At 43.1% G+C, this 72,089-nt stretch overlaps 1 protein-coding gene across 1 annotated transcript; it reads right to left on the bottom strand.

Moving 5' to 3' along the window:
• Nucleotides 1–16,237: 16,237 nt before the first annotated feature.
• On the bottom strand, nt 16,238–67,161 carry B3GALT5 (beta-1,3-galactosyltransferase 5). Its single transcript, XM_075197263.1, has 3 exons — nt 67,030–67,161; nt 24,415–24,530; nt 16,238–18,562 (listed from the first exon to the last, which is right to left on the bottom strand). The coding sequence occupies exon 3, from the start codon at nt 18,560–18,562 to the stop codon at nt 17,615–17,617; it is 948 nt and encodes a 315-aa protein (XP_075053364.1). The 5' UTR covers nt 24,415–24,530; nt 67,030–67,161; the 3' UTR covers nt 16,238–17,614.
• Between the last annotated feature and the right edge of the window lie 4,928 nt (nt 67,162–72,089).

Genomic DNA, 72,089 nt, shown 5'->3' with positions numbered 1-72,089 from the left:
GAACTACAGCGATCGCATTGGAAAATCTTTATTGGTAACGATAGTACAGACGCAAAAGCGTGGGGACTCGGAGCGGACTTCACGCTACTCTACGACTCGTAGACCTATGGAGTTTGGTTTATCAAGAAAGGGTGGAGACGCGTCATCTAAGGTAAGAACACATATCGTTCTGTACTTGTCATCAGTGATGTTGGACTGAACATGGCGGGACGAAGGTAATATTGTTTTACATAGTCCTATTCTGCGATTGCTATACATAGTGTTTGTTTGTTTAAATAGAGCACATTACATTTATATACTGTATCCATAGATATATATATATATATATATATATATATATATATATATATATAAGAAATTTTATTTTGTTAAAATATAGTAGAGTAATTTGTGAAACGTATCTAGGAAACAAAGTTGCCAACAATAGGAAAAGTTTTATTGGCGTTTGGCCTAGCGATTTTGTATTAGTACGGATGGTGGCCGGTTTACAGTATCATTTGACCTAGCGATTTTGTGTGTAAACCATTAAAAAGCCCACACTGGAAATAAAGCGCTAAAGCCAGTGACAAGAGTGTGGCGACGTCGTTTTAGGAACGTTCAGTTCTGCGGACTCACAATCGTGGAATTGCCTGTATTGGTTATACCTAAAGATATAACATCTGAGCTCCTATAAGCAGGAATCATTATTATCTTGACCTACCCTAAGAGTTCTGAAGGTTTACAGGCACACACAACAAGGATCCACATTAATTGCAGAAACCCCAGAACCTGCTACAAAAATAGCAGAATCCCAGGAGTCTGCAATGTATATTATGAGTAAGAAGTATGGTAAGAATGCCACGGTATACTGTGTGAAGTGGATGAAATCACTGCTGAATGTGTACAACCTTTTCCTAGCATTGGTAGCTTTGTTCCTGATACATTAAATACAGTTAAAGATCAAATCTGTATGTTAAGTTCAAAAAAGTTGCGATTTAAACATATTAACTGTTTAAATTTGTGGCAGTGTGAAGCCAAAGTTTGCTGTGAAACATTAGCACAGACGCAGAGATAAAGCGAACTGTTCCAATTTTAAGGGTGCAACAGCGCCACCTCATGTGGATGGCGACAAGAGTGCAGCTGGGGGAGATAGTAAACCCTGTAGAACGTACCCTGTTTTGTAGAAAGAGAAGTATGATACATTTTGTGAAATGGATGATGACGAACCAGCATTAATTTCTAATAGCTTAATCATTAGTTACAAGAGAATTCACAGAGACTGGGCAGGGGAGATACTACCACACAATCATGTACTACTGCAGACACCCATAAAACTCTCCCACATACCAGTAAGAACAGAAATATACATTGCACAGAAACAATAGATCCAGCTATTGACCCTGGGAGTAGTGATGTCGCAGAACTGAACCCAGTCAGGACAATAGCAGTACCTAATGGTAAGGCTGATAAGAATAGAGTAATTCCAGTTAGAAATGTAGCTATGCATTGTCTGTGAAGTAGGTCTGAGTTGCACTCTATTATCACTGAATACCCTGATCCTAGGAAAGATTTAACTAAATGTCAAACATTTATTAAGGATCTGGGGAATGCACACGAACCAACCAATAAGGATTGGCGAGTAGTGTTGAGGGCTCGCCTTCCCCAAATACTGATATTCAAAGCTTTATCAATGATAGCCAACTAAGGGAAGATAGAACTTTAATGGATGATAACCAAGCAAATAAAAAAATTATTAAAGCCCAACTAAGTGCATATTTTCCTGTGGTAATTAATTGTCACAAAATATTTACCATCAAACAAAAAGATAGCGAGACTGCTGCACACTACTTTGCAAGGGCAATGTTAGACATAATGTTCACCATAGGGCGGTGGTAGTGTCGTCAGTCCTAATGGAAGGGCTTAAGGAAAATGTAAAGACAAGAGTGCAGATAGTCATTGCAAATTGGAGAAGAGTAACAGTAGACGCCCTCTGGGAGTGTGCTGTTAGTTTGAGAAAAATATCGCCAAGAAGAAAATGATAACTTGATGACAGTAATTCATCACGGCAAATACATATGAATACAATGAAATGTTATAACTGGAAGAGAAGGGCATGTTGCTAGCAAATGCAAACAGGATAAGAAATATTTCCATTTTCATGGAGTTAACAAGAGACAGGACAATTGGCAGAGGAGAGATAATAGGTTCGAGAGGAGTCAGCAGCAAGGGTGTACTCACACAGTAGCAACAAATGTCATGAGTGCTTATACAAATCTTTGAAATATAGGCCACACCAGTAATCTACAGTCAGTTTGATTAACCAATAATCAAAACAGAGAACCGAAAGTAAAAATGATATATGGTACTAATCAAACTTTTCTTGTAGACACAGGTGGCAGTCATATTGCTTATTCCTTACTAGGGAAACTATTCCAAGGGGTAAATTTATTAAGCTGCGAGTTTGAAAAAGTGGAGATGTTGCCTATAGCAACCACTCAGATTCTAGTTATCATTTATTTAGAACATTCTACAAAATGAAAGCTAGAATCTAATTGGTTGCTACATGCAACATCTCCACTTTTTCAAACACATAGTTTGATAAATTTACCCCCAGCTGTAAGAGTGACAGGAAATGTGCATCACTATCCTTTGACTGCACCAGCAGAGGTTACTATTGGACCATTGTGTACTAAACATTCTTTTCTTCTCGCTGCGGCGGCCCCTACTAATCTGCTTGCCCAAGATTTATTATGTATAATGGGGGGGTGTAATATGCTGTACTCCTGATGGTGTATTTTTGGACATTCCAGAAAAGCATTCACAGGAGGTTCAAGATATGCTGGACACCCCACATAGGCTAATGATGCACTCCTTGGTCATAGAGACAAGTCCATCGCAGGTAGAAGAAATATTATCACAGACACTGGGTTCCTTATTGACCAAAGATGGACAAGACACTAATGGACAAGTGGGCTGATGTAACCTCCATAATGGTTCATATAAAAAGTTGCAGGCAAGCTCCTAAAATACCACAGTACCCATTAAAATCTGAGATAGAATTAGGGGTTTATACTGTGATTGAAAAGCTGCTGCAACAAGGAATTTTAATTAGAATCTCCAGCACAGCTAACAGTCCAATTTCCCCTGTCAAGAAGAGTGGTGGGAAAGGGCTACAGATTAGTACAAGATTTAATAATGTAGTTGAGAGCCAATTCCCTCTAGTGTCCAATCCATCTGTCATCTTAATGCAAATTCCTCCTTCTGCAAGTCATTTTACGGCAATTGTTCAGTTTTCTTCTCTGGCCTTCTACACTCTGACTGTTAGTATCTCTTTGCTTTCACCTATAAAGCGGTACAATATACATGGACAAGATATCCCCAGGGGTTCATTGACAGTCCCAGCATTTCCTCTCAGGCTTTGCATGACTATTTGCAATTCTTCCAACCAAATGCAAAAAATGACAAATCCCTTACAGCGCTTCACAAGCCACTGGTGCAGATATATTAAACCAAAGACTAAACATTTAAGTCACAAAATAACAGAGAAAATTGCAAATAGGTCAATAATTCTGCGCTGTAGTTCAACTTTAACTTATATCTTGTAAAATGAACCATTATAAAGCATATTTCAAAAATTATACTTATATTCAAAGGTATTGGTCCACACAACTTCTTCTCTTTTAATCTCCAAAGAGTATCATAGAAAAAAAAGAAAGAAAATAATAGTGTAATCCTGTAAGGTTAAAATACTGAGTATTCAAAAAGGAAAAGTAGAACCATCCACTGGGGTGGAAAGACTATATATTCCAGATGAAGCCTTCACCAGCCAGCTGTGCATCCAGATAGGCATGAAAGGTGAAAAACACTCCCTAGTAGGTCCTACTTACAGACAATTTTCTTTAGTCTTGACACAGCAGAATAAACTCTGTTCTTCCTTGATGTCACAGCAAACAAGCATATAGCAAAGGTAAAGGAGAAGAATCTCTAAGGTAGTAAGTTAAAACTCTTTAATCAATAAAACACATAACAGTTTATTCTGATGTGTCAAGACTAAAGAAAATCGTCTGTAAGTAGGACCTCCTAGGGGGCGTTTTTCACCTTATGAAGATATGGTTGTTGCACTTGGTGAAGTGATCAATTAACACACATGTCGCATGCCTATTTGGATGCACAGCTGGCTGGTGAAGGCTTCATCTGGAATATATAGTCTTTCCACCCCAGTGGATGGTTCTACTTTTCCTTTTTGAACACTCAGTATTTTAACCATACAGGATTACACTATTATTTTCTTTTTTCTATGATACTCTTTGTAGATTAAAAGAGAAGAAGTTTCTGGACCAATACCTTTGAATATAAGTATAATTTTTGATTATGCTTTATATTGGTTTATTTTACATAATATAAGTTAAAGTATAACTATAGTGCAGAATTATTGACCTATTTGCAATTTTCTCAATTCTTCCAACCAAGCAATAGGGCTGTCTAAATTCAAGATGTTGACGATTTATTTCTGTATTCTGATTAGTTTATATCATCAGTATCAGTGCCTGATACTAAACTGTGGTAACTTCATCTCTCACAGACAGTGCACAAGGTTGCAAAGGATTAATTATAGCCATGTTAGACCAAAGTCAAATACTTGGGACATTGTCTCACCCAGGGTTCTAAGACACCTGACAACAGACAGGATTCAGGCCATACAAGAAATGACACTGTCGCAGAACCAGCAACGGATCTGTACCTTTTTAGGGATGTGTGGGTACTGCAGATCATGGATCCCAGGTTTTTCTATTCTGGCCTTGCCATTGCAGGATTTAGTCTCATCCTCAAAGCCTGAGCTTGTTACACATACTAAAGAGTCAGGGCAGGCACTCTTTAACCTTAAAGAGAGTCTGAATAAACCACCTGCTCTAGGAATGCCTGATTATGAAAAACCGTTTGATTTATATTGTATGGAAGCTGATGGTAATGCAACAGGTGTCTTTCCACAGAAACATGGCGATGCTGCCAGACTGGTAGCATGCTACAATGCACAATTGGACAATGTAGCAAGATCTCTCCCTACATGTCTAAGAAGTGCTTTTCTGGTAAGCAAGAGCGAGGACCTAGTACTAGGTCATGATTCAGCTATCTATACACCTCATGCAGTATCTGCCTTCTAAATTCTGCTCAAACTAGGCATGTCTCCTCAGCAAGATTCACAAGATGGGAGTTAGCATTAATGGCACCTGCCAATATCACAATTAAGAGGTGTAATACTCTAAATCCAGACACATACCTACCCTATGTGCCTCAAGATGCATAAAGGGTGGAAGAATGAGAGGAGACTCTAGCTGAAGGCGAATTTAGCAAGTATACAGATACACATGACTGTATGGAGTATTTGGATCAGACTTTTACTACGAGACCTGACATACGTGACACCCACCTTAGAAAATTCAGATATAATGTTTTACACAGATGGAACTTGTCATAGACAAACTGACACGGGAGAGTTGTGTACTGGTTATTCTGTTGTAGATGACGAAGGTGTTAAAGAAGCTGAACCCCTGGCTCACCTGACTCTGCCCAAGTGGCTGAACTCGTGGCATTGAGAAGAGCGTGTGAGTTGGCAGAGGGTAAATCAGTTAATACATATACTGATTCTAGTTACGTTTTTGCGGGAGTGCACGACTTTGGGGCTCTATGGCGACTCAGGAATTTTATGACAGTTGCAGGCACACTAGTAGCACACTCACATCACATAAAAGGACTCCTGACAGCGATACAACTACCCAAGGAAGTAGCCGTTATCTAGTGTAGAGCACACACATATGACAAGGACCTCATATCCCTTGGCAATGACAGAGCGGATGAGGCTGCTACGAGAGCATCAGGTTCATCCCTAAAAACAAATTTGACCAAATTAATGAATCTTGAAGCTCTCAGCATACATAAATTAATAGAAATGCAAGATCCCTTGTCTGGAACATACCTTGTCTCGAAGGGATGTGGTCAACAGCCCTTGGGACTCTGGCGAGAAAGGCAAGGTAGGCCTGTAGCTCCCAAGGCATATCTTCCTAGCTTAGCAAAGGCAGCACAAGGTCTGACTCACCTCGGTAAGGAAGGTATGTGCCAATTGGTAAGAGCATATTGGTGTGCACTGGGCTTCTTTGAACAGGCTAGTAGGAAAATTGTCTTGTATTACTTGTCTGAGAAATACCCACAGAGTCATCCCACATTCTTCCTACAGATGGACCTTTTCAGGTCATACAATTCGACTTCATCCAATAACCGCCCTGCAGGAATCTCAAGTACGTATTAGTATGTATCTGTCAAGCCGAGCCTGTCCCAGATACAGCAATCTGAACAGCTGGCCATGATTGGCATCACCTTAGTCACTTAGCACTGAATACACTTTTTCTGCCACCACAAAGGATTTATTATGGTGTCCTTACGTTCACCAGAACCACTTATTAATGTTTCACACTTAAATCATATACACATGTAGCATGAGCCTTCCTGAGCTTCGTAAATTCATAAAGAATCACAGAGAATGCACTAGATTAAATTTATTTAATCTGAAAAATGGTTCCAAGGCTTAGTTACAAAAATTAATAACAAGACATACACTATGTTTGCACAAAAAAAATTCAGAAAATAAAATAGGAAATAAAATCAGAATTACTTACTAGTTAAGACCTATTGTGGGAGGGAACACGATTGAGGAAATGTGACATTTCAGTCTTGATAGACCCCCTCATGTAAATGCACATGTTAATGTCTAAGTCAGAAGATTTTAAACCTTTTTCCACATAGCTTTCACCCCCCCCCCCCCCCCCACCTTTGGAGTTTAGCTGTCACTAAGGACAGATTGATCTCCCAAAGTCACAGGGCTTTCAAAGGGAGCTAGGGATGTCCTGAGATTGTGAATGTTCACATGACCTTGAATTCTCATCTCTGCTCATTCTGTTTGAGTAGTTAGATTGTTTACAACTTTGGGGCTTCAAACTTCTCCAAGATCCTATCTCTCCCTGCTCTGGCTATTTTCAACAGATTAATGACACTTGCATAAGTTCAAACTCATATCATCTAGCAAAGCACACATTGAGATTACATTACAAGGTTACATACAATATACATTGTCATACATTAATTCAACAGAAAATAACAATCAGTCATTACATATACTACATAGTCGTCACAGAATTGATGTATTTTCTAATTGGGTAGAGGTTTATCCAGCTGCTATTAATACTGCTGGTGTGGTTTGGCACAATACACCCCAAGTTCCAATCGAAAAAATATATACATATAAAGAAGTATTAAAAATTAATTGAATACATATAAATATAACCACCACTTACAAATGTAGGAGAGGATCAATGCTACTCCTTCATAGAAATTGTGTGTCAACTTCAAATGGAATTTCATTAACCAAAAAAAAGAAAAAAGGATGAAGCGAAAAAGACCTTCTCCAAAGTAAAAATACCACCATAGAAATGTATTTTTATATAAATGTAATTTATTTAAAACAAAATGTCCAAGGAAATATTACAAAAAACCCATATTACACCATATTAATAAAATACTCATATATTCGAAATTTCAAGCTCACTTCCTAAATTAGTTATCAGACCCAGTTCAATTTAGTTGTTATGATCACAGTTCAACTATAGTGCACGTATATGGAAAGTGTTCCAATAATTGATGTCACATATTGTATATTCACTCTGAATTCTAAAAACCGGTACCAAATAAACAAAATCAGAGAACTTTTCAAAGCATCAGGTTTCTTTTTTAAGGGTCGTGCCCATTAAGGGAGTGTTTGGGTGTATAGACTGCTTGAGAGATGTAAAATCAGAATCAGGAGCATGACTCATGCCGTCTGTGCCGGCGGCTTCTGACACCGTAAGCTATAGCTGCACTACAAGTCTGTATTTCAACGGCATGTGTCAGTCACCACGGTAGTCTTACCCTCCTTAAAAACTTGATCCAGTTTTTCTTGCAGAGCCGATACTTAGGGCCAATAATAAGTAAGAGATTTCATATACTCAATCCAGCGAGACAAATTGTTCTTGGATCCCTTATTAGTAATTTTCAGGAGCCAGTCTGATGCGTTTCTCTAGAGATACTTTTTTGGTTTCCTCAGCGATGACATGTTGGCGTGACTGTTTCTCACATTAGTCTTACCTACTCCAACATCACCCTCTGACCTTCCAAAAAATACATATGATGCTATAACAAAAATTGTTATCAAGATGACTCCAAACAACAAAGTGCACAGTTGCTCATACCACTACCACCACCACTCATTCCTCCTCCGGGATGCCTTTCTCTGCTCCTTCTTCAAACAAAGTCTCTAAACTGAGATCTTCTTCCATTCTCTCAGGAGTCACAGGTTCAAGTTTCTACTAGTCAATGATGTGCAATGCGTACACAGGTCTTTTTCTGCAACTTTCACAGAAGTGTGATTGGTGAGCAACACTTTCCATGGACCTTCACAGCTATCGGAAAGGGATCCAGAACGTAAAAAGTTTCATATAATCACAGACACCTGGCTGGAGCTTATGACCTGCTCCTATCATGGGCTCTGGTTAGACTTTAGCATGTTTTGAGGGAATCCCTACAGTTGCTTAGCCATTTGGATTACATATTGTGTGGTGATGTCTTGCTGAAGACTCAAGTCTCTTGCAGGACATAAAATCATTTTTGGTAGCTTTCCAAAAAGTATCTCATAGGGTAAAAAGTTTTAGGGTGGTCTTGAAATAGTCCTAATGATGCAAAGCACCAAATGAAGGGCTTCTGGTCACAACATTCCTGTCTCTGAATCTTTCCTAACCTGTTCTTAATGACGTTAATGTGTATTAAAGGGCTCACTGTGTATGTCCCCATAAACCTCACATCACACCTTTACAAAATTCTAAACATTTGCATGCAAATAAACACACGGAGACTTGGATAAGTTATTAAAAAATTGCGAGAACTTTTATTATGAGTTTTAATTTAACTAAACCTATGGTGGCGGAGAAAGGGCACTGCGAAACAGCTCTCAAGCTGGTAACACTATAACACAAGTGGACTGGCGCAAACCGCCGTACGTCCACAACCACAGGGGAACAAATCCCGTCATCACTAGCGCTGAGTTGGCGTCAGAGTGACTGCCCCTTTAAAACTCACGCTGCCCTCCCTCACCGAGCCGGACAGGGACCCTCCTCACCGAAGGACCAAAAAGGAGTTACTGGTGCCACCTAGGGGACAGTGACCTACGACCAACTACCTGTGCACCCACAAATCAGCCGCTGAACGCAGTGCCTTCCTACCCCGCTGCGCCCCACAGACGCCGCAGCCCGCCACCAACTAAACGAAACACACCGAAAATCCCCCGCAAATCCTATCTACAAAGAAACCCATACCCTCCTCCGTTATATGAACGCCGTCCCGTCTAAAAAATTGAGGTGACTCCACCCCCAAGCCCGGGTGATCTATAATTATTCCTCCCAGGGACCGTACTACCTTCCGAATGGCGCTATTACCCTTCCTGACCATAACAGTCATCTTTTTAAGGTGATCTTTGTTCTCCATGCCAGCCGGGGGATTAATGCTGACCAACCAATGAGGATATCTGGCCAAGCCTCGTGAATTCGCCTTAGGTCTTCCCGAATCTCAATAATAAGATCTAGTGACTTTCCTTTTCCCAAATCGTTGCCACCCGCACTATTAGGACATTTGGTGGGCCCTGATGTTGAATAAGCCTCACCAACCATGGAACTAGATCGGACCAACCTAAGCCTCTTCTGCCCAACCATCTTATTATGACGTCCTCGTGATTCGGGATAACATTAGACCTGGGATGGCCAGCGGCCCAGAAAACAAAGGAATGACCGATAATCCACACCATCTTGGTGGAGCACTCTCACCTGGAAGCATAAAACCAGTGTTACAAACATACCACCTTATTTGGAAGACAGACCAGACTTAGCATAAAGCACAAGAAGGATAGCATGGTAGAAAAACTGGACCACGGGGGAGGATTAGGGAAGAGAGACACATACGGGGAGCAGGCCACCCAGGCGAAGGTAAACAACACCCGGAAAAACCCCGACTGCACACCACAAATCAGGACTTACGCCCAGGGAAACCCGGGTGAAAATCCCTTCGCGTCCCTGCTCCAAAGCGACGAGCGGAAAAGCCCAGGGTAGCCCACCAAATGGAGGGATAAGATGGGGTGGGGGAGGGAAGTGGGAGTGGGTTGGAGAAAAAAGAAAAGCATGAGAAAAGAAGAAAAAGAAAAACTGTGAAGGCAAAAATGATGATTAGCGTAACATCATTAAACGTCAACACTGTCAATCCTGACATAAGATTTATAAGCCGCGGATTTCCAACGGCCTATGGCTTTTATGGTCTCGGTAGAGGAACCAGCCAAGGCAGCGGATGTGGCCGCCCCAATCCTAAACGAATGCGTCCCGTAAATAGAGCTGTTCAGATTTAGGGACTGCAGGGTCCGTTTCAAAATAGCCGCAAATTGATATTTCGTCAGAGGCAAACCGTTACGGTGACATAAAAACAAGCATACCTGAGGCCTCATACTCATCAACTGTGACACTAATTTAACCGGGCAGATATTACTATTTGATTGCTTAGTTAACTGCACCCATGATCCCCTGCCACTCTGATCAGTCTTAGATCTAATTATTTTACAGGCCACAACCCCTTCGCACAGGCTAACGTGTTCTGCCCTCAAACCAGACTCTTGATGTCCCCTGGACCTAGCTACCAGTTCCGAAACCCGAAAAGCTCCGAAAAATGCAATAGAGAACGCTGTACTAAACAAAAGCCTCTCGTATTCGTCAACTGCAACTAGATACAGCTTCCCTATCAACTCGTCCAGAATGTTGGAGGTGATTGGTAAACGCGCATCAACGTGCGAGGGTCGTGTCCTAGCCCACCCCTTTAGGGCCTTGCTGATCATAAAACCCTTGGTAACATCAGGGTAACCCTGCAGCCTCGCCATGAACGATATCCCCGCCAGGGTAGATGCCATAGAGGCTCTAGATTCCCTATTGGAGTACCTTCCCCACATGAAGGCTAACATAGCATCACGCTGACCTGCCTCAGACTGATCTTTTTGCTTGCTGTACAGTGACCACCGTCTCCATGCTGACTGGTATGTCCTCAGGGTGGAGGGAGCTACCGCTTGTTCCACTAGCCCTCTTATGCCAGCTTGATGATTTGCCAAACACAAGAGGGACACGGGATACCAACACTGTCCGCCTGGGGAGCCAGACTGCGGAACTTGCTCCACTGGAAGCGTGACAACGCATCGGCTAACCCATTCTGAACCCCCGGAACATGTCTGGCCCTAAACGAAATATCATGCTGCAGACAGCGTAAAACTAGGTGACGCAGCAGGGATATGGCATGATCCGCCGAGGCACTCTGCTTATTGATCGACTGAACCACCCCCAAATTGTCGCACCAAAAAACTATATGTTTCCCCCGCAACGCAGGCGCCCACAGTTCGATTGCTACCACAATTGGGAACAACTCCAAGACCAACAAGTTCTTGGTAATCCCCAGCCTATGCCACTCCTCTGGCCAGCTGTCCGCGCACCAGTGTCCGTCCAGGTAGGCCCCAAAGCCGCAGGCTCCGGAAGCATCCGTGAAAAGGTTGATGTTAAAGTTCGTTACGGGCGGAGTCGGCCAAATTCAACTGCCGTTGAACTCCTTGAGAAAGATGAGCTATATCTGCAAATCCTCCCTAATCACGCTAGATAGCTGTACGGCCATATGCAGCCGGTTTCTACCCGCGGTGGCCCTCTGAAGTTTTCTGCAGAAGACCCTACCCATGGGAATCACACGGCAGGCAAAATTGAACCTCCCTAACAGTGACTGAACCTGCTTTAGTGAACTCGAGCTGGAGCCTAACACCTCCACAATGGACTCGTGCATCTTTGATACCTTATCAGCTGGAAGCCTACATAAACCTGCTGCTATGTCGATCTCAATTCCGAGGAATGAGAGACATGTCTTGTCCGCAGCAATGGGAACGCCTAGCACCCTGAACAAAGCCTCGATGGAAAACAGCATATCTCGACAACCCGTGGAATCAGGTGGTCCGATAACCAAAAAGTCATCGAGATAATGTGCGATCCGCCGACACCTCGTTCCAGCCTGAATGCACCAATGCAAGAAGCCACTAAACTTCTGGAAAAGCGCACAGGATATCGAACAACCCATAGGAAGACAGCGATCGATATAGTATCCACCACGATGCCGAAAACCCATGTATTGAAACGATTCCGGATGAAGGGGCAATAACCTGAAAGCCGACTCGATATCAATTTTAGCTAACAGGGAACCCCTACCGCACTCCTGCACCAGTGCCAGCGCCGACTCAAACGACTGATAACTAACCGAGCTCAGAGTGGCGTCTATCGCATCGTTAACGGATTGGCCAGCGGGGTATGACAAATGCTGTATCAGTCTGAATTTCCCCGCTGACTGACAGACGTCAGTGATCATGTGAAAGTCTGTCCGGCGGCGCCTCTGAAGTTGTTCCCGACGTCCCCCTCCCCTCCCCTCTCAGCATGCAGCTAGAGGAAGATAAGGTAAGAAAAAATCTAATTCTTTTTTTATTTAGTGTGTTCGGGGGGGGGGGGGGTGCGGGTACGGGGGGCGCGTCGGCGGCGAAATTTTGCCTAGGGCACCGGCCCTGGTGGTGTAGATGTGCGGAGGTTTGTGGTGTAGATATGCGTAGGTGTGTGTGTGTGGTGTAACTGTGCGGAGTAGTGCTATATTTAATGTTAGTGCTGGAGGTGGCACTGTAGTTAGTAGTGTTGACACTAGAAAGGGTGCTAAATAGCGCTGTATTTAATGTTAGTGCTGGAGATGGCGCTGTAGTTAACAGTGTTAGCACTGAAAATGGTGCAAAGTTGCACTGTATTTGATGCAAGCGCCGAAGATGGCGCTGTGGTAGAAGCTGCAGGTTATATGTATAAGACAGGATTCTTCTAGTCAAAGAATAATGTGCAAAGTATGTAATGAGCATAACAAATAGTCATGAGTTATGCAAGAACTGTATAATGTAAGATAAGCTTTACTGTGAGTACTGGAGCATGAGTATTGGAATAGTGATATATATATATATATATATATATATATATACATATATGAATTAGGAAAGGTAATAACAATAATGCAGCCAACATGGTAATGATAATGAATTCTGAGATATATACACATTCATACATACTTACCCCCACATGATTAATATATACACTATTAGAAAGAAATTAATAAATTAATATGTTACTGTACCTACACGTGGTTTGTCATCTATTATGTGTACCGTGTGTAAGATTGTTATTGAAATGATATTATTACATTATTGTACAAGTAAAGATCCTATTTCATACATATACTGTATATCTGCATTGCAATTATGAATTTATAGGGGCATATTCAATTCCGATCCCGATCCGCGTGATCGCGCCGGAACGGCCGCGAACCTAATCCGCGGTACCGCAATAACGTGGATTTTAGTTCGCAGCCCATACCAGCAGTACTGCGCATTTTCCGCGCTGACGCGCGTTACCGCGGATCGGAATTGAATATGCCCCATAATGTCTTGATACAGGAGATATTGTATATATAACTGTGAGATACAATAAATTAGATTTAAAGGACTGAAGTAGGAGTGTCATACGAGGGAAAGTATAAAAGCGTATGGTGATGTAACGTGCGTATCCAGAAACAGGAAATGAAGATATTTGCACAATTAAGGCGTAAAACACGGGATATTTTACAAAGTACCACTATGCCAGCTCGATGATCTGCCAAACATGAGAAGAACAAGGGGTCAGCATGAGGAGCAAGTTCCCTGAATTTCACTCAGTTAAAATGGGAAAGTGCCTCAGCCAATGCATTCTCGATCCCCGCCATGTGCTTAGCCCTAAAACCAATGTCATGTTCGAGACAGCGCAAAACTAAATGCCTAATAATCCTAATTGCATGGGAAGAAGTGGCGTTTTGCTTATAGATGGAATGGACAACACCTAAACTGTTACACCATAAACGATGCCACAGCCGCGTAATTGAGCTCAGAGCTTCACAGCCACCACGTCAGGAAAAAACTCTAACTAACAGATTAGCAACCATGCCTGATGAAACCCATTTCGAGGGCCACCGTGCCACACACCATGCCCTGTAGAGGTAGCCCCAAAATCCGAAAACCTGTTGCTGGAGCTCACGGCTGGACACAACAGGCCATATGCGCACTCGGCTAAATTCAGCAAGGAAAAGCAGTTCGACATGTCCGTCCTAATTTCTTGTGTTAGTCGAATAAGAGGATGGGCTATATCCACACCAGCAGTCGCCCTCTGCAATTTCTGAGAAAGAACTTTACCCATAGGGTAAAGTTAATGGATCCCAGAACCAATTGGATCTGGTTAAGGGATACTTTTTTCAAATGCCTAACTGACAAAATTAGCTCTCTCAATACCATCACCTTTTACGCAGGAAGGCAGCAGCGAGCCACTATGGTGTCTTTTATGCTGATTTTTACACTAAACAGGTCTGAAAATGGAATCCATTATTTCCAACTATCTCATTCCTAGTAACTCTGTTAGTCACATCCGGGAGCTTTACACCTATGAACCAGCTCCATCCAAAATGCAATGTATCTGGCTACATTGGGTCTCATATAGAGTTACAGCTATGCTAGCAAATCCGCACCTGCACACACCGTGCTGACATGCAAGGAGTGTAAATGCAATGGTTTGTGCATGCTCCGAAAATACAGCCGCTGTTCCGTGTAACACACAAATACTTGGCAGCTTCATTTTACCACTGCAATCTAGAGGTAAACGAGGACACAAGCCTCTCCTACCTCCAAATATGTTCTATTATTACTCCCCCTGTGGCACAACATAAACTTGATAAGGTGCAAAATTGCACCCTCCAGCTCAATTTACTGAGGTCAATTGTAGGTATTGAAAGTTAATAGCACAGGACAACTGAGCTATATAGAAATCATGTAATATATCTGTCGTTATTGATGATGTGAAATAGATAATGTTATCTGCAATACTTTAGCCATATAAAAGGACTTGCTGAGCTTAAGGAAAACAGTCACATAGTCATGGGAGGAAATGGAAAGTTTTGTAAGTATCTTAAGAATTGTTTATTAAATCAGCTATGGGTCTATATAATAGGTTCTGTGATGAAGAGGACATCTCTCCTCATAGTTACAACACAAACATGGCAGCTTCCATTTTATGTTAAAAGGTGGAGGGTGGGGCATAGTTGTTATCAGGCTAAAAGCTGGCCAATACACAACAGGGAAAGTAATGATTCAGAGTTGTTAGTAACACAATGGATTTTGTGCCAGCATTAGTCTATGCCTCAGCCCTGTGCCGCTATGCATGCATACTTCAGTGGTTGCATCATCATCATCACCATCTATTTATATAGCGCCACTGATTCCGCAACGCTGTACAGAGAACTCACTCACATCAGTCCCTGCCCCATTGGAGCTTACAGTCTAAATTCCCTAACATACACACATAGACAGAGAGAGAGAGAGAGAGAGAGAGAGACTAGGGTCAATTTTGATAGCAGCCAATTAACCTACTAGTATGTTTTTGGAGTGTGGGAGGAAACCGGAGCACTCGGAGGAAACCCACACAAACACGGGGAGAACATACAAACTCCACACAGATAAGGCCATGGTCGGGAATTGAACTCATGACCCCAGTGCTGTGTGAAGTGCTAACCACTGAGCCACTCTTTATTTTGATTCGCGGGAGCAGGAGGAGAGGGAGCGTGAACCTCCCCCTGACGGAGCCAAGCATGGGATGGAAACAGCAAATGGAAGGTGGGGAGGACTGAGGAGATGAGATGAGAGGAAAAGAAGAAGCTAAGGAGGAAAATCTAAGTGAGACCAAGAAATACAAAAGGAGAGAGAAGGGAGGATAAAAGGATAAAGGGGTTAGCAAAACAGTGAACGAGACAAAGAACAGCTACTGGGAGCCTATAGAATGCATGTTACACCAAACTCAGAGACCAATACTCATCCTTGGATTTCTTGAATCAAATGAGGGAGAACCTGTTTGCCTCTCCCAGTGCAGCCGATTGGATATAATTCAAAACAAGCCAGGGAAACCTTTAACCCCTGAAATGGAAGCTTACAAGCCTGGGAGTCATACATTCATCCCTATGCAGTTTTTCATTTATCATTAGAGTCACAGTGATTCCAATTCAAAGTGAACACAGAAAACACAATGTATTTGTCATTTTATTTTTGCAACATCAATGATTGGACACACAATTCCTGATATAAACAATATTAGTATCCCTTTAACACATAAAAAAATGATTTGTCTAGATGGACAGTTAGTAATGTTACTTTTAACTTTGCACAGTACTATTTCTGTTATACTGCAGCATATTATTCTGTGGATTGTATCTTAATGTATCATACTAATATCTCCCAAAAGTTTTGATTCTTTTTTTAAAAGAAGAGGTGTGGCCTGTTAAGTGGGCGTGGCTTAAAAGGACCAGGGAATGGTCTAATTTGCCAAACTTTTCCCACTAGTAATGTATTTATATGGAGTAAACAAAGCTGGTTGATACAATAAGCATGTTCCTTTCAAGTTAAAGTGACTTAAAGTATAATTATGTAGTAAATTATGTTAGCGAACAGAACAATTTCAGTGCAGTGTGGAATGTGGAATGGTATGCTCCAATATTTCCCTGTCAACTTAAGTCGGAGGTGCAGGTGTGCTGTACTATTAATAAAATGAATGTTTGCATCTAATAGTCAATATATAAAAAGTCCGACCTTTATACAATGATAGTACCACACGCTGAAAAGTAACATGGTGAAAAGATTTACTAAAGTTACCCACCACTTTGACACACACCTAGGGCTTGATTTACTAAACTGCGGGTTTGAAAAAGTGGAGATGTTGCCAATAGCAACCAATCAGATCCTAGCTGTCATTTCTTTAGTGCATTCTACAAAATGACAGTTAGAATCTGATTGGTTGCTATAGGCAACATCTCCACTTTTTCAAACCAGCAGTTTAGTAAATACACCCCTAAACTTTATTGTATTTTCCTAATTCACCTTTCTGTAAGTTACACAATAAGAGAACACCAATCAATTGGAACACGTGTTTAGGAAATAAGTAGAGGCCAATACAAGTTGTATTATACAACGGAATAAGAGTGTATGGGCTCTATTTATTAAGCTGATAAAAGTCCTGTCTCTCGCAAAAAACAGTGTTTAAACAAAGCACTTGTTCAAAATGAACCACTAGAAAAATATATATATATTTTTTTTTTTACAAATTTTTGGCAACCCCTTCCACTTGTCATACGTGAGCTGGCAGAGACGGGTCACGTATGTGCAGACACACCAAGATTGGCAAGGCGGTGAGACTACAGCCAGTGTCTCCATGCAGCCGATTATCACTTAACTGCTCTGGGGATATTTTAATAATAAATTTGCGGCAATGTTAAATTTTCTATCACTAAGATAGGAAGCGTTATTGCCATATTTGAATAAGAGTCTGTGTCCTGTTTGTCCAGAAAAAAAACTGAACACTCCACAGGGGACCGTCCGCTCTTATAAATAATTTGTGAATGTTTCTCAACACTGTTCGTCTCGTGAGTTCCTTAAAGCCTCCCAATAAAGCCGAATTTCTTGGGGCTGCACCTCGTGCGACGTTACAATCTTGCGGTATTTACAGATGGAAAATGAAGGTTTTAAAGGAAAAAATGTTGGCTCGGTGTGAAGTTCCTGTAAGGGAATTTTTAGTCTGTCCAGGCACATCCCGATATAAACATCCTCTAGTTTTAAGAACTGTACAGTGGCAGAAATATTGTATATCTTTCGGGCAACGTCCCCAGAGAAAACATAGCCTGTACCCGAACAAAACGGAGGGTACTTCTCCCCTGCATACTCATTTTTGCTTACATACCACTTGCTCAATATGTTCCGTATAGGACTTTCGTCCACCTTTAGGAACCCCGTGAAGAAATTAGAAGTTTGATTTTTCAACAAAAGCAGTTCAACAAGATAAAATATATTAACAAACATGTCTACGTCGGTCTTCATAACGTAGCTGGCCTGAGGGCAATGGTGAGTAATCCAGTCGATGCCCAGTAATGTTTTAAGGGTCAAGTTGTAATATGAGTCGATGAAATTTCTTTGAATAATGTCCTTGTAGGTGATAATTTCATCTGTCAGCCTGCCCTCTTCTTTTCCACTTTGCTTGGCACCCAGAAGAAAATACGTTACCACTTTTTTACCTTTGATCAATCTTTCCTTCCCCCATGTTTGCCGAACAGCCATTCGTGCAACTTTCTGTTCATGCGTCGTGGTCACTAGTAACACCAGGAATGGGGGAGTCTGTCTACAGTCCACGTCAGGCAGCTCCATGAACATTTTCTTATCGTAGTCTAATTTATAGGAAATATAATGGTCATAGTTGCTGAAACAAAAGTAGCACAAATTGTAGTTGTGAAGGGTGAGCAACAACATGGTCAAACAGGAGAACAGCAGCGTGGCAGCAAAGATCACCTTTCTCCGGGGCATCTGAAAAATAAAATAAGCATAAAAATAAAATAAGAGTAAGTCACATCACAATATGAAAACAATCAGCAGAAAAATATACTTATGTTTAAATCATTAGCCTCCCTTTACAACAACTCCCTCTCCACTACCCTGGATGATGTTGTCCCAGCCTCTTCCCCCCCCCCTCACGTCGCTGCTTGTTACCCCAACATTGGCACTCTAAATTCACCCGCTTCCTTCAGAAGTGCACTCGTGCTGCTCAGCGCCTCTGGAGGAAATCTCGCTCCTTGGCCAACATTCTTCATTTCAAATTTATCCTCTCTTCCTTTAGCTCCACCCTCTCCCTCGCTAGACAATCCTTCTTTAATTCCCATATATCTTCTCAGTCCTTCAATCCCTGCCACTTCTTTGCCACGTTCAACTCCCCCCCCCTTCCTATCCCACTCTCCCTCTCTGCTACCGACTTTGCCTCCTTTTTCTCCTCCAAAATTGAGGCTAACAGGCTTGACATCTCCTCGCATCATTCTCCTGCCACCCTCATCACTCCGCCTTCCCCCGATCACCAACTCTGGTGCTCCTTCCGCCCTACCCCGGGTGAAGAGGTCCACTCCCTCATTCTTTCCTCTCCCCCATCTACCTGTCACCTGAATCCTACCCTCTCTCACCTCCTTTGCCCCCCTCTCCCCTACTGCCTGCTCCTACCTTGCACACCGCGTCAACCTGTCACTCTGCAATGGCATCATCCCCTCTTCCTTTAAACAAGCTCTTCCCTCTCCTATTCTGAAAAATCCCAATCCTAAACCCACCTTACTCGCTAACTACCGCCCAATTTCACTCCTCCCCTATGCCTCTAAATTACTATAGCCAGTTGTCTGCAACCACCTCACTAGGCACTTCTCAGACAAGTCCCTTCTTGACCCTCTCCAATCTGGCTTCCGCCCCCTCCACTCCACTAAAACAGCCCTGGCCAAGGTTACTAACGACCTTCTGTTGGCTAAATCCAGGGTTCACTTCTTCCTGCTCATCCTCCTGGACCTCTCTATGACCTTCGACATGGACCGCCCCCTCCTGCTGTAGACCCTTCTTTCTCTCCGCCTATCTGGCTCTGTCCTCACATGGTTTACATCATACCTTGCCAACCGCTCCTTCTCTGTATCCACTTCTGATTCATCCTCCCTCCCTCCCCCATCCCTGTAGGAGGGCCTCAGGGATCTGTTCTTGCTACTCTATTCTTTTCGCTGTACACTACCTGCCTGGTCGATCTCATCACTTTATTTGGTCTCCAGTATCACCTTTATGCCTATGACATTCAACTCAACATCTCTTTTACTGATCCCCCCCTCCTCTTTCATGTATCTGACTGCCTTTCCACCATCTCTTGGATGTCCTCACGTTTTCTCAAAATTAACATTCCCAAAACCGAGCTCATTGTCTTCCCTCCTTCTAGATCTGCATCCCTTTTTGAACTCTCTATCACTGTCAACAACACCACCATCACATCTGTTCCCCAACTCCGCTGTCTGGGTTTCACCTTCGACTCCTCCTTCTCTTTTGCCTTTACATTCAATCTCTTGCCCAATCCTGTTGCTTCCTGCTATGCAATATCGTCCGTATCCGGCACTTCCTATCTCAGATTGTCGTCAAAACCATTATCCAGCATTTCACATCTTGATTGCTGTAACCCTCTCCTCACCGACCTCACCTGCTCCTACCTCGCCCCCCTTCATTGTATACTCAACGCGGCTGTGAGACTTATCTTTCTCTCACATCGCTCTTCTTCTGCCTCCCTTCTCTGCCTTGACTTACACTGGCTCCCCTTCCCCTACAGAATCCTTTTCAAACTTCTCAGCCTCCCCAACAAGGCTCTCTCCATAGCCCCATATATCTCCAAACTCCTCTCCATTCACACCCCCTCCCACTCCCTGCGATCAGCCAATGAACGTCGCGCCTCTCATCCACACTGATCACCTGTCACAATTCAATGCACGAATACAGAGCTACGGTGCCATGAATATGGTGAAAAGACACAATATTTATTTGCTGAAGAGTACAAACCAGAAGGCGTAATAATGAGCTTTGCAGGGAAATGCAAAAGTAAATACCAGGTACACGGCTGATGCAGGTAAGCAGGTGGTATGGAGAGATCCCAAGCAGCAGGTAACTCAGAAGCAGAGCAGAATGGAAGCAACAACAGCATGTAACAACAATAAGCAGCAATATATGCTGGGAGTGACAGGTATAAATAGTGAAATATCCAGGTGCAAGGAATAATAGTGCAGCAAGGTTAACCCTAAAGGACAAGAGTGCTAACACACAATAATAAAGTGTAATAGTCCCGGAGGCAGGAGCTGCCAATACAAAGCAGCAAGCTGCAGGCAGATCGTGACATCACCTCATCTGACTCCAGAATCCAAGATTTCTCCCGGGTTGTCCCCCTCCTCTGAAGCTTTATTTGACTGTCCCCTAATCTGTGCACCTTCAAAGTCATCCATGCCTGATCTCTTCACCTCTTTATCCTCTGCCCGTTACTCGTGTCTTTGTGCTAGATCCTCTCCACTGACTCCCCATTGTGCCTACTGTCTGTTGTCCCTCCCTTTAGGATGTAAGCTCTTACGAACAGGGCCCAATTCCCTCTTGTCTCTACACCTATTCTTCTGCTCCAACTTCACTGTACTAACTATGCTTGGAGTCCTGGTATTATTTGTTTATTGTTCTGCACTGTTTTACCCTGTATGGTCCACTGTATGTACTCTGTACAGCGCTGCGGAAATCTTGTGGCGCCCTATAAATACATAATAATAATACTTACGGCCACCCATCAAAAATAAATTGCAATATAAATTGAATTGTTTCTTGTTCAGATTTGTTTCTTCGTTCATGTACTACATTTATAGATAAGTGGTTTCTCCTATTGATATTTTTTTATATTTATTTCTCTTAATTAGCCCCTCCCTTTTAAAAAAAAGTAGCATTGGCCACTCTGCGGCAGACTGCTGAGTCCTGGCCGCTAGCTGTCAGCGTTTTACATAGTTCACAGGTTTCTTCCATGCCAAGTTCCCCTTACATGTATAGCATATTATAATGTACTATAATATTTAGAATATTTGCTAGAATATATAATGTATTATTACAAATTAGTACATTGGGGGTTCATTTATAAAAAAAAACTAATGGACAGAAAAAAGGTGATCTTGCCAGACTCCGTAATTTTTGCAGTCCTGTTTAGAAAATGAAAGCAGCTAGTTAGTTGCAATGGGCCACACTATCTGTTTTCTAGTGTTCTATTTATACATGTATGATCAGCATAAAGTAGCAGTGCAGAACGGGGGAAGCCACGACTCAAGCAGTGCAGAGTGAAGGATAGCAGAGATCAGATAAATGCGGCTTAATGTCTATTTTCAAATCAAAGTAGAGCCACAGGATGCCTACCAGTGCTCATGCAGATACACAATCATTTGCAAATTGGTTAGAACGGAGGCCACACATGTAACGGAAGGCACACAAGTCTCTACTTTTCAAATGCACTTTTCTTATTCATTTTTTTTTCTTTCTCCTGTCATTAATTTTTATGGTATTTTACACACTGGAAAAATGATCCTGCCCATGAGACTTACATTCTATCTTGAGACGGTAATAAGAGGCATATAGGTGCAAATGGACAAGAGTGAATGTGGTGGACACATGATGCAGTGGCAGAAGATGTGAGGGCTTAGGGGTAGGCTAGAAGCAAGAAGAGGTGAGTTTTGAGTGACATTTTTAAGGATTGAAGGTTGGGGGAGAGTCTGTTAGGACGAAGCAAGGAGTTCCTTAGGTGAGGAGCAGTGCTGGAGAAGTCTTGTAGACAGGATTAGGAGGAGTTAATAATGAAATGGGGGGAAACAGTTGAAGGTCAGAGGCGGAGAGGAGATGACATGCTGAGTGTATCTCGTTAGTAGGAGGACAGGGATGTCTAAGCATTAATTCTTAAGGCAGAGAAAGGATTTACAGAGTGTAGCAGAGTATGAGGAAGGTAAGTCTAGCCGTAGCATGATGGATTGAAAAGGGAGAAAGGCAGTTGTGAGGGAGGCGAGTGAGGAGGAGGTATTTGATGCAGGAAATAATGAGCAAGTGGAACAGGATTTTAGTTCTTTCTTGAGTATGGAAAGGGGTTTTTATTTCTGGACCACCTTCTTAATTGCAGCTATTTAAATCAACTTTTAAAAGAATGCTATTGTGTGCTTCATTTCAGATAATAGTGCATACTTAGCAACTTTTGAAAGTTGGCTTCCGGGAGCCTGCCGGGGAAGGTGGGCGTGATGGGGGGAGGGGCTCCAAAATGTGCATCATTTTGGACCCGCCCCTGTGACGTAATGACGCACATCCGCGTCATTTTACAGCAGGGGACGGGGCCAAACGCTGCGATTCCCGGTGAATTGCAGCATTTTGGACCTAATTCTGCCCACTTCACTAGAAAGTGGGCAGATCCGGGAGATCGCCACACTCTCCCGGGGGTCCGTGAGACTCTCGCGAAATGCGAGAGTCTCCCGGACATTCCGGGAGAGTTGGCAAGTATGTAATAGTGTTGGGGGCTAATTAATGGTGGGATCTAATATTTTAAGCTGTGACGATGATACTGTAAATTTAATACTGGGGTAGTTTGGGGCTATTAACAGAATATGGGGCCTGCTGGTATAAATGTTATGTGGGAGCTGGTTGAGGTAATCATAATATGTGGTATATTAATGTTATGTGATAGCTCTTTATTAAATGCGGGGCTATTACATTAATGTTAAAGATAATTATATTTGAATGAAGTTAATTAAGTATACATTTAACGGTCGATTGTAGGATGAATATATTTATTTTCATTATGAAAAAGTTTAATTTAGGGGTATTTTATTAAGCGGACACTAGAGGGCATTATATATATATATATATTATATATATATATATATATATATATATATATATATATATATATAGTGACGTACAATGGGATTCAGCAAAACCACAAAATGACATACTGAAAAAACAGCAGCAGAAAAAGAAGTTGGGGGGAATGACTACAGATTAGACAATTAGCAGAATGGTAACTAGAAGCAGAGTAACAGGGGGTGTGTGCAGAGGATTGAAGGGGACAAAGTAGGGAACAAGCTGGCGTGGAGCAATCCAGTGCCCGGGAGGCGTAGGCAGAAAAAACAGGAAAGAGGTCGCTGTTCATGAAGGCTTACAATCTAGAGGGGAAGGAAATGCAAATTACACAAAACATTTGATTTATGTCCAACTGTAATGAGCCCCAGAGCGGTTTATATGCTGCCGAATTAAAGATATGCAAGTCATCATCATCAACTTGATGATAATGACTGCTGTATCTCTCTTGTTTTTGTTGTTTTTTTACAAAAGGAAAACATAAATACATAAATAAAAACCAGCACTCCCCCCCCCCCCCCCTCTTCCCTTAAATGATTAAGCAGCACCGCTATAGCACGGGCTGATTAGCATTAATGTGATTGGGGGGAGGGTGACAATGTGCGTGGAGTTCCCCTATAAAGGTGGCAACCAGCAGCAGGTTATGCCAGGCTGGGCTGGTCACATGCCATAAGGTGGTAGCAGTCCCAGACTGGTCATTACGGGGCAGAAATGCTCAAGCTGCTCCCGTGCATTATTCTATCGAAGTTGCGATTTGCTGCTTTTCTCTAATCCTCCAGACGAAGGAAGCGTATTAAAACTCCTGCAGTTTTTTGTACACATACATTGTTCCAAGTCTAAACAGCAAAGCTACCCGAACGAGTAACCAAATATCTGCATTTGCAGTGATGAAAATTCCCCAACCCATAACACTCATATGTAGCAACAAATTTGATTTGGTACATTAATAATACAAAATTTCCTACCTGGTAATCTTAAAGTATACATTCATAAGGAAAATTTGTCTGTCTTTAGAGGTCTCATCTTAGAGGGAGAATTCATTTCATGGCAGGTAATGATGACGGTTATATTCATGTTACACCTAAAAATAATTTGACCATCAGTTAGAAATACAGTTGTAAATGAGGGTAACGTTCAGTGAAACATAGTAAAATAAGCCTAAATAAAATTAAATCTCATGAAAAAAAAAGAAAGTGCTAAACATAATACTAAAGCAAAGTGCAAACGTTAAAAACATGCCATGGTGCACAGGGGCAAATGCAGGATTTGTAGAGAGGGGTTTCCACACCACGCCGCCAGTGGGCGAGACCAGCATGCATGGGGGCGTGGCTATAATTCTAGACAGTGCTTGGCTGCTCTCCAACTCTTCCTATCCCCATAATATACATGGGCAATGCTGGGTGGACTAGGTGCACACCTCTCCCTTTTCAAGCATGAGAAGCTGGGGCAGGGTCCAGTCACCTCAATTATACAGTGCCCCAGGCTTGGAGGGGGGTTTCCAGGCACAAGTTAACCCCCCCCCTCGGTTTGACTATGGTGTAGACACAGCTTTAGCCCCAGTTACAAATCACAACACACATCCCACACACTGATAGACCCCTATATTAAAGCAGCAATCATATGAAAATATTAGGTTTTATATTTTTAACATAAATTGTGGAAGGCTATGAGAGGAATCTTGGTATTTTCCATGGTCCTTTGTTTTTTGGAATCAGGATGTTATTAATGATTTATGATTCTGAACTACCATGACAACCACATGGCACACGATGTAGTGAGCAGAGAGGCTTTGGAATGAACCTATGAGCTCTAGCTTGCCATGTGATATCCCTCTTCTCCCCCCTGTGCCATCACATGACATGCTGAGAGCTGGGAACCTGTGTCTGTGCAGCAGACTGACTGTGTCTGCCAGTTATGTTTGTTTGTCAGAGGGCATTTGAAAAGGAGATAGTGATTTGTAGGAGGACAGCTAATCAATTCCTGGGTTAAATTTGTATTAACACCTTGCCCGCTGAACAATCCCAAAGGCCTGGGTGCTGTTCCTACTATAAGCTGTGCTTATGCCTACCCCCAAAGGTCGTAAGACCAATCCCCGTTCAAAATTAGAATTAACACCTTGGCCACTGGATAGTGAAATATTATTCTGACTTTTTGGAATTAAGGAGGGGGGGGGGGGGGGCGCGGTGATCTTTTCTGCCATCAGTTGGAGATAGAGAAGCGACAGATATAAAAAATGACCACTATTGGCGTATGAACCTTTTTTTTAAAACAATATTGTGTCTTAGACGTGGCATGTTAAATTTCCCTTTTCATCCTCCTCACACCTCACTTCTTATACTCAGTCATCACAAATCTCTTAGTTTCATTCATCAAATGTCATGTCTGATATTTAGGTCTCAGATGTTACCTAAAAATTCAGTTGAAGCCGTCACCTAAGCAGTGTATGGCTGCTAAGGCTTCCTGGGACCAGAAGTGACACATATAAAAGAATTTCCCTAACCTATTTTTTTTTCTTGCAGGCCCAATTACCCAAGGGAATTCCGCCCCATGCTGAACAGACTGGGACTGTGACCAGCCCAGCATGTCATAGTCTGGTGCAGGTTGTGGCTTTTGTGGGGTGAACCCCAGCCTATGACAGCTGGTACTTGGTTGGAGGGGGGTGATGCTGTTTTTGTTCTTTAATTTATTTTCTGGTTTTTTTTAATACATATTAAAACATCAATCATCACCATCAAGTTGTCAAAAGTATCTCGGTGTGGCCTTCTAACATAGGATACACGCAACTCAACATAACCAAGTCATTTTTGCGTCCCGCAATTTAGGTGTGCATTTGGGCTGCAAATTGAGCTCAACTCAATATTAGCCTCAAAATATATATCATTAAAATTATCGGATGAAACCCAATCTACAAACCTCAGGGGTGGTGAAAATATCAAGTCTTTTTGCGGAAAAAAAGGTCTATGTGCCCTCCCGCAAAGCAGTGTAATCCCCTTTTAATGCGTTCTCTCCAACAACTAGGCATCTAGTCCGTACTCGCAAAGGAGCTCCTCAACTCATCCTACTGGACAGTGCAAACTTTTGCCCCTTTGCAAACGTTGTCATCTATGCCTTCAAACCGATCCACTTACTCGTAAAACTGATGATGTCACACAAGAGCACTTGCGCAACACATTTGCACTTTTAAACTTTCGGAAATCAGCCTTAGTAAATCCAATACCCATCTAAACACATTTACAATGTCTGTCGCATAACAGTTTGTTGCGGCAATGAAAGTTCTTATTAAAGTTGTACAATAAATATAAGCATTGTACGGCTTTAACAAAAGAGTTGCATTTTAAAGGAAGTAAAAACAATTTGAGGTTCAGTTAGTGTTTGACGCATTTGCAAACTGAGGACCTGATTCATCAAGGAACGTAAATGCCTATTTTGTGTTTATACTCTGCAAATTTAATCTACGCATGCCCATAACCAAATGCAACTAAAAGCAGCAACATTCAATTCATCTTCTTACGCAAAGCACACTTACTACAGCTTTGAACTTATGGGAGGAACTGTGGGCGGAAGGAGCATTCGCTCGTAGTCAGTTTACAGTAATAGCGTGCCAATCTGGCACTCAGCTACATCCTAGTCAAGCTTTGGGCATCTCAAATGTACTTGTTTTTCTGCCGTATCTCTTGCTCCAGCTACAGGGCTAGTCTAAGTCCAGAGTACTAATTATGTCAGTATCATATGCATGCTATAACATGTGTTTGCAATCACGAGCAACTGTAAAAATGTATCTTATGGTCAGTAGACATTAATATCATCCTAATAAATGTATGGGGGGGTCACCTTTTTTTTTTTTTGTACTTTGAGCTTCGGAGTTACTGTGCTTTTTGTTAACTGTACCGTGCTGTCTCACCCTGTATTGTGTTTCTGTCTGTCCCTGTACGGCGCTACGGATAGCTAGTGGTGCCCTATAAATAAAAAATAATAATAATAATAATAATAATACTCGCTGGATATCTACTAGGCTATTGGGCTTCAGATAACACCACCAGTATCGTTACACTAGTTCTGGTCGTGTACAATTTGATTTTGCATACAAAAGGCGGCAGATACATGCCTTGATGAAAGGCCCCTAGATCCGAATTCATTAGCGTACGTATCTTGAGATCCGCACCTTGAGTTCGGGAGTGCTGGTTGCATGCCTTGCATGTTGTATTTATAAAGTTAAGAACTGTGTCCCAAAATATTTTTAGTTTTCTACAACTCGTGAAGCCTTGAGGAAATCATCAATCAGCATTCTGCATTTCAAGCACTCAACTGGCCTTTCAGCAGTCATATAGTTTTTTTTGTGATATATACACTTTATTTAGTCACTTTAAGATGCGTCTGTAAAATATCAGTTTAATAATTTCTGGGAATTCCTTTTGCCAAGATCGGAAAATTTATGACCAACACTTTGTGGCATAAAGATGACTCAGGTCCTTATGAAAGTAGCTAATTTTAAACTGATATATCTTTGCTAAATGTATCATTTCTCTACTGCATCTGACTAAAATAAGTCTGACGAAAATAGCTCTTTTCCAGAATTGATATATTTGTTATTTTCCATGACCTTTAAGTCATTCTGCTTTATATTAAATAGAACAAATTGTTGAAATGATGCTTTATTTGGAAATCAAATACCTCCTTGGCACTGTCAAACTTGCAATTTATTAAAATAAATTCTAGTTTCTTCCCTTCCCATTCATGAAATGTTTAGAACAAACCCTAATATCTGAATTGGTGAGTCTCATAGGTAACAACAGCAAAGGATTTATTAATGTGAGAATAATAATCAATTTAATGACTCCATCATGTCATAGCAGGGTTAGATTTGACGAGTTTATTATTATTATTATTATTGTTTATCTATAAGGCGCCACATAGTCTCTGCGGCGCCATACATAGAGCATGCAAAAAAAACAAAACAAAAACAGGATATTGCCTGCAAGGCAATACAAGAACAAAGTGCAGTAAACTATCAACCCACTAGATCATAGGATAAAACAGGACATGGCATCTGGGCAATACAAACAAAGTGCATTAAATTAACAATCCACTTGTACTAAAGAGGCATAAGTGAAGAGCAGGACACTAAGAAGCTAGAGAGCGGAAGGGGGAGAGAACTAAAGCAAGCAAGAGCGGGGAGAGAGCCTTAGGCAAGCTTAACCTGTGAGCCGGAGTGTGGACACAACTAATAGGATTAAAACCAGCGAGGTGGGAAGACAAGAGAGAAGATGAGACCAAAGGCAGTGGCCTAGTATATGATTCTTATATAATCTTTGGCTACAACATTGTGTAAGAATTTGCAAATATTCACACCTCCTGAACGATCTTTCTTGTTCTACCAGACTATTGCCTAGTCTGCAAAGTTTCAAATACTCCCTTAAAACCCACCTGCTCAGTAAAGCTTACCATCAAACTACTTAACCACTCCCTCTATGAATTATACCTCCCCCTAATTCATCCTCCCCTCTTATTGCCACCCACTTTTGTTTCAACCCCCAACCATCTGATCTCTAGTTCCCCTTACACTGACTCATCCCCAAGAGTCACCCCAATTGTCTACTCCTTCCCATCTGCATTGTAAGCTTTCGCAAGCAGGGCCCTCTTCCCCCCCTGTCCTTCTATTGTTACCTTTGCCTCCATTGGTGACCTATATGTGGTGACCGAGGGCATTGAGTTTCACTCGTGGGCACGGGTTCAGCTTGCTCCGATTCATTCCAATAATTAATATTTTGGGCCGATGCATGAACCGGCCCAAGTCTCTATTATTTGGTGGCTGGCCCCTAATCCGGGACCAGCCACCTTTCACCATCGGCTGCAGCTGCATCCGCGGCCTCTCTTCCCCTCCTCGGCTTGTCAAATGGGACACGCACCATGTGACCGGTGCCGTCCCATGTGTGACCAGTGCCGCAGGTGGAATAAGTGTGTGTGTGTGTGTGCGCGCAGCATATATATTGTGTGTGTGCGCAGTATATATTGTGTGTGCAGTATATATTGTGTGTGTGTGGGCACTATATATATTTTGTGCGTGCGGGCACTATATATATTGTGTGTGTTTGGGAACTATACACACACACACACAATTTATATATATATATATATATATATATATATATATATATATTGTGTGTGTGTGTGCAGTATTTATTGTGTGTGTGTGGGCACTATATATATTGTGTGTGTTCGAGCACTATATATATATTGTGTGTGTGCGGGCACTATATATATTGTGTGTGTGCGCAGTATATATTGTGTGTGCAGTATATATTGTGTGTGTTTGGGCACTATATATATTGTCTGTGTGTGCAGTATATATTGTGTGTGTGTGGGCACTATATATATTGTGTGTGTTCGGGCACTATATATATATTGTGTGTGTGTGGGCACTATATATATTGTGTGTGTTTGGGCACTATATATATATATATATATATATTGTGTGTGCGTGTGTGGGAGCATTATATATATTGTGTGTGTGGGGGGCCACTATATATATTGTGTGTGTGTGTGTGGGCACTATATATATTGTGTGTGTGTGTGTGCAGTATATATTGTGTGTGTGCAGTATATATTGTGTGTGTGCGGCACTATATATACTGTGTGTGTGTGTGTGTGCGGGCATTATATATATTGTGTGTGTGTGGGCACTATATATATTGTGTGTGTTTGGGCACTATATATATAGATGTATATATATATATATATATATATTTATTTTGTGTGTGTGTGTGTGTGGGCACTATATATATTGTGTGTGTGGGGGTACTATATATATTGTGTGTGTGTGGGCACTATATATATTGTGTGTGTGTGTGTGTGTGGACACTATATATATTGTGTGTGTGTGTGTGTGTGTGTGTGTGTGGGCACTATATATATTGTGTGTGTGTGTGTGTGTGGTCACTATATATAAATGATGTGTATGTGTGTGTGAACTATATATATTGTGTGTGTGTGTCTGTGAGCACTTTATATATTCTGTGTGTGTGTGGGCACTATATATATATTGTGTGTGTGGGCAGTATATAAACTATAGTGTGTGTGGTGGGGGGGCAGTATATAAATATAGTGTGTGAGTGTGTGGCAGTATGTTAATATATGTGAGGGAAGTGGGGTCTTAGTATAGCGTGGGAGGTAGGCTATTTAATGGTGGGGCGCAGGTGGGGGCTAATTATTTAATGAGTGCTATTTTATTTGTGGGGTGATGGTGGGACAATTTAATTTATTGGTGGGGCTATTTAAGTTAATATTGGGTCCTATTAATTTAAGGTGAGGTGGTTTGGGGCTATTAATTGAATATGGGACTGGTTTTGGAGCCGAGGGCTATTTATTAATTGTAATTGTAAATATTGAATTTATTTCTGGAGCTGATTGGAGGGAGGGAAAAAGGATTATGTATCAAATGGGAATACTATTTAATGTTGGGGCTGGTTGGAGGGAAATAGATCTATTTAGCAAATGTGAATATTAGTATTTTAATGTTGGGGGTGGAGGGAGGCCTAATTCTAAAACTTGTGTGCTACTGATTTAACACTGGGGCTAGTTGGAGTTTTCCAAATTTCATGTACCCATTTTTTTTTTCAACTAGGGCCTCCAGCATTCCAGGATCCAGACAACCAGTAAATGAGCTAAAGTAACCAGCAGCCACAAGTGGTGACAGTGACAAGACAGGTAGGAAAGAGCAGGAAAGTCTGCCAACTGTCCTGAATTTGGGTTACTGTTTTGCTTAGGACAGTTGGGAGGTATGTCCTGCTTCACCGTGTACTGCTCATGAAGGCAGAACTGTGTGCACCTAACAGTAGTGCACACAGTATTGCCTGTGTATTTGTCTAAAATGATAACCATGCTACATCATGGGGGGTTACACAGTATAAATTTCCCAGGCCCCCCAGAGCCTTAATCCAGCTCCGGGCCTGGTCATAAAAATATATATATGAATTAAGCAACGCTAAAATAACCTCTATATATATATATATATATATATATATATATATAAATATATATTGTACCAAAAACTACCCTTTAAGGATGGGCCGCTATTTAAGGGCCAGTGCCGTGTGCTTGCCCCCCGAGCTAAAGTCTGCCAGCCCTACCCTGACCATAACCTCTTCAATGGAAATTTGGGCAGATATTGTGTATGTTGCTGCTCAAAAATCTGTGGGGGGTTTAGTTTGTTCCAAATAACCTGTCTCCCTTCAGTAAATTGGAAAGCATCCTGTCTGACTAGTTCCCATATAACTTAATCTTAAAAGTCATAACACATCTATTATTATTATTATCATAGATTTGTAAGGCGCCACAGTGCCCCACAGCGCCGTACAGTAGGGAAAATAGGACACACATAACAGGGACATACAAGGTAGAAATAATAAATGCAGATATAAAAACAGTGGCTATAGAGGACCCTGCTCGTTAGAGAGCTTACAGTCTACGTGGAAGAGGGCACAGCTGTAACAAGAGGACCATCTAGTTGAGACTTGATTGTATTACACTTCACTTTATTTTGTTTAAATATCCTTTTGTTTTTGGGACCGATTCGCTCTTTCGGATTTTGAAATGTTTTAGCTACTTCTTGTTGTGCTTCAGTATAAGCCAAGTTCCTTACTTAGACCTAGATGTGGATTGTAAATAAGTAGAATGACGAGATATCCAGGGCCACCAAAAGGATTCCAGGGCCCGCAGTCTCTACACAAGCTGGTGCTGTGCGCGCCCACTTTGGCAAATAAAGGTGATGCACACGCAACTTAGGCTTAAGTATCTATTTATTAAGCCTCCATGAGTCAAAAATCTGGGGAAAACAGCTGTTTTCTTAAGATCTTCAGAGAATGGCTATCGCAGCCGTTCTTTTAATTTATCAAGAGTACTTTTCACTGCCAGCCTTTAAAAATTAACACCATCTTATGATTGCGTTAGCTTACCTTTTCAATGGAGTCCTATGATGGATCCATTGCCGGGCTCCTGACTCTATGTGCATGTGGGACCTTACATGCATGTACAATAGCCACACAATGTGCTCCCCAAATGTGGGGAGACAATGAGGGTGGGTTTCCCAAACAAATGTGTATCCAGCACCAGGTTATGCCAGGCTGGGCTGGTATTTGTTTGATATCTCTGTATTAGTGCAGTGTCTGTATCACAGTTAGAGGGAGCAAATGCATCAGACAAGATGTTACTCCTTTGCAGAGCAGATGCTGTCTAGCATGGCAGCGTGTAGGGCAATTCAACCCTTGTGTTTATAAAATATATTGATGAATATGAGAGAGATTTTATATCACTGCGATATGTGGCTGAGTAGTTAGCACTTCTGAATCACAGCGCTGGGGTCATGGGCTCAATTCCCGACCATGGCCTTATCTGTGGGAGTTTGTATGGTCTCCCAGTGTGTGCGGGGGTTTCCTCTGTGTGCTCCGGTTTCCTCCCACACTTCAAAAACATACTGGTAGGGTCAATAATTGGCTACAATCAAAATTGACCCTAGTCTCTCTCTGTCTGTGTGTATGTTAGGGAATTTAGACTGTAAGCTCCAATGGGGCAGGGACTGATGGGAATGAGTTCTCTGTACAGCGCAGCGGAATCAGTGCGGCTAAATAAATATACAAATGGTTACAATTAACTTGTGATAGATATTAAATAGATACATTGAAATATTTCATATTATTGGATGCAATTAATAGTGGTACCCTATTCTTTAAAATTTCTAATCACATTTTTCAAACTTTTGTATTTGTGTGAAGGTGAAAATAAAAAGCATGTTAAAATATTAGAAGTGTGCCTAGATTTCATTGGCAACAACTATGATGCCAAATGAGATGTATCAAAAGACACCATTATTAGTAGAGATGAGCGCACTCGGATTTCTGAAATCCGAGCCCACCCGAACATTGCGGATCCGAGCCGGATCGGAGACAGATCTGGGTATTCCCGCCAATTGCAAAACTGAAAGCGAGGCTCTGAGTCATAATCCCACTGTCGGATCTCGCGATACACGGATCCTATAAATTCTCCGCTAGTCGCTGCCATCTTCACTCGGGCATTGATCAGGGTAGATGGAGGGTGTGTTAGGTGGTCCTTTGTCCTGCTATATCTCGTGCTGTTCAGTTCTGTTCTGTGCTGTGCTGTGCTGTGCTCTGTGTCCTGTTCAGTCCAGTGGTGCTGTGTCCTGTGCTCTGTCCTTCTGAGTTCAGTGGTGCTGCTGGGTCCTGTGCTGTGTCCTGTTCAGTCCAGTGGTGCTGTGTCCTGTGCTCTGTCCTTCTAAGGGCATTGTTATTTCCCCATTATTCCCAAATTATAAAAAATTTCAAAAATAGTTATAAAAAAAATTACAAAAAAAGTAATTATAAAAAAAATAAAAAAATATCCTAAAAAAAAACAATCCTGCAGTATAAGTCCATTGGTACTGCTATATTACAAAGTTCACTGATTCAGCAGTATAAGTCTAGTGGTACTGCTATATTACTAAGTTCACTGATTTTGCAGTATAAGTCCATTGGTACTGCTATATTACAAAGTTCACTCATTCTGCAGTATAAGTCCATTGGTACTGCAATATTACAAAGTTCACTCATTCTGCAGTATAAGTCCAGTGGTACTGCAATATTACAAAGTTCACTGATTCTGCAGAATAGACTGGGAATTAGTGGAAATGATTGTTATTGAATGTTATTGAGGTTAATAATAGCGTAGGAGTGAAAATAAACCAAAAAAACTTGATTTTAACACTTTTTATGTTTTTTTCAAAATAAATCCGAATCCAAAACCTTAAATCCGAACCAAAACCTTTCGTCAGGTGTTTTGTGAAACAAATCCGAACCCAAAACCTCAAGCAAATCCGAACCCAAAACACAAAACACGAGACACCAAAAGTGGCCGGTGCACATCCCTAATTATTAGTAACAGATCTGGTATAGCAACCAACAACCTCACCAGATACCATCCAGCAACAAAAAACAAGGAGATAAGGATGCATTCAGCTAAGAAACACAAACACTGCAGAATTGGGAAAACTTTATTCTGAAGATTCCAGGGGACTGCTGTTCCATTCTGACAAGAGGACTGTTGTGATATGACAAAACTGCATGAGTCCTTGGAGTTGTCTTGGAAGATGTCTTGGAAGATGACCATGTAAGCTGGTGGTGTTGGTGTAATGGTGTGCTATGTTTGAAAGGCACACATTCTGTACTATTGGCATGATTAGGACATTGCTTGAATTCCACAGGGTATCTAAACATTGGTTCATAATCAGGTCCATTCTTTCATAGCACTCTATCCATCCGTGAGTGGGCTTTTTCAGAATGATAATGCTCCACGGCACAGAAACAATTGCAGGAACATGACAGTGGATTCAGATAACTTCTCCAGTTATCAGATCTCAATCCAATGGGGCAGCTGTGCGGTGAGAAGGAACAAGCTATTCAGTGTAGAGACCCATCACCAACTAATGTGCTACAACATTGGGATATGTCCGCATGGGCCATCATCCCTGGGTCACACATTCAAACATAACCTGTTGGCTCATTGCCCCCAAGAGTCCTTTTTACTTAATAGTAGTTATTAGTCTTTAGAAATATATAAAGTTTAACCTTTATTTTACTTTCAGTTCCTGATATGACCATTTCCTAGTAGACAATACAACATATAAGAAAAGTAAATAAAACAACTTACAAGAAACATCGTACATGTATATACATAATACATATACATGTACATACATGTATTAAATTTCAGTGTACAAATAAGCTATCAAGTATTTGTGTGCTACATGAAAAAAATGAATCAGGCCTATATATTTAACTTTCCACTGGTAGTATATCCCAAAACTTTATTCCATTGGGGTGCTCTCCTAGAACTAATTATAATACATTAAAAGACAAGAAAAAAGGGTTCTAGTATTGGAGGCACAAGACTCCAAATTACTTGTCGAAGTGAATCTATTTTAAGTTATTAAAATATGTAACAAGACAATAAAAAATCAGGTAGATTGTAGAATATGCACAGATGAGCAAAAGATTTTCTTCTCCTTTGTCAGGGTTTTTATTTTCTGTACTTTGAAATTCAATTTAATAAAAAGATACAGATGGGTTAAGCTGAGCATTTAATAATAGCACAAGAATATTTCATTGTTCTGTCCCATTCCGCTAACCCTTTATGTTATGTGGATTAAATAGAACATAGTCACAACAGGGAATGCAACTTTTGTGGCTGAAGTGCTTGGTTTATTTGGGTCCCCATCAGAGCTGTACAGCAGGTTGTTGGGGCCCCAGGGCAGCTCATTGGAAGGGGGCCAGGGGCTGCCTGAACTAGGGGGGCCAGTTCCATAGTGGGCTAACCTGGGCTGGGTCACTGGGCCACCTTCATTTTATTAAATTTAATATAGGCTGCTGAGTCGAGTCTTGCCCTCGGGCTAAAATTTGCCAGCCCTCCCCTGAATTGGGCCCTTGTAAAAAATATTAGTCTGGTGTTTAAATAATCTGTACTGCAACTACTACATAAGATATACATTATGGATGAACTTCAGGAGTATTATCACTATCAATGTTCAGCGCACACTTAAACAGATATCAACAACGGGAAAGGCATGTAAAGTTTTTAGAATGTTAGTGTATTGTCGAAACAGCGTAGCGATGATAGCTGAATCCTTTTAAAATACAAACACAACAATAAATTAGCTGTTGATTTCCACACCTACTAAGCAAGGATCTCCAAACCGGTGAAACCAGAAGCATCCAAACCCAGGAATTGGTAGCATATGCTCAATTCTTAAAAATGAGAAAAAAATCAATTAATTTAAAAAATAAATTACACATGTAGTCCAATTTTGCCCACTGGAATAAAAAGTGCATGAGGACTTTAAAGTGCTATCTAGTGGGTGACAATTTTGGTCCGGGGCACTGCCCCTGCTGCCCCGACCTAGATACGGCCTTGGCCCCCACAAAACAAAAGATAATGGATTGTAGACTATGGATATAGAGTGGGCATCTTCCTCAATTTGCTCTTCATGCTTCTCCAGGTAAGCACAGATGTCAACAAAATCCTCACCCAATATAACAGTATCCAAACCTGAAATGCCAGATTCATGGACACCCTCACACTCTTATTGGGATTACATGTGCAGCTCCCTCCTGGGTCATTCACTGATGTATTTGTTATAGCTTGTAACACTTGTATAAACTGCCTGCTGATCTGTCATTACAGATAGGTGCCTCTTTATTTCATTAAATGTATTGTTTCAACATTAGGATTATGGGTAATGTGCGGCCCTTTTGAGGGTTAGAGGTTCGGCCATGCAATCTCGGAAGTGTATCAGGTGGTCTAACAAAAAGAGAAACCAAGAAAATGAATATTTTTTTGTAAAGAAAATAGAAGAGGTGAATTGCAGGTATAGAGGTGGAAGGGAGTCTGTGAACTGTGTCATTTTGGTCCTGTCCCCTGCGACAAAATGACGATATCACGTCGAGAGCCCCGTCATACCCACTTCACTATAAAGTTTGCTGGTTGTGGGAGGCTGGCACAGCAGACAGTCCTGGAGAGTGGGTAAGTAAGACTATAATGAAAAGTTTCTTAAAATAGGTTTTGGGTTCTGTGCCAAGAACTCAGGATCCATAAACTCAACCATCTATTTTTCAACTGTACTTTGCTGATTTGGGGTGTAAGGCTCAATAGATTAGTTGGTAGATCAGTACACACAGCCTGTGCAAAATGTAGGTGTCTTCTTTTGTCAAATGTTGCATTTTTTAAGAAATTGTTGTAATTTAATTGACTAATTTTAGATCTATATTTCTCCGACATCACCACTTCTTATGAAGCGGAAGAATGTCTTTTTCCCATATCCTCGGAAAGGGGTATGTAATGCGTAAGTGAGAAAAGCTAAAAAAGGAAAAGTGAATTAGTGTTTACATAATGTAAAATAAACACAGCGTAGACAGAAACAGTACAGAGTATGCTTACATGACAGCCTGTACATTATACCCACAGTAGTTTCTCATGATATCAGTTAATGTTTCGGCTTGTATGCAACATGTATGGAGCAGGAGTTATTGCAGCAGACATGCAATATATTTATGGATTAACTGGAGAATCTGTGCTGCCATGTGACAGGTCTACATTAAGAATTACGGTGTTTAAATTAGGATATTCAAGTTAAAGTCTTCTGCGCTTTGGTGCAGTGTTCACGGCAATACATTTTATTCTACCTGAATGTGTGTGTTTTCTGCTGTGATTCAGGGTAACGGGTGTAAGTCACAGCAAATGCGGGATAAGCTGTGGCTACTCCAAACCTAAATATGGCAACAACATGTTGCAAAAGCTTAATGCACGAGTTTTCTCTTGTTGCGTTTCACACGGAACACAACTCAAGAAGATTGCAATGCAAGTACGGTGTAGACTGCAAGAAACCGTGCCATATCTTCACTGAAAATGCTCAGAAATGAACGGGGACGGGAAGAGGCGGGAGCACGTATGTAATATACAGTAAGGGTGTGCCGAGGTCAAGCACACGCACATTCCTCCGATTCAAGCTCCGGGCACTACTGAGGCAGGGGCAAACGTAGGATTTGTAGAGGGGGGTTTCCACACCACCCCGCCAGTGGGCGTGACCAGCATGCATGGGGGCGTGGCTATAATTTTAGACAGTGCTTTGCTGCTCTCCAACTCTTCCTATCCCCATAATATACATGGGCAATGCTGCGTGCACTACTGTTAGGTGCACGCAGCTCTCCCTTTTCAAGCAGAGCCGTGTGAAGCGGGAGCAGGGTCCAGCCACCTCAATTATACAGTGCCCCAGACTTGGAGGGGAGTTTCCATGCACTAGGAAACCCCCTCGGTTTGCCTATGTGAAGTACATGTTTTTTAGCCGTACCACTTGCACCAGCTAAAGGGCAGTGTAAGTGCCGACTGATAGAGTGATGACTACACGTATGTGTGCCGGAACATGTGTTTGCAAGTAAGCAAGACTATAAAAATGCATTCTACGTACAGAGCGCATTAAGAACATTCTGATTTATATATTTCATGTAAAAAAAAGACACATTTTTATTAATGATTACAGCCCAGTATAAAGAGTTGTTCATTTGCTTTCTAAAAAAATGTTTTGCAGGCATTCTGATGGAATGTTATGTTGTCACACATATACACGTGCGTATCCTGCATTCTGTTCTGCCTGTCTGTATACGGCAAGTAACGTATAGCCAAAGTGTACTTATAGATTGAAATGGAAACGTTTCTTGAGATCCGCTATCTGAATACGGTGTACGTGCATTTAACCTGCGCTCACATTTAGTTTCAAGATGAATCAGGCCCAGAATGAGAATTATCATGACCACATTCGCAGTTTTTTTTGCAGACAACTTTAAACTGTGTAGTTTACTTTTCTCCAAAGATCAGAAAAGTTTTACATACTCATTGATTGGTTGTTTAATACACGCTGCAATATTTCTGTGAAAGTCTCGCCTACATTTCACTGATTAGGACCAATAGAAAAGCTGCCAAGTTCTATTTCCATCAGACCATCCTTTGAAAAAATCCACACCTCCTTCACAAACTTGTCAGTTAAATAAAGTTGACAGTACTTTTCTGTTACCTAAGAGCTGACACTTCATGCCTTTGTGTAAACACTCTGGGCCTGATTCATTAAGGAAAGTAAAGCATAAAAACAGAAGCTTGCACCTGGGCAAAACCATGTTGCATTGGAGGGGGTGGTAAATTTAAAATGTCGGGACAGATTTATAGTTGGGGAAGGGCATGTCCTAGTTCAACTTTAAATTTCAGTGTACAAATAAGCTATCAAGTATTTGTGTGCTACATGAAAAACAGTCAGTATTTTCCTTAAATACAGAATAATAATCTTATTTGCACCCCTTGCATTGTAACATAGTTTGTCCAGGAGCAAAGCAAGGCTTTTTAGAGCTTATTAAATTGCATAAGACCACAGTCCCCTTTGACAATGATGGGAACTACGGTTTAATGCGAAACTTAGCCTAATGCAGGAGATATCTATGATATTTACTAATATACTACCAAGATAATCATCTCTATGGGGCTTATTTTTGCCTGTGTTCTATCTGATATATGAAATAAATTATCGAGCAGGAGTAATAATAGTGAATTATAGATAATACATTTAGAACCTTATTCACAATTATTGTGAATGATATTTTATTCTCAGAACCAACACTGCTAATAATTATCAATCCAAAAACTATTGAAATAATAGGCGACATTTAACTCTGTAAGCAGCCATAGGATTGGAAGTATACATGGCTTTTATGCAAACCACATACATGAAAAATGTAAAGGGATTCCTCTGTATAGACTAACGCTGGAGGTACACTAAGCCCAGCATCAGACATTGTTGTAAGTCAACTGAATGAGAGCGCACGGTAAATATCTCTAATCTGCCTAGAGATCTAACACACATAACAATAATGCATACCAGAACAGATAGGTGGATCATGGAACTTACCTGTCTATAGAACATACTTGCCAACTCTCCCGGAATGTCTGGGAGACTCCCGATATTCGGGTATGTCTCTCGGACTCCCGGGAGAGCAGGCAAATATCCCGCAAACGGCATCTTCCTGTCAAAATGCAGCGATCTGCGGCGAGTCGCGTCATTTTGGCTCCCCCCCACGCAGGAGAACCAGCATTTTGTCGCGGGGGGGCCTAAATGCGGCGATTCGCGGTGTCCCGCCCCTCCCGCCCTCCATCCACGCCCCCTGCCTGGGATCTCCCGGAAAGAAGTTCAAAAATGTTGGCAAGTATGCTATAGAAACCTTAAGGGCACGTAATAATCTAATAGTGATATCTTTAAACCAACTAATATTAGGTACGTTTCAGCAACCAATGATAAATACTAAGTAAGCATATATTTGTGCAGAAAAAAAAATCAGACGTAAGGAAATTGATTAGTTCCACAGACTACGACTAATTTTAATAAATCACTTTGTGATACCTTTTCTAAACACATATCTTCATCTATTTTAGTATTTCACTGAAACACTTAAAAAAAAAATGTATTCCGTTGTTTATTAAGGGGTATATGTATCATTGGTGACAGCGGGGCTGCGGAAACTATCAATATGTATCGCTGCAGAATGTGAGATACATAATTATTTCCCACCCAAATGAATGAAAAGCCCCCTCTGTAGTGCGCAAAACCCGCTCCTCCATGATAAAGAAGGAGGTTGCGCAGTCACCAACAGCAGCAAAGGCTTCAGTGATGTCACTGAACAGAGCTGCAATGTTGTAATTGGGGAGGAACACTTTCTATTAAATCAAGAAGTAGAATGGATTATTAATGTAAATGCCGACTGTTTCCTGAGTGTCAAATTCTTTAGAATGTGTGTAAAGATAGGAACATTATGACTTACACACAAATAAATTAAAACTTAATTTTATTATACTACAGATGTGTAGCTCTCTGGATGTTTTCACACATAAGTTACAAGTGCCTGGAGACACAACTGAAATATCTGTCATCTGAAATAAAACTTTCAAAAAGAACACATGGTAGGCAAAGCAGGTCAGAAGAACATAAAGCTGGTATCTGCTTTCATGCGTTTGTTGCACTCACTTCCAAGGTCATTATTCCTAGCTTGGTGAGCTTGAGCCTACATCCCAACTGTCCCAATTTAGGCGGGACAGTCCTGATTTGAATGGACTGTTCCAATGTCACGAGTCGTCATATTTATCTCGACTAGTGGGAAGTAGGAAGGTAATTCCCCCTCTCGCCATGTAAGGGGGCCTTGCTGTCATGTTTGACAACGCACAACACTTGCATTGGGCAGAATGATTTGCAGGCTTTACCAGAACAGGACATATATTTAATGTTTGCTCTGAACTGCTTACTCTAATTATAATTTGCAGAGTACCCATGTGCATATAGAGTTCCACCAAGATGGTAAGATAGCAGCGGATGCTGCAACGCCGGATGGGAAGAGATGGAAGAAGTGATGGGCATCCTTGTTAAGTAGGGGGTAGGCGCACCAGTGCAGAGTAGTGCAAATGTAACACCCCCCTAGTGGTGTTTTAGTTAAACCTGTACTTCTGTGAATTCAGGAGGGGTCACCTAGATGGTAAGCTAATAGTTTATGGAAAGTTACATAAACAGGTTACCATGGGGATAACCCAGCCCAGCCTGGAGACTGAGGGAGAGGAAGGAGGGGCTGTCAGCAAGGGGGGATAGGAACTGAGAAGGGAGACACAAGAGGAGAGTTGTAGCTGGGGACCTGGGGTGGAAGCTCCCAGGCTCCCCCAGCATTGCCTGGAAGTCTGAGCATGGTGACTGCGCCAGGGCAAGGAATGTGTGCCCTGGATGAGGGGGAGAACTCCATGCCACTATAGAGAACCCAAGAGAGAGGGGGACACTGCGCATGGAAGAGGCCCTGGAGTGAGGGCTGCTACAAGAGGCCTGGTAGCTGTAGTGTCAGATCCTGAGGCTGAGAGTACACAGAGTGACGTGTCAGAGCACAGGAGACATTATCCCCGCAGAGGAGGGATGAGCTGCAGTTGAGAGGTACACAGAGTGTGTCAGAGCTGCATGGAGGAGAGGCTGCCTGCCTATTAGCATCCATGCATGTGCCCCTGCAGAAAGGGTGATCTGCAGTGAGTATGGAGTGAAAGAGACATGTAAATTATGTTATTTAACATCTGGATAACATTAAGAACTGTGCAGGAGGAGTGATAAGATATTTGCAACCATATTCGTATTGCTCATTAAGAACTGTGCTGGAGAGAGTAAGGAGATGTATATATTCTGCAACCATTATGATTATCGTGCTGGAGGAAGAGTGTAAATAAAAGTTCAGTTTGTTATAGAGATGGTCTGGCGCCCAAATTATTGTGACTTCTATTACACTGCACCAAAGTGACATTACCTGTGTCCCACTAACTACAAAGAAACACCTGCATGTGCAGGGACCCCCTGATCATTTACACCCATGCCCATCAGCTAGCCAGGGCTTGAGAAGGAGGTGCACTGTGTACCCTTTGCACCCCACACTACACACAGTGACAGGGGGTTACATAATGGCGCCCAACGTGGGGCTCAAGCACAACAGATGGAGAAAGTGCTTGCAGGACACAGGGACTGAGAGCAGTGTGCCCAGCCGGAGTAACACCCTTGGGACACCATGTCTGACCGTCTCTAGGTGCCCAGGAGACCAAGGGTAATGAGGAGAAGGTGAAGCAAGCTGTTTGCTGAGTAGTTCTGTCCGGGACAGTATATGGAGCAGCAGTGTGCTTGTTGCTGAGACTTGTAGTGCCACTTAACCCAGCTAAATGGGAAGCAAAAGAAGAAAAGGTTCAACGTGTGAGGTGTAATTACAATGCAGTCTGTATATTGCCTTTCCTGAGGATTTGGGGAAGCAAAGAGAGGCAGATTGTGCAATGTGACGTCTGTATATTGCCCTTCCGGAGGATTAGAGGGAGCAAAGAAAGGCAGATCGTCCACGTTGGAGAGAAAGGGGGGAAGGCAACCCCGCTGGTCAAATGCCACCCCTGCATATATTGCTGATATGTGACTTGGGGGAGATGTATTTGTTGGGAGGGGCCCACGAGAGCCACCTGTCTCTTTTTGACCCAGGAGTGGGGAGACATGGGCAGGCATGGGCAGGTGCTACATTGCTTTGGCATAAAGCCATATTTAAATGTACATTGAAAGAAAACAGGACACCTGTGACTCACATGTTTACATCCATTGAGGGGTGTTGTGGGGTATGCAATGTGAAATGTGTTTTATATTGATACTGCCATTGTATTGCTATGTATGTATTCACTTTACACTGTGATTTTTCATGCAATAGTGATGTAGAAGAGTTTACATGTGTGTGGTCATATGTGAGTTAGGTGTGAGTGAGATTAGCTAGGCAGCCCCATTAGGTGTAGTTTAGGGTGCCCAGCTAATCGGGGGAGAATGTAACACCCCCCTAGTGGTGTTTTAGTTAAACCTGTACTTCTGTGAATTCAGGAGGGGTCACCTAGATGGTAAGCTAATAGTTTATGGAAAGTTACATAAACAGGTTACCATGGGGATAACCCAGCCCAGCCTGGAGACTGAGGGAGAGGAAGGAGGGGCTGTCAGCAAGGGGGGATAGGAACTGAGAAGGGAGACACAAGAGGAGAGTTGTAGCTGGGGACCTGGGGTGGAAGCTCCCAGGCTCCCCCAGCATTGCCTGGAAGTCTGAGCATGGTGACTGCGCCAGGGCAAGGAATGTGTGCCCTGGATGAGGGGGAGAACTCCATGCCACTATAGAGAACCCAAGAGAGAGGGGGACACTGCGCATGGAAGAGGCCCTGGAGTGAGGGCTGCTACAAGAGGCCTGGTAGCTGTAGTGTCAGATCCTGAGGCTGAGAGTACACAGAGTGACGTGTCAGAGCACAGGAGACATTATCCCCGCAGAGGAGGGATGAGCTGCAGTTGAGAGGTACACAGAGTGTGTCAGAGCTGCATGGAGGAGAGGCTGCCTGCCTATTAGCATCCATGCATGTGCCCCTGCAGAAAGGGTGATCTGCAGTGAGTATGGAGTGAAAGAGACATGTAAATTATGTTATTTAACATCTGGATAACATTAAGAACTGTGCAGGAGGAGTGATAAGATATTTGCAACCATATTCGTATTGCTCATTAAGAACTGTGCTGGAGAGAGTAAGGAGATGTATATATTCTGCAACCATTATGATTATCGTGCTGGAGGAAGAGTGTAAATAAAAGTTCAGTTTGTTATAGAGATGGTCTGGCGCCCAAATTATTGTGACTTCTATTACACTGCACCAAAGTGACATTACCTGTGTCCCACTAACTACAAAGAAACACCTGCATGTGCAGGGACCCCCTGATCATTTACACCCATGCCCATCAGCTAGCCAGGGCTTGAGAAGGAGGTGCACTGTGTACCCTTTGCACCCCACACTACACACAGTGACAGGGGGTTACACAAATATGAGATTTTATTTTGTGGACTGAGAATATTCAAATGAGACAAAGGGACAGAGAGGCTCATTTTTAGGTGCATCCACTGCTGTGTGGAGAAGTGGCCTGTTATTTCCACCAACATTGAGTTGAGGTGGATCTGGTCTAGTCCTACAGTTTTAAGGGACCGTCCCCTTGGAGATGAGTTTCAGCTGCACTTCGACAGAAAAACTCATTTCCAGACACACAATGTTAAATAACGCTTTAAATATAAAACAGTGCCTAATATAATAAAGGCAGTGAATGTCCCCTAGCATACCTGATTAATATAAGCCATGCTTTCCTACTCCCCCGGAATGTCCATAAAGCTCCTGGATAAGCAGATCCCAGCTTAAGGCGGGGCTTAATTATGTGATGCGCAACAGGGGGAGGGGCCACGGTGAAACAAGTATGATATAAGCTAAAAATAAAATAAAAAAACAAGCTGGATTTTAGGGAACAAAACTGAAAAGCTTTATTTAATGAAAGTGCTGGTTTTAAAGTGTCGGAGTTGGACTAGATTGTTCCACCTCTCCTCATACCTATGCACCACGTCTCCATCTCCCTAAAGTGGAAAGTAGACGTGCACATTGATATGTGCCAGATGGATCATTAAGCACACGGATACAAAATGAAGGTGTTTCAAAGTAGGTAGTCAAGGAATTTCTGTGTGTATCAGTGTTTACAGCCTATTTCAGTCCTAAATATACACAGAGACCTACAGAATTATAATAACAGTAAGTAAAGTAGGGGGATCCCCACAACCAGGGGTACCCCATAGGAGGCACCAGAGGGTGTGGGTGTGTAGCAACTGCAACTAGAGGCCAGGGTTTAAAAGAAGAAAGCCCACAATGACTAAGCGAAAGTAGCCCCATGAAAGTACCTGTAGGAGAGCTCCCACATGTAAGCCCTGGATGAGGGACATGTTTTAATATAAAGAACCCTCATACTGTGTCTGTATTGGGAAAGCTGCTGAGGAGGAAGAGCCCATCGGGAGAGTATGGGGCCACTTGTAAAGTGCCCCCATACTTTGAGGTGGGGTTCGCTGCATTAAGGCATTGTGGACACCAAAAAGAAAGTCCATGGATATCGGGATGGTGTGGTGAGAAGCAGCTTGGGATAGCTACACCGGGGGCAAAGCGTTGGAGCACCCTAGATTTTAAGGATGGTTATTGTTGGGAGACATGTAAAAAACCCATTTGCCCGGAAATGTGAGCGGACATGACACTACAGTTCCCAGCAGCTGGTATGTAACCTGACAACTAAGATCTATTTACAGACTGTGCAGAAGTGTGCATTTGGCCCCCAGATGGTTCTGGGGATTGCTGTTGCCGCCACCTGCTCTTATCCTTCTTTCCCCGCTCTTGGTGTGTTATATTCAATAGATGCTAGGAGCCAGGCATTGGTATCGCCATCAATATCCCCTACCAGCGGTAAGATCCATTGCCTTTCACCAGCAAAGGCCCCGTTGCATGGTTAAGCCTATTTAACAAATATTGTGACAATACCTGTTCTGTTATCACCATTGCATAAAAAAATGAATAAAGCCTTTGCCAACATATAAAGGTTTTTATGTTTATAAAAATATATTATTTTTTTTTATTTTGTAACTTTGTTTTATTAACTAAGTGGAACCAGAAGCCCAAAACTGGGCTCTTAGTCCTACTACGCCATCGGCAGCCAGCAAAACCGACTCATGCATGTGAACAACTAGAGAGAGCGCCGGGACGTTAACTCTTGCCCCTCCAGGCCAGTATGTTTTTTTTTATTTAGTTTCAAAGTTACTTTCTAATTAGCAACTAGCTCTTGTGAAAGGCAGCAGCACAGACTTCAGCATGGGTCAGCACTGTTTGGAGTGGGCATACTTCCCAAGTGTGGAGGGGGCGGGGTGCAGCATATCTCGTCATGTGACACCGCACCCCAGTAACGCAAAAAAGCGATCACATCACTTTGGAGCAACCACGGCCCAAGCTTAGCTCTACCACAAGTATTCCCTGTTTGTAATACAGAGCATAGCTTTAATACAAAGAACAGCTTGCTATGCAGAGGACCCCAAATCTTTTTGTTTGTACAATGTGGTCGCACTCCAATTTTACTCCTTGTGCTCCTTTTACTTATTTTATATTTGTGGTAGAGCACAAAATGTTGTAGTTCTTTTGATATATATTAAAAAGGTGTGAAAAAGTGATCATATACTGATAATGACAGGGTCATTTATTTAATTACCCCAACCTACTGACCTAAACGTGACCTTATTAAAACATTAAAAAAATCTACTAATAAGCCTTTGAAACATGGTCACAGTCTACAACAGAGTTTCTGGCATCCAGTCCTCAGTCAGACATAACAGTTCATGTTTTCCAGGTGTAACCCCCTGTCACTGTGTGTAGTGTGGGGTGCAAAGGGTACACAGTGCACCTCCTTCTCAAGCCCTGGCTAGCTGATGGGCATGGGTGTAAATGATCAGGGGGTCCCTGCACATGCAGGTGTTTCTTTGTAGTTAGTGGGACACAGGTAATGTCACTTTGGTGCAGTGTAATAGAAGTCACAATAATTTGGGCGCCAGACCATCTCTATAACAAACTCAACTCTTTATTTACACTCTTCCTCCAGCACGATAATCATAATGGTTGCAGCAATAAAGAAATATATGTACAGCTCCTTACTCTCTCCAGCACAGTTCTTAATGAGCAATACGAATATGGTTGCAAATATATCTCATTACTCCTCCTGCACAGTTCTTAATGTTATCCAGATGTTATGTAACATAAATCATTGGTCTCTCTTACACTCCATACTCACTGCAGATACCCTTTCTGCAGGGGCACATGCATGGATGCTAATAGGCAGGCAGCCTCTCCTCCATGCAGCTCTGACACACTCTGTGTACCTCTCAACTGCAGCTCATCCCTCTTCTGCGGGGATGATGTCTCCTGTGCTCTGACACGTCACTCTGTGTACTCTCAGCCTCAGGATCTGACACTACAGCTACCAGGCCTCTTGTAGCAGCCCTCACTCCAGGGCCTCTTCCATGCGAAGTGTCCCCCTCTCTCTTGGGTTCTCTATAGTGGCATGGAGTTCTCCCCCTCATCCAGTGCACACATTCCTTGCCCTGGCTCAGTCACCATGCTCAGACAGCCAGGCAATGCTGGGGGAGCCTGGGAGCTTCCACCCCAGGTCCCCAGCTACAACTCTCCTCTTGTGTCTCCCTTCTCAGTTCCTATCCCCCCTTAATGACAGCCCCTCCTTCCTCTCACTTAGTCTCACAGGCTGGGCTGGGTTATCACCATGGTAACCAGTTTATGTAACTTTTCAGAAACTTCTATCTTACCCTCTAGGTGACCCCTCCTCTATTCACTGAGGTAAAGGTTTAACTAAAACACCACTAGGGGGGTGTTACATTCTCCCCCGATTAGCTGGGCACCCTAAACTACACCTAATGGGGCTGCCTAGCTAATCTCACTCACACCTAACTCACATATGACCACACACATGTAAACTTTTCTACATCACTATTGCATGAAAAATCACAGTGTAAAGTGAATACATACATAGCAATACAATGGCAGTATCAATATAAGACACATTTCACATTGCATACCCCACAACACCCCCAATGGATGTAAACATGTGAGTCACAGGTGTCCTGTTTTCTTTCAATGTACATTTAAATATGGCTTTATGCCAAAGCAATGTAGCACCTGCCCATGCCTGCCCACGTCTCCCCCCTCCTGGGTCAAAAAGAGACAGGTGGCTCTCGTGGGCCCCTCCCAACAAATACATCTCAGCAATATATGCAGGGGTGGCATTTGACCAGCGGGGTTGTCTTCCCCCCCTTTCTCTCCAACGTGGACGATCTGCCTTTCTTTGCTCCCCCTAATCCTCCGGAAGGGCAATATACAGACGTCACTTGCACAGCCTGCCTCTCTTTGCTTCCCCAAATCCTCAGGAAAGGCAATATACAGACTGCATTGCAATTGCACCTCACATGTTGAACCTTTTCTTCTTTTGCTTCCCACTCAGCTGGGATAAGTGGCACTACAAGTCTCAGCAACAAGCACACTGCTGCTCCATATACTGTCCTGGACAGAACTACTCAGCAAACAACTTGCTTTACCTCCTCATTACCCTTGGTCTCTGTTGGGCACCTAGAGACGGTCAGACATGGTGTCCCAAGGGTGTTTCTCCGGCTGGGCACACTGCTCTCAGTTCCTGTGTCCTGCAAGCACTTTCTCCATCTGTTGTGCTCGAGCCCCACGTTGGGCACCATTATGTAACCCCCTGTCACTGTGTGTAGTGTGGGGTGCAAAGGGTACACAGTGCACCTCCTTCTCAAGCCCTGGCTAGCTGATGGGCATGGGTGTAAATGATCAGGGGGTCCCTGCACATGCAGGTGTTTCTTTGTAGTTAGTGGGACACAGGTAATGTCACTTTGGTGCAGTGTAATAGAAGTCACAATAATTTGGGCGCCAGACCATCTCTATAACAAACTCAACTCTTTATTTACACTCTTCCTCCAGCACGATAATCATAATGGTTGCAGCAATAAAGAAATATATGTACAGCTCCTTACTCTCTCCAGCACAGTTCTTAATGAGCAATACGAATATGGTTGCAAATATATCTCATTACTCCTCCTGCACAGTTCTTAATGTTATCCAGATGTTATGTAACATAAATCATTGGTCTCTCTTACACTCCATACTCACTGCAGATACCCTTTCTGCAGGGGCACATGCATGGATGCTAATAGGCAGGCAGCCTCTCCTCCATGCAGCTCTGACACACTCTGTGTACCTCTCAACTGCAGCTCACCCCTCCTCTGCGGGGATGATGTCTCCTGTGCTCTGACACGTCACTCTGTGTACTCTCAGCCTCAGGATCTGACACTACAGCTACCAGGCCTCTTGTAGCAGCCCTCACTCCAGGGCCTCTTCCATGCGAAGTGTCCCCCTCTCTCTTGGGTTCTCTATAGTGGCATGGAGTTCTCCCCCTCATCCAGTGCACACATTCCTTGCCCTGGCTCAGTCACCATGCTCAGACTTCCAGGCAATGCTGGGGGAGCCTGGGAGCTTCCACCCCAGGTCCCCAGCTACAACTCTCCTCTTGTGTCTCCCTTCTCAGTTCCTATCCCCCCTTAATGACAGCCCCTCCTTCCTCTCACTTAGTCTCACAGGCTGGGCTGGGTTATCACCATGGTAACCAGTTTATGTAACTTTTCAGAAACTTCTATCTTACCCTCTAGGTGACCCCTCCTCTATTCACTGAGGTAAAGGTTTAACTAAAACACCACTAGGGGGGTGTTACACAGGTAACGAGTGGAGTAATTAGTACCACCTGAGGATGTTCTAAACCGTGTCATTCAATAAGGAAGCAGATCTACAATACATGCACTGATTGGACTCCCTGAGAACTGGATTTGAGAGAACCTGATCTACAACATTCAAAGAAAGGTTACGCTTTTATTTCTACTGTGAGCAATGTGGAAGTGAGTGGTCATTCTTGAGAACTAAATAACAAGATGTTCCCGGTGGGGATATTCACACACACAGAGTTTGAAGAAGTGGATACTGGTAAATGTGGCTCTTGCAGAGGCTCCATGTATGTACAGTGGAGGGTAAACATTCCTCACCCACTGGGGAATGTGACATGAGGTGCAGGGATCACATAATGTGTGGGGGGAATGCAGGGGCTGGCTGGGTGACATCTGCCCCCTGGGCCTGGCCCTCGTGGGCTACCTTGGGCTGGGTCACTGGGTAACCTGACTTTTTTTTTCCCCCCCTTTAAAATGTTCCTAATTGTCTGCTGAACCCGGGCTAAAACTTACCAGCCCTCCAGTGGAGGAGCGAAGGGCCTCACATAGCGTGTTCTGGGGGTCACTTCTCTATACCACAAGATCATGTCTGTGTGTATGTATAACTGTTTTTGCTCCTTTATGAAACAGTTATAGTTGCTCATCTGGATATTTCCCCTGGAGGGCCCATCTGTTGCTACCAGTGGGAGCCTAGGTCACTTAGTGAGTGATCCGGGTAATGCTATCTGGGGATGGGTGTAATCCTGCTATCTGGTGGTGGGGGATGGGTGTAATCCTGCTATCTGGGGTGGGGAATGGGTGTAATCCTGCTATCTGGGGGTGGGGGATGGGTGATGGGTGTAATCCTGCTATCTGGGGGTGGGGGATGGGTGATGGGTGTAATAATGCTACCCGGGGGTGAGGGATGGGTGTAAAAATGCTATCTGGGGGTGAGGGATGGGTGTAATCCTGCTATCTGGGGGTGGGGGATGGGTGTAATCCTGCTATCTGGGGGTGGGGGATGGGTGTAATCCTGCTATCTGGGGGTGGGGGATGGGTGTAATCCTGCTATCTGGGGGTGGGGGATGGGTGATGGGTGTAATAATGCTACCTGGGGGTGAGGGATGGGTGTAATAATGCTATCTGGGGGTGGGGGATGGGTGTATTAATGCTATCTGGGGGTGGGGGATGGGTGTATTAATGCTATCTGGGTGTGGTTGGATTAATGCTATCTAGGGGCATGGGTTTATTAATATGCTATCTGGGGATGAGGGATGGATGTATTATAGCTGGATGTAAATAATGTTCTGTAGTAGGGGCTGGTGTGGGAGGTATAGTCATGTAATGTGTGTTGGGGATAGTGTTGCATTGCAATGGAATATATATTACACATACATTTTCTGCACTTCCCGTGTACTAACTGGGTTGCCCACATTGTATTAACAAAAAACAAGGATACTCTGCACTCCCCAAATACACAATTAATGCTGTTCTAACTACTTTTCTATATTAAAATCAGGGAATGATAGTTCCACTTATTGTAATATATGTGCATATAGCTGAACAACTGACACCAACATCTTCCCTGTCTGGCCAGTCCTAACATGAAACGCTCTGCCTTGTTATCTGGGTTACAGACTTACCTGCACACAGCTTTCACAGACAAGTCTTCCCCAAGCACTAGCAGCACCTGGGACTCACCTGACACAAGTTGGAATTAATTAATGTAAAGATCTAAAAAATGAGGCGCGAGAAAGTTCGGACTTACATTGTATAAACCAAACAGACATAGGTCCTCTGTACCCCCCATGTACAGACTGGGGCTCACATTGTATAAACCAAAAACATGGATACTCTGCACTCCCCAAATACACAATTAATGCTGTTCAAACTACTTTTCTATATTAAAATCAGGGAATGACAGTTCCACTTATTGTAATATGAGACTATAGCTGAACAACTCACACCAAAATCTTCCCCTTCTGGTCAGTTCTTTACATGAATTGGTGAGTCCCAGGTCTCCCATGGCTGCTACTGCTTGGGGAAGACTTGGCTTTGAAAGCTGTGTGCAGGTAAGCCTGTAGCCCAGATAACAAGGCAGAGCACTTCATCAAGTTAAGACTGGCAAAAATGGGAAGAGTTGGTCGGCTTAATATATATTGCAATATGTGGAACTAACACTCCCTGATTTGAATATATAGAGAAGTAATTAGAACAGCATTAATTGTGTATTTGGTGAGTGCAGAGTGTCCATGTGCGTGAATATTTATATATATATATATATATATATATATATTATTCATGTCTTTAAAAAATATTGAAACAACACTGTATTGTACTGAAGAAAAATATTTTTATATGTTATATTAATTCATTTTGTGCGACGGACAGTAGTAAAATGCTTTGGTTCTGTTGTAAGTGCTGCTCTGATAGGGACCCCCACAAAAAATATTTTTCCTTAGTGCCTCCAAAATCCTAGAGCCACCCTTACAGCAAATTATATAAAACATTATAAATTGTGTAAGAAAATTGATTCCAGTCTTAAAAATGCAGAACGGTACCCAGGGCCGGTGCTAGGGTCCATGGCGCCCTAGGCATTTTTACAAAATCGGTGCCCCCCGTACCCCCCCCCCCGCAAAAAACGGCGCAGCCCCCCCTGCGCAAAAATCGGCGCCCTCCTCCCTACTCCCCCTTCACCCTGTCTTTCCTTACCTTGTCTCACCACCGCCGCCTCTCTGCTCCGTCTCCTCCCCTCCACTCACTGACACTAGTGAGTGGAGGGGAGGAGACGGAGCAGAGAGGCGGCGGTGGTGAGCAATAGCCTCTTCCCCCCCCCTCCCCGTGCATCTGAATGCTGTGCGGCGGCCGTGACAGGTATGGTCAGCGGTCGCCGCACAGTTTTAAAGTCATTTACCATTCTGCGGCACCCTCCAGAGCCCGGCGCCCTAGGCAAGTGCCTAACCTTGCCCAATGGGAGCGCTGGGCCTGACGGTACCTCACCGTATAAAGCTGAGACAGTAACTCGGATCTATAAGGATTATGAAAAGGTCATTAGCTGTTGCCCCAAATCCAAGATAAAAGTGCTACAATGTATCGTACCATCCTATTGTAGAATTCCTTCTATCTAACGTTCCATAATTATAATGAAAGATGGTAGGAGAGCACCCTAGTCACTCTTTCAGCACACGCACGCATGAATACACGCACGCATGAACACACGCACGCATGAACACACGCATGCATGAATGAACGCATGAACACACGCATGCAAGTACATACGCATGATAACATTTTGTCAAAACTAGAACTGGAGACTAGTTATCACTATTGTTTGCTGATTTCTTTTCTAATGGAGAGGGCGCTGTTGTCACTATACTGGCAGATGCTTTGGTACCAACAAGGTTAATGAGTTTTGGCAACTAATAAATCAGCGTGCAATTAATAATGAACTAATTGTAAGTCAAAGCAGCCTCTGTTCCACTCCAGTAATGTTCTGAATGGCACAAACCCTATTCACATGCTGATCATCTGCCTCAATAGACTGCCAGGGACAGTGCTGCTGACTAAATAATAATTATTTTAATAATTAGAAGACTTGAGCTACAGAATTAAACAAAGAATAACTAATGTCCTTGATAAAAGGTCGAGTTTTATATCTTCTTTATTATGTGTGAAATCTTGCAATCCATTATATGTTGTAGATCTGGAGAGATTGTAATGTATATTTTATGATTAAACTCTAATTCCCAGCTCAAGCCCTGGATGCACTGGATAAATACTGGCGTTGCCATATATGGAGCATAATACAGTCTCTCGACATTTCTATGATGTGAAATAACCAGTGGTACAAGAACCTAGTCTATTTCCCTGTTCCTGTGTGGAACAAGAAGGAAAGCATAAAGTAAGAGTAGATTGTATACTCCTCCGTGTTCTAAATATGTGACATCACTGTGAAAAATAATCACAATGGGTTGAACCAATAAAGCCGGTTATAGGGACACTTTGTACAGTCTAAACAATATATTTTATTCATACCTCGCCTCCCAATCACCCTGATTTCGCTGCCACAAACCCCAATTACACCTTAAGTGCTAATTAAACTTATCCTAAAATAAAGACACAACACCAGAATTTGTTGGCAAATTAATTGGTCAAGGTTTATTAAAAAAACGATAAATGGTGGCGAAGAACACAAACTGCGACTCAGCACAACCAATAGCAATAACCAAACAGTGTATGGCCATCCGGCACTAACCACTGGTCCCAGGACCAAAGTCCTTTACGATTGGCCGATGCTAAATCTGGGGTCACATCTCCTAGGGACTCACAATGACGTGTGCACACGAAGCAGGTCAAGGGATCCCAGCCACAAAGGGACCAAGAACCAAAGTCAACAGAACTTCCAAGAAGAAAGTGACCTGCTGCCAATCAGCGGAAGCACCTTATGAATTAGTTACCGACTCACAAATGCATTCGTGCCGAACTGTCTGCTCTGTACGGAAGGGAAAAAATTGGTTAGACATAAAATACACAACTTACAATTACATATGATGGGAGGGAGGGATTTCCAGCAGACAAAGGGACCCCAGCATGCTTTGGGAGGAGTTATATACTGTCTCTGGAGACACTTCCATGCAATTGGCTGGGATCTGCAGAGCACTTGACCCCTAATGGGTAAGCACCAGAGCCGTAACTAGGCAGGTGCGGGCGGTGCCGTCGCCCAGGGCGCACACCCAAAGGGGGCGCAGTAGCAGCCCGCTACTTGCCTCTGTGCCTGGCTCTGTGACAGCAGGCTGCTGGGGAACCCATGGTCTCTATAAAGGCTGGACTTTGGACACTCCACGAATCGGCACTAAGCATGTCAGCCTCTCTCTCTGCTATCCTCTACCTGGGACAGTCTCTCTCCCCTGTGTGTGACAGCTTCTGTATACCTGTCATTCACGGCGTTCAGAGGGGCGGAGCTTTCCGAAAGTGGGCGGGGCTACGATCAAACATACATTTTCTGTATTTTCAACAAATCCCCGAGTGTGACAGCTTCTGTATCCTCCCATTTCCTTCTCTGCTTGTGAGAGCGTCTTTCCCCTTTCTCTCTGTGTGTCAGTCAGCCTCTGTCCCTCCCCTTTGTGCATGAAAGTTACTGTCCTCCCTCCCTTCTTCACCCCTATGCAAGTGAAAGCCATTGTCTCCCCTCCTCTCCCCCCTGCATGTTGCAGTATGGCTGGCATTGGTGCAGTGTGGGGAAAGGGCTGTTATTTGGGTATTGTTGGTAGAGGGGGTGACAATAGTGTAGTATAGGTATGGGGGTGACATTTCTGTAGTGAGGGTAGGGGGGTGATATTGGTGTAGTGTGGGTAGGGGGGTGATATTGGCTCAGTGTACCACAGCCACCATCACTACATGATCACTAAACATAGTTATTCTCTCTCTCTTCAAGCATTCTTACAAGGTACAAAATGATTGTTGATGAAGGTCAGTTTGCCCTTCCATACGGTCATCAATACAGTTAATTTATTTCAATCACACCACTGTGTGTGTGTGTGTGTGTGTGTGTGTGTATATATATATATATATATATATATATATATATATATATATATATTCAAGCATTTGCAAATATGCGTAACAGAATTCTTTCAGTAAAGTACTAGCCACACCCCCACATTAGGTTGGCCACACCCACTTGTCAAATGCCACTCCCACTTAGATGGGGGGCGCCGGTGCCCTGTCTCGTACAGGGCACTAAAATGTCTAGTTTCGGCACTGGTAAGCACCAGATGTTTTCGCTATCACCTGAGTTTAACGGCATTCGGCTTATGGCCTTCCTTGTCATTTTCTTTCAGCTGATTGTTTTTTATTTTATTTTTTTCACTTGAGCCCTTAATAATTTTCAGCAGCTTCAGACCCATGTGGCCCTTAATCCGGCCTTGATGTCAGTATATAAGTTAGTTTTTCAGTTTTGGGTGCAATATCATCCATAAAACCCGATCGTAAAAATTTGCTTACCGAGGGTCCAGCGTTCACAAGATCGGTTACCTGGGCGCCTTGCGTCTGCCCCGGGCTGCTTTGCTCACTCTCAATGATGGTTTTGTTAGCGGACAACATGCTGTCTGTCTTAAAACAGGAGAACTCGGCAGGAGAGACTGTATTGTCTGTTGCATTTTTCCTTGCTTCTAGCGCAGTATGTTTGCCGCTAACAATGCAGGCAAGCTAAATAATGGTGGGCACGCGTAAGATTAGGTTTTACATTTATTGCATCCAAAACTGAATATGATCATTTAATTTTTTCTACAAAAATAAGACTTGTATCCAATAATGTGCTGTAAGTCTAATATGTATGCTTTACTACTTATCTTTTTAATTACAATATAATGTAGCTATAGGATAACTTAATTCCTATAATAGCTCTATGTTTCCACCAATGATTCACAACGATTATCTAAGCATCGCTGACGGAATTTTATTGTAAACATCCTTTCCTGTTTCAGTAGCAAATTGCTCATTTCCGCTCTGCCCACTCTTGGTATTCTCAGCTAGGTTTTCTGAAAATGATCACTTTTTAATCATTTTTAATCATACAAAAGAACCATTCGTCAATGGTACGTTCACTCTGCGGTCAGAGCGAATCACTCTAATAAGGGTACATTGAATACTATCGTACATACAATTGTCATTGAGAGGACTGTGAAGAGCACCCGCTTCTTTTTTTAAAATCCCCCTTTTGGATCTTTCAAGGGACAAGGAAAAACAGGTGTAAAGCTTTATCTAAAAAAAAAAAGTTGCATGAAAATGAAAATCTTTGGTCCGGCGATTCAAATCCCTTGTACTCACTCTTCTGACTTATTCCAAAGGCAGATAAAAGTAACCACTAAAAAAAAAATCCAACCCCTCTTTCCCCCCCCACCCGGCTTGATTCAGTTAGTTTTATGCACGAAGACAGTAGCGTCACGCTACCCGGCAAAATTAGATCCTGGTCTGCCAAGTGTGATACTACTCCTTGCTGAGGCGCAGAGTCTAATGTACCAGATGGTCTTCGCCAGTGACCCCCACAAGAAGGTTTAGACTTGGCTGCTTCTACTACGCAGGTCATGGCCCTCTTGGGGAGTACTTAGCAAGACCTACAGGAAAAAATACAATAGGAGAGGAACGCAAGGGAGACTGAGGCGGCAGTCAGCAAGTTGCAGGATAGATGCCACTGAAAATGCAATGGCCTGTGGATGGCAGGATAGATACCATTGGATTGGTGGATGTGTAATAGTCTGTGGCTTGCAGAGTAGATACCACTGGAATGGTGGCGATGCAATAATCTGCGGATTGCAGAGTAGATGTCACGGGAATGGTGGAGATGCAATAGTCTGCGGATTATAGAGTAGAGAACAGCAATCCACGTTCAGCTCCAGCAGCGTTGGTAACCCAAAGAACAGGCACAGGACATAGTGGTGCCTGTTAGCCGGCTGGTGCAGCGCAGAGGAACTGGCGGTCAGGTAAGTGTGCTGGGCTTCGGTTAGCAGGACAATCCGCTATACATACGCCCAAATTCAACAAGGAGCGGATGTGAAGATACGTGTGATGATGAATACGGGTGTAAGTCTGCTCTGCTCTAGTAGACAAGACCATACACTGACCTTGGCACGCCCTTACTCTATATGGACTATGGGCATAGCGTGCCCTGTTCACCCTTGAAATTGATGCTGTAGTAAGAGTCTTTTGCATTCGAAGTATAATGTTCACATTGCTGCATATGGTCCAGTTCTGTGCATGTGCAGAGTAAGTGTGCGGATTATATGCACAAAATCGCCGTTTACATGGCTTAATGAATCAGGCCCAGAGGGATCTTTTTTTTTTTTTTTTTTTTTTTTTACAGGATTTTCTACTTAATCTCCCTTTGGACTACTTCGGATCAGGACAGAGGAGTGAGGATGAGGGCTCAGCTAGCTGAGGAAAGCACAGTTGAGGCCTTGACTGCATCAGATGTAAGGGAGGATTTTATTTTAATGCACTGTTCTTAATAAAAATGTTTTAACAAGTGACGGTGTGTCTTTTGCAAAAGTACACATCATCATCATCATCTATCTATATAGGGCCACTGATTCTGCAGCGCTGTACAGAGAACTCATTCTCATCAGTCACTGCCCCATTGGAGCTTACAGTCTAATTTCCCTAATATACACAGACAGACGCACAGACTAGGGTCAATTTAATAGCAGCCAATTAACCTACCAGTATGTTTTTGGAGTGTGGGAGGAAACCGGAGCACCCGGAGGAAACCCACACAAACACGGGGAGAACATACAAACTCCACACAGATAAGGCCATGGTTGGGAATTGAACTCATGACCCCAGCGCTGTGAGGCAGAAGTGCTAACCACTTAGCCACCGTGCTGCCCTTCACTTTTTTAAAGGGCAGTACTAGGTCACTAGTGTACAATAAAATGGCAATACCGCCTACGCAAATCTAACATCCTGTGATGAATCAGCGCAGCATTCACAAAATTATTCAGCGGCTGCAAAAAAAAGAATTTCATAAATACTCCAAATTTTACAAATTGTTTGGCTCCTCTCTCGGCGACAGATTCCGTGTCAGTTAATCACATCAGAATTTTTCTCAATATATTTCTGTAACCTCAGTTGCAGAAACGTGGTATCCGGCTACTGCAGATGAGGAGCAAATGAAATAATTAAAGAATTGTAAAATAACCCTAGGTAGGTAAGAGTGCTAATTACAGATATATTAATCAAGAGAATGGCACCCTGAGGACACATCACTGCGGCTACATTTCAGATCAACACAACTACTACAATTAGTGTAGAAAAAGCTCTTGAGAGTTACTGACTAAAGGTTATTTATGGTGAACGGAACAGTAACTAAGGTTATGATTAACTGTTTACCAGAGAGTGACCACTGTTAAACAAACATCCAGTAGAAACTGCAAGATAACTTAATAGGTCAGAACTCAAGGTCATCCAATAAGAAAAGGCATCATATGGCGTGACCCTCCCACACACACATTGCATTACCAAACTGTCTGGTGATTACAGGTGGAAGATTGCTGGACTTGTATGGAATCTTTCCCAGCACAGAATGGGGAGATTTTGACTTTAAACAAGACTTTCTTTGCTATACATTAAAATGAAAATTGAGTCACATATACTGTGATATTACAGGTCAATTTTACGTTCTATCGAGAACTGAATATGTCCAAGTGTCAGGGAGCTGGCACCATGTTTAGTATGAATGATATATTTGTACCAGTACCAACATAATACAACCATAATAGTGAGGGTGGATTGTGACTAGAGATGAGCGGGCTCGGATTTTGGTAATCCGAGCCCACCCGAACAGTGCGGATCCGACGGGATCCGAGCACTGTTCGGGAACTTCCGGGCGGCAAATGAAGCCAAACCGAGGCTATGACATCCAAGTCTCGCGTCAGATCTCGCGAGACTCGGCTGTCATAAATTCACCGCTCGCGGCCACCATCTTCATTCTGGCTGCGATCACTCGTGAGGGAGGTTGTAGTTAGGGTGCTCCTGTCCTGCTTTTCAGTTTAGTGTTGCTTTGTGCTTTGTCCAGTGGTCTGTCCTGCTGAGTCCAGTGGTGCTGTGTCCTGTGCTCTGTCCTGCTGAGTCCAGTGGTGCTGCCTGTGTCCTGTGCTCTGTTCTGCTAAGGGCATTGTTATTTCCAAATTATCCAAAAGTTCTAAAAAAATGTAAAAAAAAATTATAAAAAACTTAAATAATTAAAAAAATATATAAAAAAATTATGAAAAAATTATCCAAAAATAATTGAAAAAAAATATAAAAAAATTAGTTAAAAAATACTAGGTACTGCTATTTAAAAGTCAAACTACGTTCACTGTTGCTGCTGTACCCAAAAATACTAGGTACTGCTATTTAAAAGTCAAACTACGTTCACTGTTGCTGCTGTACCTAAAAATAGGTAATGCTGTATATCTCCAGTCCAGTGGTACTCTCCTGTGCCGCAGATAATTTGTAAAGGCTTTGCCGAGTGTGTGTGGTTTAGGGGTACGCTCTCTTGTGCTGCATATAATGGAGTACAAAAATTTAGAGGATAAAGTAGGGAAAGATCAAGACCCACTTCCTCCTAATGCTGAAGCTGCTGCCACTAGCCATGACATAGACGATGAAATGCCATCAACGTCGTCTGCCAAGGGCGATGCCCAATCTTCAACACCTGTGGCTGCGAGGAAAAAGCTCAGTTTTCCTAAAAGAGCCGCTGGCGGGGATGCTGATAACATCTGGTCCGGACTGAAGGACCTGCCAACCATTGCAGACATGTCTACTGCAGCTGCATTGGATGCTGTCACAATTGAAAAAATGGTGGAGGATTACTTTGATGACACCATCCAAGTAGACATGTCAGACAGTCCATATTCTTAGTGGCAGGAAAAAAAGGCCAACATTGGCTGCATTTTGTGTCTATACCAGTACCTCATATGAGGACAGTTCTTTTCTGTTGGGGAGCAAAAAATTCTAATAAAAAAAATACATAATAATATGAATATATTCATAAATTAACAACAATTATAATACAATTAATTATCAAATCCTTATTAATTGAATGGGAATCATGCGCAGCCCTACAGTTAAGAATGTAAAGTAGTAAATCAGAGATCTATACCTCTTTATGCCGGGGTAGGGTGCAAACGAAGGGTGTACAATGAAAAGGGGTAGCCTAGCTACCATTATAAATAAATAAACTAGTTACACCCTCACAGTGGTCACTGTTTAATAGTGACTCTGTCTTTTTCAAACAGCCTGTGATGTTTAACTAGTAATTAAATGATATCTCTAGAACATAGTTAATACAGCAGCAAAACACTAGTCAAAAAACTACCTAAAATAAATTGATGTTACTCTGAGAAAAGTAATCAGAGAACAAACAAAGTTACCTACTACTAGTTCAACTATTATTGAATATTGCTGTTTAGTGAGTTGATGTTTTTCTCACATTAAACAATATTGTGTGTCTGTGGTGCATTTGCAAGGTGCGTTTAATTGGTGTGGTGACAACTAAAAAAAGAGAATATCATCATTTGGTTTATATTGATTTACAGCTGTTGTCATGGCTCAGTCTTATTAACAGACGCATATCAGCGCTAGTACAGGCATTAGTGATACCTGTACTAGTAGAAGAGGTAGTGTAAGAAGAAAGTCTCATACAGAATCCTCCACGAAACGCGTTAGAACCTCTTACAAACCAACAGCTCTTTCAAGTGTTAAGTGAAATCAGAATGAAAATAATAATGATTTTGATGATTGTTGCTAAAAAAAACATAGCCAAAGCCTCATACACCACTTGCAGGTCCCAACCCGGGGCCACTTCTGACTAATACTGTTCCTGATGTGGTTTGTATTAGAATGCCCCATGCAAAGGCCCATGCCCACCATCGTCAAGCATTTTCTGTAACTGCAAATGCATCACCTTCTATGTCTAAGTAGTGGTTTGTCACCTCCAAAACAGGCACATCAAAGAATCAGAAGAAGAAAATTAAGACTGATGAAGAAGCAATTGGGCCTTTAAATAATCCTGAAGAGAGTGTAAGCGTGTTCATGAGTCCATCAGTTGTTGATCTGACACTGCAATATTAGGTGATAATCTTGACATTAATGCTAACACTACTGAGGATGCGAATGATGAGCAAATTGAGATTATGTCCTCTATTAGCCTGGACTCTAATTCATAGTCCAAAACCCATAATCTTTTATTTCATGAGTGCCCACATAAACCAAGCAGTTCAGCTACAGAGCTAACATTCCCTGTGCCTGGTTTGTTAAACTATGCACGTCTTGTTGAACACGAGTTTGAGTGGAGTGTCTCAGTAACAATGATACCTCTTTCTACTATTAAAAAATGCTGTGCTTTGTCTGCCTGTAACTTTTATTAAAGTGTCATCCTATTTGTTACAGTTCTGCCACTCTGTTGTTCTGCAGCTCCAAATCCCCTTCAGAAATAGGCCCATGAGAGGAGTATTACAAATCCGCTTAATGCATTTTTAAAAGAAACTTTTTTTTTTTTCAAACTAATCTGGTTTACCCGATATTGGTGGCTGTGCCAGTCCCCTTATTGCATATTATCTTCTTGTTCTACTCTCCATTCCCTTTCCTGATGCTCTCTCCTCTCCCTCCCCTTCCTGCTCTTTGATTCCCTCCTTTCTTTTTTGCTCCTCTCATCCCTCCCTGTCCTCCTCCTCCTCACTACCCTCCTTTCCCGTTCTGCTTCTGGATCCCCCTCTCTTCCCTTCCTGCTCCTCGCTTCCCTCCTTCCCCAATATGCTCCCCTCTCCCCTCCCTCCTCCCTCCTAGTCCTGCTCCTCACTTCTCACCCTCCCCTTCCTCCCGTCCTGCTCCTCACTCCCCTCCTTCCCATCCTGCTCCTCTCTCCCCTCCCTCCCCATCCTTCTCTCCCCTCCCTTCCCTTCCTGCTCCTCTGTTCCCTCCCTACCCTTCTTGCTGTTCGCTCCCATCCCCAAACCCAGCAGAAGACAGATGAGACCGATGAAGGTAAACAGCATGAAGATTAAATGATGGCCTGCTTATGTCATTAATAACCATCATCATGTAGTGTGGAGGGGTTGCGGTGGCATTGTTGCAGTGTGGAGAGGTGGCATTGCATTAGTGTCGAGGGTTGACGGTGGTATTGTAGTGTGGAGCAGTGGTGATGGCATTGTAGTGTGGAGGGGTGGTGGTGGTATTGTTGTAGTGTGGAGCAGTGGAAGTGGCATTGTTGTAGTGTGGAGTGGTGGCATTTTTGTAGTGTGGAGGAGTGGCGGTGGCATTGCTGTATTGTGGAGCAGTGCCATTGCTGTAGTGTGGAGCAGTGGCGATGGCATTGTTGTAGTGTGGAGCAGTGGTGGTGGCATTGTTGTAGTGTGGAGGGGTAGTGGTGGCATTGCTGTAGTGTGGAGTGGTGGCATTGTTGTAGTGTGGAGCAGTGGCGATGGCGTTGTTGTAGTGTGGAGCAGTGGCATTGTTGTAGTGTGGAGCAGTGGCATTGTTGTAGTGTGGAGCAGTGGCGGTGGCGTTGTTGTAGTGTGGAGAGGTGGCCGTGGTATTGTTGTAGTGTGGAGCAGTGGCGATGGCATTGTTGTAGTGTGGAGGGGTAGTGGTGGCATTGTTGTAATGTGGAGGGGTAGTGGTGGCATTGTTGTAGTGTGGAGCAGTGGCGGTGGCGTTGTTGTAGTGTGGAGAGGTGGCCGTGGTATTGTTGTAGTGTGGAGCAGTGGCGATGGCATTGTTGTAGTGTGGAGGGGTAGTGGTGGCATTGTTGTAATGTGGAGGGGTAGTGGTGGCATTGTTGTAGTGTGGAGCAGTGGCGGTGGCGTTGTTGTAGTGTGGAGTGGTGGCATTTTTTTAGTGTGGAGAAATGGTGGTGGCATTGTTGTAGTGTTGAGCAGTGAAAGTAGTATTGCTGTAGTGTGGAGGAGTGGTGGTGGCATTGATGTAGTGTGGAGGAGTGGCGGTGGCGTTGTTGTAGTGTGAAGCAGTGGCAATGCTGTATTGTGGAGGGGTTGCGGTGGAATTGTTGTAATGTGAAGCGGTGGCTTGATTGTACTATGGAGCGATGGCATTTTTGTGTTGTGGAGCGGTGGCATTGTTGTGGTGTGGTGGCGGTGTTGTTGTAGTGTGGAGTAGTGTCGGTGGTGTTCTTGTGGTGCGGAGCTGTGGCATTGTTGTAGTGTGGAATCGGTGGCGTTGTTGTAGTGTGGAGCGGTGGCGATGTTGTTGTAGTGTGGAGCGGTGGCATTGTTGTGGCGTTGTTGTAGTGTGGAGCGGTGGCAATGTTGTTGTTGTAGTGTGGAGCAGTGGCGTTGTTGTAGTTTGCGGCGGTGGTTTTGTGGTGTGGAGCGGTGGCGATATTGTAGTGTGGAGTGGTGCCGTTGTTGTAGTTTGGAGCGGTGGCGTTGTTGTGGTGCAGTGGCGTTGTTGTAGTGTGGAGCGGTGGCGGTGGCTTTGTTGTAGTGGGGAGCGGTGGCTCTGACAGTCCTCCCTGCCTCGCACCCACTTTCACATGGTAAGAACTGCCAGTGGCTAATCCCACAGCTCCCTCTCAAGCAGGGAAGGGGCAAGAGGGAAGCCACATCACAAACATCTGCTGTTTATTACAGCTAGTATTTTCTTTGCTTTAACCGCCCAATTAGAAATCCTGTACTTGACCCTTAAAAATTTAGCAGTGTGAACCCTAAACAATTCACCATCAGCTGCTTCCGAGTGTCTGCATTATCTGTGCCAGTTTTAAGTGACAATGAGGGAAATGTGAACTGCTTATGGACGGCGATGATAGTACCACTGTGCAACTTATGGACGGCGATGATAGTACCACTGTGCAATTTATGGACGGCGATGATAGTACCACTGTGCAATTTATGGATGGCGATGATAGTATCACTGTGCAACTTATGGACGGCGATGATAGTACCACTGTGCAATTTATGGACGGCGATGATAGTACCACTGTGCAATTTATGGACGGCGATGATAGTATCACTGTGCAACTTATGGACGGCGATGATAGTACCACTGTGCAATTTATGGACGGCGATGATAGTATCACTGTGCAATTTATGTTTGTCGGTGAAGGGTATCACTGTGTGATCTAAGTGTGGCAATGGGACTATCACTGTGCAATTGTGGGTACATTGTGGCTTTATTGCGGCTTTATCTCTACATTATATGGCTCGTAATGGGGTATCAGTGGAATATTTGATTGGCAATGGGGGTATCTGGGTGCAATCTGTGACTGCAATTGGGTACCTCTGTGCTTTATATGACTTGCAATGAGGGTAAACAGGCAATAAAATGTGATGATCAATTGGAGAATTTCTATGCAATATTTGATTATAAATAGTTATATCTGTCTGCAATATATGACTGGCAATAGGATATATCTGTTCTACATATAATTGGCAATGGGGATAGTTCTGTGCAGTGTGGCTAGCAATTGGAGTATGACTCTGCAAAGTCTGGCTAGTAATGATGTATCTCTGTGCAATATCACATAATGTATGACAATTGTGGGAAGATTAAATAATTATATTGCTGACCATGGTGGATGAATCCTCAGCTCTTTAGCCTATGAATATAGCTGCACAACAAGCCTAGGTATACAGAAGTGCTTAGCCTTGGTACATCCTATAATTAATGATTGCAGGGGGTAAGACTTGTTTGGTACGATGAAGAGAAACGTTTAGAGCCTGATTGAAATCTAAACGCAGCTTGTATGTGAGATGAGGTTTTAAAAAACGTTCGCGGAACTTTAGCGTAGTTCTGACCGTATTCAAATATAAGCGGATCTCAAGATGCGTTTAGCTTTGAATCTGGGTAATAAATATACTCTGCCTAAACCTTATATACCATATGTTAACAGACAGAATAGACTGTAGTATACGCCCAAGCTTATGAGCAATATAATATAAATATAATCAGTAATACAAATATGATTGGCTTAAAAATATAGCATTTTTTTTAGATATTTTTTTTGTACATTAAATACATTAATCAATGGTCTTAATGCGTACTGTACATACAGTGCATTTTTATGGTCTATCTTACTTGCATACACATGTTGTGTTCTAGCTAGTGGCACGCATACAAGTACTTTTCCAAACAAAGACTTTGCCCTGCCACTGATCACTATCAGCCACCACTTACATCTGCCCTGTAGATGGTGCAAAAAATGATACGTCTGAAACCTAATGTATCTAAGAGTAATCCAGGGCTTGAATCGTCCACATCGGCACACCCTTACTGAGGAATTTCAGAGCACTGCCCAGTGGAACATCGCTCGGAACGCTGCCCAGAGGAACAGCGCTCGGAACGCTGCCCAGAGGAACAGCGCTCGGAACGCTGCCCAGAGGAACAGCGCTCGGAACGCTGCCCAGAGCAACAGCGCTCGGAGTGCTACCCAGAGGATCAGTGCTCGCTGCTCAGAGGAACAGCGCTCAGAACGCTGCCCAGAGCAACAGCGCTCGGAGTGCTACCCAGAGGATCAGTGCTCGCTACCCAGAGGAACAGCGCTCGGAGCACTGCCCAGAGGAACAGCGCTCGGAGCGCTGCCGAGAGGAACAGCGCTCGGAACGCTGCCCAGAGGAACAGCGCTCGGAACGCTGCCCAGAGGAACAGCGCTCGGAACGCTGCCCAGAGGAACATCGCTCGGAACGCTGCCCAGAGGAACATCGCTCGGAGCGCTACCCAGAGGAACAGCGCTCGGAGCGCTACCCAGAGAATCAGCGCTCGCTACCCAGATGATCAGCGCTCGGAACGCTGCCCAGAGGAACAGCGCTCGGAACGCTGCCCAGCGGAGCAGCACTCGGAACGCTGCCCAGAAGAACAGCGCTCTGAACGCTACTGCCTATATGTTAGAAGTAGCGTATTGCTCTGAGGAAGAGAGCTCAGAAAACTAGTGCCTACATGTTATAAGTAGCATATTATATGAACTGGAAATTCCACTTCCAGGAATTACTCCCTAAAACAATGATACATTGTCCATATGATGTTACACTAAACTTAATAACACTAAAAAAAAAAAATTCTCTTTCCCTTTTTATCCCGACTTTCCAACAGCTCCACCGCTTTGTCTTTTACCCAGTCCTAATAACATCTATAACCTAGAAAGCAAACAGGACTATTCAGAGAAAACTGGGGTACATTGGAGCCTGTACATACAGTTGTGTAAATGTACAGATCATAGCTGTCCATTCAAAACCTTAACAAAACAAATAATGCCTTTCTGATAGAAATAAACATTGTTATAAATATTTTAAACAGGAGAAAATAGATTAAAAAAAATGTATTCCCCTTACTGTAAATAAACTCTTTGATCGAGGACCGTTGCATCTTATTTAAGCCATTTAGAGATTGCTTAGCATAATATTGTGAGAACATTATGTTCATCATCATCATCATTTATTTTTATATAGCGCCACTAATTCCGCAGCGCTGTACAGAGAACTCATTCACATCAGTCCCTGCCCCATTGGAGCTTACAGTCTAAATTCCCTAATATATACACACACTCACACAAAGACAGACAGAGAGGGAGACAGACAGAGACTAGGGTCAATTTTTTTTTTTTTTTTTTTTTTTTATTGCAGCCAATTAACCTACCAGTATGTTTTTGGAGTGTGGGAGGAAACCGGAGCACCCGGAGGAAACCCACGCAAACACAGGGAGAACATACAAACTCCACACAGATAAGGCCATGGTCGGGAATCGAACTCATGACCCCAGTGCTGTGAGGCAGACGTGCTAACCACTAGTATATAGTATATAAAGCATGAACGGAATACCCCCTACCTTTTAGCTCTGGTAGACATCCAGCCCCTTTGTTGAGAATGAAATATTCCTTTTCATTTGTTTGCATTCAGTAGAAATAAGGTTAGAAACAGAGCTAAATGCTGCAGACAATTCTCTCCCCAGCCAGCAATACCCAGGGAAGGAAGTAAGGGGCCGTGTACAAAGTGTTATAATATATGAGAGCTCTGCCAGGGGGCGGGATGGTTCTCACACTCAGCTGGTGGTGTAGACAATAGGTACAGTGTGTGAAAAAAGGTATTATTGTCATTTATACTCCTGTGAAAGATCCTATGCTGTTTATATTTTGTTTTATTGCATATTTTTGTTAATTTGCAGAGAAACAGATCATCTTCCTGACATGCTGGGACTTTATAGTTCCAGAACAGTTTGAGATCAACAGTTTGCCTTTGACTGGGAGTGAATGCTGGGACTTGTAGTTCCACATCGGCTGGCAAGTCACAGGTCTTCTAATCCTTTAATAAACAGGACACAGCTGTCTATTTATCAAGACTTGTCCAAAATGAAGATTTTCTATTGATGCTTATGGCATTTAAAATAATCTATTAAAATGTCACCCCATCAGTTACCCGGCAGCAGAAAGTGGGCTCTTACAGAGCAGTGCCCCCCTCTACGCGTGGTTGAGCCGGGTCGCGGAAGGCGCACACTGGAGATGGAGACCCAGGGGTAAATGTATCAAGGTCCGATTTTTTTCAGCGTGTTAATATCGCCGCAAATCGCTGCCGAGTGTCCCCCTGCTATAGTGCCACCAACCCCGGCTGGTTTGCCCAGTGCTGGTTCCGTGAAAATAGGGGGGACCCCACGCAAAATTATTTCCACGATTTTCACGGAACCAGCAGTAGTCTGGCAGCACTAGGGTTAAGACTGAATAGAAGAGGGACCCCACGCTTTTCCTTTTTTACACTTTGATCTATTTTTTACTGTTTTGACAGCTGCCGGAGCTCCGGCAGTATGACAGGGCAGTGTAACAGTGATGGGTTTATACAATCAGGGCCGGATTAACCATAGGGCTAACTGGGCTATAGCCTAGGGGCCTATGGCATCCAGGGGGCCCTTGAAAGTGCTCAGTAGCAGTATTGATCGGTTGGGGATGCCCCCGGCGCGATCAATGCTGCTGAGCACTTTCACTGCGGTCCTTCTCCTGCGCGCTGTAGTGTCCTTACTGAGGAGATCTCGTGAGTCTCACTCTCACGAGATCTCCTCAGTAAAGAGCGTACATCGCGCCGGAGAAGGAGGTAAGTGCCGGGGAAGGGGCAGCTCGGATCACGGGGGGGGGGGGGGTCCCTCACAGGGGAATGGAGGCCCCCTTAGCCCAGGGGCCTCCATTCCCTTAATCCGGCCCTGTATACAACGCGCTGCTAGAATGCAGCGTGTTGTATCTGGTGTGTTTTAAAGCAAACTCTCCTGAGTTTGCTTAATCGCAGCTTCATACATTGGAGACTTGTATAGCTGCAGTGGCAAACAGTCGAGAGTTTGATCTCTGGCGATTTTGCAAATAGCGATTTTGACAGAAGCTCAACTCTGGCGATTTTACATGAAATCTCAGCTTCATACATCTGCGAGTTTCAACTCTCCCGAGAAAATCGCTGGATTTGCAAAAATCGCACTTTGATACATTTACCCCCCAGACTTGAGCTACCAGTTCAAGATTCAATCAACACAAAAAAAAAGTTGGTTAACAAAGAAATGGAGCCCCATATGTGGTAAAGAAGTATGTGAATTTTCACTTTGTTTCCGTTGGGTGAGTGTTTACATACGGTATATCCCCTTTTCATTGTGTGTATCCGCGGTCGAGCTTCTGGGGGGGGGGGGGGTGGATCTCGAAACTCCATCCACGCTCGATCCTCCTGCTGATGCCAAGAAAGAAAGAACTTGTTGCCGTTTACCTTGTACATCCTCACCCGCTGTTTACATTGAATGAAGAAGATGCCACTTGAATTGACAGACTATTTTTGACTAAGTCCTCAGTAATATCTTTTTTACCACCTTGGTTGGTTGATAAATGCAACACTGTTTCCATCGACGAAGATATAGGTCATTTTTACCTATATTATTTTATATGTTGCTTGTTTTTATTATGTTTATTGGATAAATAATAGGTGACTATATGATAAATAACTCTGTTTCTTTTCTATTGGGTTGATAAATATATTGATTATGATTTAGGTGTCTTCTGCGCATGTTCATTTTTTCTTTTGGTTAAAAAATGCCACCAGGAGTCCTGCTGATTCATTACCTCTGTCTTAAAAGCAAAAGTATTAGTGCAAACATGGACAAGTACAAAGTCCTGACTGAGTGTATCAGAACAGACTGTCCTGCTCTCTCCTACCTGTTCTTGCTGCTTTCAATACTTGCTGGGGAGAGATGGCTGTGAACAGTGCAGACAGAAACAATCTGCACACAAGCTGGCACAGGAAACCCCCCCTCGGTTTGCCTATGACACGGGGGGGGGGGGGGGGGGCTGGTTTATCAAAGTGCTTATCTGCCGATTTTGAGCGCATCTTACTCAAAATCACTCTGCGCATAGCCAGAACCAGACCATACACCACTAAACACAGCCCTGTTCGCACCGACTTTGTACGTAAAGGACACTTACTACAGCCTAGGATTTCGAGGAGTGAACAGGGCAGGTAAGGGGCGTTTGGCTATAGTCAATTTACAGTAAGGGCGTGCCAAACTCATGCACACGCAGCCACGTCCGAATCATCCTCCGGGCATCGCAAAGTTACTCCAGCTACTGGGCTAGTCTAAGTCCTGATCAGTAGTGATGACAGTCTTGTATGCCTGCTAGAACATATGTTTGAAATCAGGAACAACTGCAAAAATTTATTTTATGTTCAGTAGATATTAAGAACATGATAATAAATGTATTTCGTAGGAAAAAAATGTAAAAAAACACTTTTTTAAATTTGTTTTACTGTTGTATCATTAATGTATATACTATTATTAACAGGTGACATTAATTCAATATTTTTTTTCTGTGCATTCTTTTGAGAATATATAATCCACATAGATATTGGACGTAGTCAGCGGTGTTTTGTGCAGCAGAGCAGACCTACACCCGAACTCGCCAGCGCACGTATCTTCAGATCCCCTCGAGTTATATTCGGGAGTACGCAGAGCGGATTTACGTTGCACTCAGTATGCGTGTCTTGATGCATCAGGCACAGGATCTCAAAGGATAACTAACCAACCAACATAGAATATAACATAGCAGGATGAAAGTGAATTCACATCCGTGGATTTCCACATCCGTGGCACATGTCTGTCTCTATAATCAAGCCTGTACTACAAAGTCCCAGTAATTCAAGCTACACTGTCACTGTATTACAGTGAGACTGTTGTCGGTCAGGTACTTATGTGTAACAGGTCCCTTGGCAGACGTCCGTTCACAGATCTTTTCACTTGACTGTTGTGATTGGGCCTAGGAGTGACATCCGACACTATCCGTTGGAAAACTGCTGCATGGAGTCTAACCCACCGATGTCACTGCAGCTATAGCATGTGGGGGATATTTGTTCTAGAATTAAGAGGCCTATTTATCAAACATAAACGCTCTGTTAAATCATAGTTACCTACTCTCCCGGAATGTCTGGGAGATTTTTGGGAGTTCTCCCAGACTCCCGAGAAAGCAGGAAAACCCCCGGATCCAGATATGTCCGTTGGTGAAGAAGGGGGGGGGGGGGGTGGGCTAAACACGTCATCGTGGCCCCTGCCCCCTGCTGCGATTGGCTGAAATTGTCAACGATTGACAGGGGGCAGGGCCCAACGGCGCAATTCGTGTGGCCACGCCCCCTCGACGAACCCCCTCCCGGACAGCTTCTTTTGAAAAGTCGGCAAGTATGTGTTAAATCCCCGAAGATTAACCGCAAAATTGGGATTTATGAACATTGCATAGCTCTGCATCTGTGTTCGTTTTACTGAGCAGTCCCCATAACAGTGTATGGGGACTACTCAGTAACGCTATTTATCAATAGCCGAAATTCAATTTTTTTCTCTTTTTCATGTTAATGTACGCCAGCACAGATATATAAGTAGATGTTCATTCTAAATGAGCACTGGCAACATTTTGGAGGGTGGGACCAGCAATTATGGGGGCAAGGCCATGATTTGTTGTATGCAAGTAAGAACAATTATAAAAAAAAAAATACAACAAATCAGCAAAAATGTGCAAAAAAAAGTGAATGGTATAAATCAATTGTCATAAATTGAATCAGCAACATCAACGCACTAATTTCCTAAAATATTCCATGATTCTGTGAGCAGGCTAATAATCTGAATGACTATAGATTTTTCTGCCCCTGACCGTTTAGGAAACACAGATGTACAGAAAAGGGTGTTCAAGGTGCAATGGCATGTAGAACGAGCAAATGCCACAGCGCCCACCATAATCTAGATTTAAAGGGCAGGCGGAGGTGCATTGTCAGCATGCTAAGGAGGCATAGCAACCGTGCTGGGGGTGAGCTGAGCTGGAGGATGTGCGGATGAGCAGCCATCACAGCCAGTATCCTGAGTAAACGTGTAAGCAGTGAAAGATATCTTTCCATGGAGACGATGGCTCTCTGTCACACATGAACACTTCAGAGTGCATCACCTAGTTCATTCCTGCCTGGAAAGGTTGTGAGAGCTGCTGATGTAATTTCTCTGATTGAATAAACTCTAGTTGAGACGCCTAACAGTGTAGGGAAAGGCATCTATGTTGCAGGTTATAGGGGGGTACACTAGCACTCGCCAACAGGGCCAGATTAACCCTAGGGCTAACTGGGCTAAAGCCCAGGTGCCCCGGGCATCCAGGGGGCCATTCAAAGTCCTCAGCAGCATTATTGATTGGCCTGGGGGCGGGGGCGCCCCATCCCGATCAATGCTGCTGAGCACTGTCAATGCAGTCCTCTGTCCCCGGCGCCGCTCAGTAATCTGCTTACTGAGGAGATCTCGCGAGAGTTCACGAACTCTCGCGAGATCTCAGTAAGGAGCTTACAGCGCGCTGCGGAAGGAGGACTGCACTGACAGGTAAGTGCTTGAGGGGGGGGCCTCACGAGGGG

This window comes from Mixophyes fleayi, chromosome 2, assembly GCF_038048845.1.
Source record: "Mixophyes fleayi isolate aMixFle1 chromosome 2, aMixFle1.hap1, whole genome shotgun sequence".
Lineage (NCBI taxonomy): Eukaryota > Metazoa > Chordata > Amphibia > Anura > Limnodynastidae > Mixophyes > Mixophyes fleayi.
This window is presented reverse-complemented; position numbering and strand designations above follow the sequence as displayed.

What these genes read in the sequence shown, in the direction of transcription:
- B3GALT5 (XM_075197263.1), bottom strand. Translation starts at nt 18,562, where the DNA reads ATGCCCCGGAGAAAGGTGATCTTTGCTGCCACGCTGCTGTTCTCCTGT.